The sequence below is a fragment of the Ornithorhynchus anatinus genome, unplaced genomic scaffold, assembly GCF_004115215.2.
Source record: "Ornithorhynchus anatinus isolate Pmale09 unplaced genomic scaffold, mOrnAna1.pri.v4 scaffold_224_arrow_ctg1, whole genome shotgun sequence".
Classification (NCBI taxonomy): domain Eukaryota; kingdom Metazoa; phylum Chordata; class Mammalia; order Monotremata; family Ornithorhynchidae; genus Ornithorhynchus; species Ornithorhynchus anatinus.
In genome coordinates, this window is record NW_024396724.1 from 1,262,435 (window position 1) to 1,334,523 (window position 72,089).

Genomic DNA, 72,089 nt, shown 5'->3' on the forward strand with positions numbered 1-72,089 from the left:
AGATAGAAACAAGAAGGAATGTTACCACGTACATGAGCTAATGCTTGAGAAATCGGTATATAAGATGTACAAATGTGTACAGTCTAAGAGGGAGGGATGGCAGGTGTCCCATCTCCATTTTACTTGTTAGTACAACAAAGTCCAGGGAAGCAAAGTGCCCTGCTCAAGGTCACACAACTGGTCAGAGGCAGAGCTGGGACTACATTCCAGTTTTCCAGATTTTCAATTCTATGCTCGTTCCTCTAGTCTTCAGAGACAAGGACCGAGGAGAGACAGAGGAAAAACAGGATAACTGGATTAAGAATAACTATAAGTGTCAGTGCCAACAAATCAGTATAACAGGGTTAAGATTGGAAAGTTGGGTAAGAAGGGATGACAGTCAAGTATCTGGAATTCTAGGAGACTCAAGTTCTCTAAATACTCTATTGGCTCCTGCACTTGGGAAGCTGATCTGGGAAATGGCAGCTACAAAGAGCCAATCTCAAGGTGGATCATTGCTCCAGGGGACAAGGACTTTGGGGTGGTGGCCAGTTTACCAGGACTCCCTTCTAAATTCTGATGAGGTCCCTCCATCTTGAGAAGACAAAAACCCCTACTGGTTGCTCATTCCTCTCTACAGCAGACAGAGACTCACCAGTGGCTTAAAGACAATCCAACAGTTTATTTTTCCCACCTACCCTTCATAATCATAAGAGTATTTAAGTTTGCCAATCACTGTCCCAAATGCTAAGGTAGATACCAGGTAATCAGGTCGGGCACAGTCCCTGTCCCATATGGGTTTCACACTCTTAATCCTCATTTTCTAGATGAAGTGACTAAAGCAAAAAGAAGTGAAGTCTCTTGACCAAAGTCACACAATGGGCAAGTTGAGGAGGCTAGATTTGAACCCAGGTCCTTTGACTCATAGATACTCCATCTACTAGGCCACCCTGCTTCTCTACCACATTCTTCTCCCACTACAGCTAGCTTGCATATTTCATTCCTCTCAAGCCAACTTAGTCACCATACTTCACTCTCCTCTTTCCTGCCATTGACCTCATGCTCAGGCCCTCTCTACCCCTTAGAATTACTTCCCCCTTCACATCTGGCTGACCTCAGATCTCCCTTCCTTTAAACCCTCACTGAAATGCTGGGACAAGTATTGGAGTTTCCTGGGTAGAGCTTTAGCGCACTTCAGATAGATTGAAAAACACAAAAACAGCTGTTGCCTGTAAAATTATTCCTGTACTTTGGCTCTGCATGGTTAATGAGATGCATACATGCTTAAGGAAGGTCTCCAAATTCTTTTCTGAAGAATAGTCAACACCACACCTCAGGAGGTGGTCAGTATAAGACCCCGAAGACCCTTTTTAGCTTATACCCCTTATACCCTCACTTATACCCCCCACTTATCCCCCCCACTTATCCCCCCCACTTATACCCCCCTACTTATACCCCCAAAATATCATCCTTTTCCATACATGCATTTTTCAATCACTACCCTAGACATCTTGATTCTCAGATATCTTAGGTGTCAGGACTCAGTGGTCAGCAATAAAATTCAGCCACTTAAAAAGGACTCATTAAGCCATAGGAATTTCCTATTAATTCAAATAGGAGAGGGTTTTACTAAACCAGAGGGATTTCATATTAACAATTCCACTCAAAAAGAGGGATCTCAGATTAACTAGTGTTTGTCTAAAAAGTGTTACTTCAGCCAAGGGCTATGCTTCTATGTGGTCAAAAGGAAAGTCAACAAAATCCTGACACCAAATGTCATCAGTTCTTATTTACCCCAGTTCCTTATCTCAACTGGAATCTCAGTTTAGATCTGCTAAAAACCATTTAGTCCTTACCCATGTTCTTAAAGACACACAATCCTCTTGTCTTCAGCTCCAAGAGCTGAGGACTGCAGCTAATTCAGGGAGAGAGCGGGATGGTGGGGAGGGGAAGGAAGGGGAAGAGAGAAAGGGTAGTAGAGGGAAAGGGAGCATCAAAGGAGAGGGACGGGAAGTAGGGAAAGAAAAGGATGAGCAGGTATTGCATTGATGACTCCATGTCCCTCCATGGGCACCTCTGATGTGTTAATTGACATCAGATAATTGCAAGGAGAGAGCTGAGCTCATCTTATCCCAGACTGGTGGACAAGAGGAAGGGGAGTTTGAGAATTTCCAGAGATGTCCCAGTCTGAGTGTCAGAGAGAATTAGAGCTCAGCGAGTCACACACTGACACCTTCCTTCTGCCCTGTCCATCCACAAACTCACTATTCACTCCCTGAGGGAGTGGAGAGAGGAGGAAAGCTGGTGATAAATGCAGCCTTGTCCTGACAAGAGTCTCACTGTCTAGAGGGTGCCCTCCCAGGCTAGATTCACATTTAGTGCGGGTGAGTAAGACAAAAAGGCAAAACGATATTTTAGAAGGCGATCCAGAACACAGAGTAAAGTATAGACTAGAGTGGGAAGAGTGTGGAAGAAAGAAGATCAGTGAGGAGGGGGTACTGTATCAATTTCCTCACTGTTCTCCCTGCCAGCATAAGTAACTTGATCACACAAACACACACAAGCAATCTTGTCCTTGGTATTCGAAGGTGACACAAGTTGTTATTCATGCTCAAGTGAGTGTGAAATATCTAAGAGAACAACCACAGTCCTAGCTGCATTATCCATGTAAGCAGTCCATCAGTGGTGTTACCTGAGAGATTACTGTGTGAAGAGGACTGTACTAAGCAGGTGGGACAGTACAACACTTGAGAGTTGAGTACTTGAGTCCAGAATGAACTGTTTGGGAAAGAACAATAGAAATAAATAGTCACAACAGCAGCTGAACTCTTTCTTCTTTCTCTCATACTTTCACGATCCTTACAGAGTTACTGCTTCCACACTCCCTTCCCATTTGCAGTACACTGTACTGGTCTCCCTAAGGTGCAGAAAAGTTAAAGTGATTTCCCCAAGGTCCCACAGCAGACAATTGGCCTCGCTGAATTGGTACCTACATCCTCTGATTCCAAGGTCCATGCTCTTTGCTTTTGGTCATGCTGCTTCTCCATTAGATTTCTAACTATTTTTGCATTGGATGGAACAGTCAGACGAAGCAGAAAGACGTCCACAGGTCTGGGTTACACAGAGTCCGGACAGCCCTCGCTAGATGGGAGGGTCATGTTATTTGGAGTTCTGGGCCGGCACTGAAGGCAGGGGCTACTTGAGCCCTATTTCAGGCCAGCAAGGCCAGAGAGAACCCTCTACTTACAGCGTGATGATAATTTTAACAGTAATGGAGTAAAGCCCCCAATTTGTTCAAGCCTACTGTTAATCGAAGGTGTTGTCAATGAGTGGTATTTATTGAGTGCTCACTGTATGCAGAGCACTGTGCTAAGGTCTCTTCTCTTGACGTATCTCACGCCATCCTCTCTCAGCATCTCTGCGCAGTTGTATTTTTGACTGCCACTTCAGAGGTAAGGAGATTGACAGCCAGAGAGGTGTAGCAGCTTGCCAAAGGTCACCCAGCAAGCAAGTAGCAGTGCTAGGAGGAGAATCCGGGTTTCCTGACTCCCAGACCTGGGCATTTTCCACTATTCATTCATTCAGTAGTATTTATTGAGCGCTTACTATGTGCAGAGCACTGTACTAAGCGCTCGGAATGTACAAATCGGCAGCAGATAGAGACAGTCCCTGCCCTTTGACAGGCTTATGATCTAATCGGGGGAGACAGACAGACAAGAACAATGGCAATAAATAGAGTCAAGGGGAAGAACATCTCGTAAAAACAATGGCAACTAAATAGAATCAAGGCGATGTACAATTCATTAACAAAATAATTAGGGTAAAGAAAATATATACAGTTGAGCGGACGAGTGCAGTGCTGAGGGGGTGGGACCGGAGAGGGGGAGGAGCAGAGGGAAAGGGGGGAGATGAGGGTTTAGCTGTGGAGAGGTGAAGGGGGGTAGAGGGAGCATAGGGAGAAGGGGGCGCTCAGTCTGGGAAGGCCTCTTGGAGGAGGTGAGATTTAAGTAGGGTTTTGAAAAGGACAAGAGAATTAGATTGTCGGAGGTGAGGAGGGAGGGCATTCCAGGACCGCGAGAGGACGTGGCCCAGGGGTCGACGGCGGGATAGGGGAGACCGATGGACGGTGAGGAGGTGGGCGGCCGAGGAGCGGAGCGTGCGGGGTGGGCAGTAGAAAGAGAGAAGGGACGAGAGGTAGGAAGGGGCAAGGTGATGGAGAGCCTTGAAGCCTAGAGTGAGAAGTTTTTGTTTAGTGCGGAGGTTGATAGGCAACCACTGGAAGTTTTTAAGAAGGGGAGTGACAAGCCCAGAGCGTTTCTGCTGGAAGATGAGCCGGGCAGCAGAGTGAAGAATAGAGTGGAGCGGGGTGAGAAAGGAAGAAGGGAGATCAGAGAGAAGGCTGACACAGTAGTATAGCCGGGCTATAACGAAAGCCTGTAGCAGTAAGGTAGCCGTTTGGGTGAAGAGGACAGGGCGGATCTTGGCGCTATTATAAAGGTGAGACCGGCAGGTCTTGGTAATGGATCGGATGTGTGGGGTGAATGAGAGTGCCGAGTCAAAGATGACATCGAGCTTGCTGGCCTGAGAGACGGGAAGAATGGTCGTACCATTCACGGTGAAAGGGAAGTCTGGGAGAGGACTGGGCTTGGGAGGGAAGATGAGAAGCTCAGTTTTGCTCATGTTGAGTTTTAGGTGGTGGGCGTGGAGACGTCCTGGAGGCAGGAGGAGATGCGAGCCTGAAAGAAGGGGGAGAGGACAGGGGCAGAGGTGTAGATCTGTGTGTCATCTGCGTAGAGATGATAGTTGAAGCCATGAGAGCAAATGAGTTCACCAAGGGAGTGAGTGTAAATGGAGAACAGAAGAGGGCCAAGAACTGACCCTTGAGGGACTCCAACAGTTAGAGGATGGGAGGGGGAGGAGGACCCTGCGAAGGAGATGGAGAATGACCGGCCAGAGAGATAAGAGGAGAACCAGGAAAGGACGGAGTCCATGAAGCCAAGGTGAGATAACGTGTGGAGAAGTGGATGGTCGATAGTGTCAAAGGCAGCTGAGAGGTCAAGGAGGATTAGAATAGAGTAGGAGCCATTGGATCTGTCAAGAAGGAGTTCATGGGTGACCTTAGAGAGAGCAGTCTTGGTAGAGTGGAGGGGGCGGAAGCCAGATTGGAGGAGAGAATGGGAGTTAAGGAATTCTAAGCAGCGAGTGTAGATGACTCGTTCTAGGATTTTGGAAAGGAAGGGTAGTAGGGAGATAGGGCGATAACTGGAAGGGGAAGTGGGTTCGAGAGAGGGGTTTTTTAGGATGGGGGAGACGTGGGCATGTTTTAAGACAGAGGGGAAGGAGCCATTGGAGAGTGAGTGGTTAAAGATACAAGTTAATGAGGGGAGGAGGGCAGGGGCGATGGTTTTTATAAGGTGAGAGGGAATGGGGTCCGAGGCGCAGGTGGAGGGAGTGGCACTTGCGAGGAGGGAGGAGATCTCCTCTGAGGATACTGCAGGGAAGGATGGGAAAGTAGGGGAGAGGGTTGGGGGTTGAGGCAAGAGGGGGAGGGGTGATTTTGGGAAGCTCAGACCTGATTGTTTTAATTTTTGTGATGAAGTAGGTGGCCAGATCATTGGGGGTGAAAGATGGAGGAGGAACAGGAGGCTTAAGGAGAGAGTTAGAGATTGGGAACAATTGGCGGCGGTGATGGGCATGGGTGTCAATGAGGGAGGAGAAGAAGTTTTGCCTGGCTGAGGAGAGGGTAGAGTTAAGGCAGGAAAGGATAAATTGGAAATGTATGAGGTCGGCTTGGTGCTTGCACTTTCGCCAGCAGAGCTTGGCAGCTCAAGCATAGGAGCGTAGGAGGCGGACAGAGGAGGTAATCCAGGGCTGTGGGTTAGTGGAGCGAGAGCGGCAGAGGGAAAGGGGGGCGAGAGAGTTGAGAAGAGTAGAGAGGGTGGAGTTGAGAGAGGTGAACTGATCATCGAGATTGGCAAGTGAGGACAGGGGGCAAGGTGGGGAGAGATGCTTTTGGAAAGACGGATGAGATCAAGAGAGTGGAGGTCTCTGTGGGGGAGTAGCAAAAATTTGCAGGGGTAGGGAGTGTGAGAGATGAGACAGTTGAGAAGGTTATGGTCAGAGAGAGGGATTTCAGAGTTGGTGAGGGAGGAGGTAGTGCAGCGGTAGGAGATGACGAGATCGAGGGTGTGACCGAGTGGGTGAGTGGGCTCGATATGGCGGATCAGGAAGTCGGCAGAGTCGAGGAGGGATAGCAGGAGAGCGGCAGAAGAGTCACCGGGTACATCCATGTGGATGTTGAAGTCTCCGAGGATCAGAGTGGGCAGAAAGAAGGAGAGAAGGAAGGTGATAAAGGGGTCTAGGTGGTTGAAGAAGTCGGAGGTGGGACCAGGAGGGCGGTAGATGTCAGCAACAAGTATCTGGAGGGGGTGGTAGAGGCGAATGATATGGGCTTCGAAGGAGAGGAAGGAGAGGGAAGGGGACGAGGCAGTGGGGCTAATAAGGATAATATTTCTGAAGTGGTTACTATGCACCATCCTCTGGAGGAGAAACAAGATGATCAGACTGGACACAATCCCTGTCCCCTTTTGGGCTCAGGGTTTAAGACAGAGAGATGAGGGATCTTATCCCCACTCAAAAGGAGAGGTAACTGAGCCACAGGGAGATTCAGTGACCCATCCAAGGTCTGCCAGCAGATAAGTAGCAGAAGGTGGGTCTCCTGACTCCAAGCCCCATCTTTGGTCCACGTAGGAAATTTCCAACTACCCCTGAGGAGAAAGTCATGGTGCTGCCCAGGTGTCCACCATTCCCTCAGCAGCCTGATGTTCACCCATCAGCACCTGCAGTTCCACTGGGTTCTCAAGCCCAGAGTAAAAGCTGAGGATGAGGCAATTTGACACCAGACAGTCAGCAGTGGTGGTGAACCGTCACATAGGACATCACTGGCATCAGTGAATAACGTGAAGGCAGTATTAATGTAGTAATAATGATAATAATAGCAATAATAAAAAGAGTAATAGTGATGATGATAATCCCCTCCTACCTCACCTCCCTTCTCACCTTTCCAGCCCGCACACTTCTATCTTCTGTCTCTAACCTTCTCACTGTGCCTCGGTCTCGCTTGTCTCACCAGTGATCCCTGGCCCTAGTCCTCCTCTGGCCTGGAACACCCTCACTCCTCAAATAAACTAGACAATTATTCTCCCCCCGCCCCCCCCCTTCCAAGCCTTCCTGAAGACACATCTCCTCCAAGAAGCCTTCCTGGACTGTCTCACTTTTTCTTTTCTCCCACATCCTTCTGCATCACCCTGACCTGCTCCCTTTGTTCTTCCCCCCAGTTCCCAGCCCGCAGTACTTATGTATATACCTGTAATTTCATTTATTTATATTGATGTCTGTTCATTTGTATTGATATTTGTTTCCCCTGCTCTAGACTGTGAGCTTGTTGTAGGCAGGGATTGTCTCCATTACTGTACTGTACCTTCCCAAGAGCTTAGTACAGATCTCTGCACACAGTAAGCACTCAATAAATATGAATGAATGAATGAATCAATCAAGTATTTGTTAAGTGTTCACTCTAAGTCAAGCACCCTTCTAATCGCAGGGGTAGACACAAGATAATCAGTTTGGACTCAGTTCATGTACCACATGAGGAGACAACATACATTTAATTCTCATTTTGCAGATGAGGAAATTGAGGCCCAGGTAAATTAAGCAACTTTCCCAAGGTCCCACAGCAAACAACTGGTGGAGCTGGGATTAGAATCCAGATAAAAACCCACTCCCTTCACCTGGCTCTTCTTTCCCTGTCTCCATGCCTTTCTCTCCCTTCCCCTTTTATCCTTTATCCACTCCCTATATTCCTTTAATACCTCTCCCTTGGCTCTCTCTTAGATCCTCTTGTATTTCCTGCTCTCCCTTTTTAATCTCTCTCTTTGTTCTCTCTTTCTTCCCATGACCCTTCTCTCTATCTCTTCCTCTCCCTTTTCTCTTTTACCCCCTGACTCTTATTTCTTTTTCCTCCTTTCTCTTCTCTTTTTCGCCTCCTGCCCCTTTGCTCCACTCCCCCGGGCCTGTCTTTCTTTCTCCCCCAGTCCTTTCTCTCTTCTTTCCTTTTCCCTTTCCATTCTCCTTTTCTTTTTTCTCCTCTATCTTTCCCACCCCTTCTCGACACAACTCCCTTCATTCTTTCTGGCCTCATCCCCTGGCCACCTACTGGGAAAGTCAGGAAGACAACAGAGTTTTTCTTGTTCCCCAAAAATCCACCCTGCTGTGAGCCCACCCTAAAGCCAAACAGAATGTAGCCCATGTCTCCTTTCCGCTCACAACTGGGCTGGCCTCAGTGACTGAGCATGCTCAGTGAGCTCTCTCTCTCTTTCTGGTGTCCAAGGGTCACTATTCATCACTCATCCTCCCTCCCCTCCACCATCTAACCCAGCAGGTGGAGCAGAGAAGAAGCCAGCCTCAACTCCCACACGTAGTGGTCCCTTCGGCATAATCCAAAGTCTCGAGAGGAGAGACTGAGAGTCCCCAGGCCTCCTCCCATGTCTCCTTTACATTTTCCCAAGGATCGTCTTGCCTGATTCCAATCTGGCGAGTTCCAGGCCTTCCTTGCTGAACTGGGGGCACATTTCAAGTATTGTCTGGGAGAAGACTGAATCGGGACAAAGTGAAATCTGGGAACCTTCTGAGTGGTTTGTATAACTTTCCCGCAGGGAAATATGTTTGTCTGGGGCCCATGAAGATAGTAGACCTAAAATTAACTAGGCATTCAGATTAAAAGAGTTTCTGTTTCTCTCTTCCTCTCTCTGTCAATCCCCATCTCTTTCCACCTCTCAGTCTCTCCACTTCTTTGTTTCTAGCTGTCATTTTCTGACTGTTTTTCCATCTGTTTATCTCTGTCTCTCTCTGTATCTTTCTCTCTCTACTAGGTCTCTCTGACTCTCTTCCTGCATCTGTCTTTCTATCTCTCTCCCTGTATCTCTGTCTGACACCCTCTTTGTTTCTCTCTATATCCCTCTTTCGTACTCCGTTTCTGTCTCTGCTTCTGTCTCTTTTTGTACATATCAAAAATGTATTCATTTACATTGATACACTTCTCCCCACCGGACTGTAAGCTTGGTGTGGGCAAGGAAGCTATCAACTGTATCATATTCTCCCAAGTGCTTATTACTGTGTGCTACAAGTATGTACTCAATGAATACCACTGATGGATTGATTTCTGCCCCTCTATCTCTCCCTCTCCATCTGTCCCTCCTTCCTTCCCTAACTTGTTCTCATCTCTCTATGACTCTTTATGTCTCTCTTTGACTCACTTTGTCTCTTTCTGACTTGGTTTCACTCCCTCTCCACCTCCTGTTCACCGGGTCTGCCTCTCTGGTGCTCTGAGGGGAATTAGCTCACGTGAAGCAGCGTGGCTTGGTGGAAAGAGCCCGGGTTTGGGAGTCAGAGGCCGTGGGTTCTAATCCTGACTCTGCCACTTGTCTTCTGTGTGACCTTGGGCAATTCTCTTAAATTCTTTGGGCCTCAGTTACCTCATATGTAAAAATGGGGATTAAAAAATGTGACCCCCACGTGGGACAATCTGATTACCCTGTATCTACCCCAGCGCTTAAAACAGTGCTCTGCACATAGTAAGCGTTTAATAAATATCATTATTATTATTATTATTACTCACTTTAGCCTGGGAGAGGTAGGGAGATTGTTGCCCACATTCTCCACGTGGATCCATTTACCCCCATCTAGACCAAGGTCATTATGGGCAGAGAACGTGTCTCTTAATTCTGTTGAATTGTTCACTCATTCGATCATATTTAATGAGCTATTACTGTGTGCAGAGCACCATACTAAGCGCTTGGAAAGTACAATTCAGCAACAGAGACAATCCCTACCCAACAACAGGCTCACAGTCTAGAAATGGTACTCTTCCAAGTACTTAGTACTCAATAAATACCATTGATTGATTGATTGATTTCTGTTCCTCCATTTTCCCTCCACTCTCTGCACTTCTCTCTCTTTCTGACTCTCTATCTCTCTGTCGCTTCCTTTACCTCTGTCTCTCTCTGACTCTCTCTCTCCGTCTTAGTTTGTATATCTGACTTTCTGGTTCTCTTGTTTCCTAGGTTTTGCTACTAGAGGTCTCTTCTGATAGTGTAGAGTGAAGAGTATGGATGCCAGTGAGCTTGTCTATGGGACCCTCTTTCTATTACAGATTGTATTTGGGGTCTCAGGGAATGTGTTCCTCCTCCTGTTTTATATTTGTGTGGTCTCCACCAGACACCAGCTGAATGCCCCAGGCCTGATCCTGGCCCACCTGGCCCTGGCCAACACCATGGCCCTTCTCAGCAGGGGGATCCTCGACATCCTGTCAGCTTGGGGGCAGAGGAATTTTCTGGATGACGGTGGGTGCAAAATCCTTTCATGTCTCTAAGCAGCTTGGCTCAGTGGAAAGAGCCCGGGCTTGGGAGTCAGAGGTCATGGGTTCCAATCCCAGCTCTGCCACTTGTCAGCTGTGGGACTGTGGGCAAGTCACTTCACTTCTCTGTGCCTCAGTTCCCTCATCTGTAAAATGGGGAGTAAGACTGTGAGCCTCATGTGGGACAATCTGATGACCCTGTATCTACCCCAGCGCTTTGAACAGTGTTCTGCACATAGCAAGCACTTAACAAATACCAACTTTATTATTATTACCGAGTGGCTGGAGGTCTCACCATCTGCACCACCTGCCTTCTGAGCCTCTTCCAGGCCATCACCATCAGTCCTGGCACCCCCCGGTGGGCAGGAGTCAAAGCTCAATTACCCAAGTACATCGTCCCCTCCTGTCTCTTCTTTTGGATCCTCCATCTGATGATTGACATGTTAGCACCGATAGTTGTTACAGGCCCCCAGAACAGCACCAGCGGAAGCAGAGTCATCCTCCTGAAATACTGCTCCTCCATAAGTGTCAGCACAGTCACAACCCTGGTCAATGCAGTGGTCCTCTCCCTCCACCATCTGTTCTTCATGGGACACATGAGTGCGGCCAGTGGCTACATGCTGTTTGTCCTGCAAAGACACCACCAGCAGGTCCGCCACCTTCACGAGCCCGGCTGCTCACCCAGAATGATGCCCAAGGTCCAAGCAGCCAAGAGAGCCATTGCCCTGGTCACCCTCTATGTTCTACTCTATGGAGGGGATACAATCACCCTGAGTTTATTATTCAATATGAAGAAAATTTCCTCTCTTATTCTTAACAGCAACAACATTATGCCCTTCACTTTCTCAGCTGTCAGTCCATTTCTGATGATTCTTAGTGACAGGTGGGTGAGAGTGTTCTGGAAAAGGGATTCTCATATTCCCAACTGGGATCCTATTTAGGGTCTTAGGAAATGGTGCGTGTCCAATGGGGGATTCAGGTATTTGGGGAATGGGAGAGTCTTGGAGCTTGGCTGGAGCGGTTAGAGACACCCTGTCCTGCAAGTATTATTCTCGTGGATCCTGGAGATCTTCATATCCACTAAGCCAGCTTCCATGTGTTTGTGACACAGAAAGAGAACTTCTTGGGGTGCTGGGATCCTGCTCTAGGTTTCCCCATCGCCACACACCAATAGACCCCTGATAGTTCAGAGAGTCATTGGTTGGGGAAAGAGGAAGGCCCAGGACAGGTCTGTCAGAGCTGCCAGCTTTCCCATGATGCACATTATTGGTTACAAGGACTGGGCCGGGAAGTGTGAACACCTCTTTTTTAATGGCATTTGTTAAGCGCTTATATGTGCCAGGCATCTACTGAGCACTGAGATAGGTACAAGATAATTAAGTTGGACACAGTTCATGCCCCACATGGGGCTCACAGTCTTAATCCCCATTTTACAGTTGAGGTAACTGAGGCAACAGAGAAGTTGAGTGAATTGCCCAAGGTCACACAGCAGATCATTGGAGGAGCTGGGATTCAAACCCAGTTCCTTCTGACACCCAGGCTCATGCTCTATCCACTAGGCCACACTGCATCTCTGTGCAAACTAACTCTCTTCCCCTCTTCAAAGCCCTACTGAGAGCTCACCTCCTCCAGGAGGCCTTCCCAGATTGAGCCCTCCCTTTCCCTCTGCTCCTTCTCCCCTTCCCATTCCCCCTTCTCCCACCTTCTGCTCTTCCCCCTTCCCCTCCGCACAGCATTTGAGCATATTTGTGTCTATTATTTATTACTTTACTCATTTTGTTAATGATGTGTTTATGATGCTATGATGCTATTTATCTTGATGATATTGACGCCAGACTACTTGCTTTGTTTTGTTTTGTTTTGCTGTCTCCCCCATTTAGATGGTGAGCCCGTTGCTAGGCAGGGATTGTCTCTCTCTGTTGCTGAACTGTACATTCCAAGCGCTTAGTACAGTGCTCTGCACATAGTAAGCATTCAATATATATGATTGAATGAATAAATGAATAATTCTGGCTCTGCCACTTGTCTGCTGAGTGACCTTGTGCAATTTACTTCACTTTTCTGTGCCTCAGTTACCTCATCTGTAAAATGGGGATTAAGACTGTGAGCCCCATATGGGACAGGGACTGTGTAAAATCTGATTAGTTTGTATATACCCCAGAACATAGAAGAGTACAAGCAAGCACTTAACAAAAACTCTATTTATGACCTTGTCTTACTGATCTCCTACTACAATCCAACCCATTCATTCATTCATTCAATAGTATTTATTGAGCGCTTACTATGTGCAGAGCACTGTACTAAGCGCTTGGGATGAACAAGTCGGCAACAGATAGAGACAGTCCCTGCCGTTTGACGGGCTTACAGTCTAATCGGGGGAGACGGACAGACAAGAACAATGGCACTAAACAGCGTCAAGGGGAAGAACATCTCGTAAAAACAATGGCAACTAAATAGAATCAAGGCGATGTACAATTCATTAACAAAATAAATAGGGTAACGAAAATATATACAGTTGAGCGGACGGGTACAGTGCTGTGGGGATGGGAAGGGAGAGGTGGAGGAGCAGAGGGAAAAGGGGAAAATGAGGCTTTAGCTGCGGAGAGGTAAAGGGGGGATGGCAGAGGGAGTAGAGGGGGAAGAGGAGCTCAGTCTGGGAAGGCCTCTTGGAGGAGGTGATTTTTAAGTAAGGTTTTGAAGAGGGAAAGAGAATCAGTTTGGCGGAGGTGAGGAGGGAGGGCGTTCCAGGACCGCGGGAGGACGCGACCCAGGGGTCGACGGCGGGATAGGCGAGACCGAGGGACGGCGAGGAGGTGGGCGGTAGAGGAGCGGAGCGTGCGGGGTGGGCGGTAGAAAGAGAGAAGGGAGGAGAGGTAGGAAGGGGCAAGGTGATGGAGAGCCTCGAAGCCTAGAGTGAGGAGTTTTTGTTTGGAGCGGAGGTCGTTAGGCAACCACTGGAGTTGTTTAAGAAGGGGAGTGACATGCCCAGATCGTTTCTGAAGGAAGATGAGCCGGGCAGCGGAGTGAAGAATAGACCGGAGCGGGGCGAGAGAGGAGGAAGGGAGGTCAGAGAGAAGGCTGACACAGTAGTCTAGCCGGGATATAACCCATACATTTCACTCTTGTAACACCAACCTACCCTGTGTACTTTGAACCCGTATTTTGTGGTGCTGTTCCCTTGCCCATTTCCACCCTCTGGTCTGGAATTCCCTCCCGATTCATATACAAAAGACCACCTCCCTTCCTCCCTATCTTCAAAGCCCTCCTAAAATCACATTTCCTCCAAGAGGCCTTTCCCAAATAATTTCTCATGTCTCACACTCCCCCTATTTTATGTGTCCCCTACACTCCTGGATCTGTCCCTTTACCCATTTGATATTCACCCCACTCCCAGTCCCACATCACTTTTGCACATATTCTTATATGCCATCATCTTTCCTATCTGAAATTTATATCATTCCCTCTCAGAGTCGCACCTGGAGAGTTTCCAATACGCCATTCATTCATTCATCAATTCATCCATTCATTCAATCGTATTTATTGAGTGCTTACTATGTGCAGACCACTGTACTAAGCGCTTGGAATGTACAATTTGGCACCAGATAGAGACAATCCCTGCCCAACAATGGGCTCACAGTCTAAGCGGGGGAGACAGACAGCAAAACAAAACAGAACAAAACAACTAGTCTGGTGTCAATATCATCGAGATAAATAGAATCATAAATATATACACATCATTAACAAAATAAGTAAAGTAATAAATAGTATATACAAATATGCACAAGTGCTGTGGGGAGGGGAAAGGGGAAGAGCAGAGAGAGGGAGTAGGGGGAAAGGGAGGGAGTAAGGGGAATGTTGTTCAATGTCCGTGTCCCCGTCTAGATTGTATGTTCCTTGCAGGCAAGGGTCATTTCTACCAATCTGTTGTATACTACACTCCCAAACATATAATGCAGTGTTCATCACAGAGTAGCTGCTTAATAAATGACATTGGTGATTAGATTGGCTGACCTATTGCTTGGTCAATCCTCTCTTTTGGAAACACCAGTACCCTTGGTTTCCCTAGCACAGTTCTCTTCTCTTTCTCCTATCTCTCTCCCCACTAATTCCCATTGTCAGCCACTGACTCTCCATCTTTCTCCCACCTCATAACCACGGGTGACCCACAAAGCTGGTAATCTGGGTTTCTTACACTTCCACTCTACAATGGATTGGAGAATTCATCCATTCACGTGATTGGTGGTACCCTGCTATGCAGAAGATTCCCATATCCATATTACAAGCTCCAACCTCTTTACTGCTATGGGAGTTATGGAGTGCTTTCGTCTTTGGTCTGTGACGTGGAGGGTGCTATCCGCCGGAGTGGTATATCTGTGCCCAAGTGTGACTCTGGAAGTGAGAGTTTTAGACTCACACTTGAGACCCTGGCTTAGTTCCTGTTAGACCTGGGTTGTAAGTGGGAGTCGGGTTGTCCTTGGGGCTACAGGATAGAGCACAGAAACTGTCATGACTCTCCATGGGGATCCCTGATGGGTTCACTAACAGCAGTTAATTGTGCAGAGAGATCTGGGCTGATCTTCATCCAGATTAGTGAACAAAAGGGAAGAGACTCTAAGTATTCCCAGAAATGTCCCAGTCTGAGTGTCACACTGGATTAGTGCTCAGTGAGTCACTCATTCACACTCCCAGAGACACAAACACACACAAACACATAAATCACTCCCTGAGGGAGAGAGACAGAGGAGGAAAGTGGCTGATAAATGCTGCCTTCGCCTTATCCTGCCAGAATCGAACTGCCCGCAAGCTGCCCCCCAAGTCCAAGCACTGGAGACAGGTGAGTAGGATAAAGCCACAGACCTGCCATTTTCAAGGTCGGAGTCTGAATAGGGAAGATTCACTGGGAGAATGGATTTGTGTGCTGGGATCAGTGAATGGTGGGGGATTTTTTTGACGGTGCCACAGTGAGAATGAAACAGGGAGTTGTGTGACTCTCTGGTCCAGGAGATATGGAGAGGGAGTTGGAAACTGGGAGCAGATGGGAAGGTTTGGTGTTGCAGACTCACACAGTCCTTCCTATTGTACCAGAATCCCTAACCTGCTTTCCCAACACCAGTGGGGCATTGTTAATAATAATAATAATAATAATAACTGGCATTTCTTAAGTGCTTACTATGTGCCAGGCACTGTTCTAAGCACTGGGGTAGTTACAAGATCATCAGTTTGGACACAGTCCCTGTCCTATATAGGGATCACAGTCTTAATCCCCATTTTACATATGGGGGAATTGAGGCACAGAGAAGTTAAGTGACTTGCCCTAGGTCACTCAACAGACAGGTGGTGGAGCCGGCATTAAAACCCGGGTCCCTCAGACTTCCAGGCCCATGTACTATCCACTGGGATGGAAGGACTACATTTGGTTTGGATCCCCACTCATTGCTAAGCTCAGTCCACACTCCTAGGAGTCTCCCCCTTCCATCCTGAGCCCTCCTCAATCTAACAATAATCAGGGCTGCTTTGATCTTTGGAAGATTTCATAGGAATATTATGAAGATTCCTATGACAAATCTCTGATCACCAGCAATGTCCGGTCTTCACAGCATGAGAGAGAGAGCTTCTGTCCCAATCTCCAGCATGTGGCCCCTCAGACTCTTGATCCTGCTAGGCAAGGAAACAACCTCTAAGCCCCTTTCCTTTCTCTATGGGTGTCTCCTGCATGGTTCCCTTATTTAATTTGGGTGGTGGACCACTGGGAGAAGAGTTGTGGGAGCAGGGAATAGGCAATGAAGGCCCAAGAGATTGGAATTGGCTAAGTGGTTTAGAGTGTAGGCTGTCCGGATGGCCCTGTGGGAAACTTTCCTCTCTGAGCTCAGTGCTAAAGAACCTGAAAGGAAATAGTTCTGAACTGAAATGCAGTCTACATGGGAGTTTTGACTGAAAGTAAAGTATACTTTTCCCTGTAAATCTACACTGGCCATGTCCATAGCATGGCCTGGGAGTCCATTCAAATTAGAATTGGGTGACCCCTTCACCTTAATCTTAGCCCCAGAAGACTGCACATTGCAGCAACTGAAATATGATTCCATCAGGGGGCTCACGGGAGAATAAGTAACATACTTATTAAGTTCTTACAATATTCCAAATCACTGTGGTGCTGGAGTAGAAACATATGGCTTAGTGGAAAGATCATGGACCTGGGGGAAAAGGGAACTAATTCTAATCCCAGATCCTGCACATGCCTACTGTGTGGCCTAAGTTATTTCACTTCTCCATGCCTCAGTCCCTTCAACTGTAAAATGAGGATTCAGTGCCTGTTCTCCATCCTATGAATAGGGTGAGTCCCTTGTGGGACAGGAATTGTAGTCAATCCAACTAAGCTGTACCTACCGTAACACTTAGAACATGCTAGGTTCACCATTGTTAGCCCAACAAAATGCAAAGGTTTACACCTGTTTCACCTGCCGCTTCTTCCAAAGTCGTTCTTTTTATCAAATAGATTAATATCCTGATTTTGATACACAGAATGAATTTTTGAATTCAAAAAAGCATCACACTTTTCATTCCAATTTGTCAGCACAGGTCAGGAAACCTCTGAAGTCAATCAGTTCTTGGCTATTTTGGGAGCATCTTGATGGGAACTCAGGGACAAGGTGATCCTTCAACTCTCAAGGACCCCACAGATTGACTCTAAACTGAACAGCTAGGAGGGGGGCTGAGTTTTAACCTCTTCAGAGGACCTGCGTTCTAATCTCAGCTCCGCCACTCGTCTGATATGTGACCTTGGACAAGTCACTTAACTTCTCTTAGCCTCATTTACCTCATTTGTAAAATAGGGAATATGATTGTGAGCCCTATAAGGGACACAAACTCTGTCCAACTCAATTAATTAACTAGCCCAGTGCTCAATACAGTGCCTTGTACATAGAAAGCACTTAACAAATACCATTTTTAAAAAACCAACAAAAATACATGAAAATCACACCATACACAGTCTCTGCCCCACATGGGACTCACAGTCTAAGTAGAATGGGGTGTTTAATCTATCGTTGAAAGGTGAGGAAACTGAAGCATAGCGAAGTTAAGTGACTAGCCTCAGGTCACACAGATGGCAAGTGGTGGAACCAGGATGACTTCTGACTGCCAAGTAGGATATTTAAGAAACAGTAAGACTATGAATTTTTTACTCTTTATTTTGACCTACTCTTTATTTTGAAAGTCTCTCTTTTTTCCTTTCCCTTTACCTCTCTTTCCCTTACCTTTCAATCTGATTCTATTCTTCTATTTTCATGATTTTCCTTCTCTTACTCTCCTCCCTCTTCTCTCTTTGCTTCTCTCATTCTCTCCCTCCACTTTCTCTCTTTCTCTCTATATACTTTCTTTCCTTTCCCAGGTCTTTCTCATATGTCTTCCTTCCCAAACACTGTCCTCCCAAGACTTTCCCATTCCTGTAGACATCACCACAATCCTCCTCGTCTCAGCCCAGTAACCCTGGCATTATCTGTCACTCACGTCCCTTATTCAACTCACATATATAATAGGCCATGAAATCTTGTCACTTCTATCTTCACAGCATCTTTTGTTTTGCTGTCCATCTCCCCCTTTTAGACTGTGAGTTCATTTATGGGCAGGGATTGTCTCTATCTGTTGCTGAATTGTACATTCCAAGCAGTTAGTACAGTGCTCTGCACACAGTAAGTGTTCAATAAATATGAATGAATGAGTGAATGGATGAATGAATTCAATCTGCCCTTTCCCTTCCACCCAAACTGCTTTCAGGTTGATCTAAGCACCTATCATATCATGACTTAACTACTGCTTCGACCTCCATCTTGACTTCCCTGTCTCTATTTCCCCCCTCTCTAGTCCATATTCCACATTGCTGCCCAGATCATTTCCCTAAAAAAATTCAGCCTATGTCTCCCCACTCCTTAAAAACTTTCAAAATTTGCCCATCCACCTCAGCAAGAAACAGAAGCTTCTTATATTAATTAGCTTTTACCTACCTTGCCTCGCTGATCTCTTATTATTATTACTATCAATGTTTTAATTATGTTTTTTTAGTGCTTACTATGTGTCAAACACTGTTCTAGGTCCTGGGAGAGATTTAAATGAATCTGGCTGGACATAATCTGGGTCTCACATGGGGCTCAAAGTCTAAGTAGGGACAATCCAAAAAATACACTTCACTCCTCTAACACTAACCAACTCTCTCTACTTACAACTCAGCTTTTGCAACACATTCTTTGCCCCTATCCTCCCTCTGGCCTGGAACGTCCTCCCCTTTCTCATCTCACAGACCACTACTCTCCCTAGCTTCAAAACCATCATAAAATCACATCTCCCCCAAGAGGCCTTCTCCGACTAAGATCTCATTTCCCTTATTCACTCTGCTTTCTGTATCTCCTATGCAGTTACCCCAGACTCCCGACGAACTTGAGATTTACACAACCCTCAGTCCTACTGCACTTATGTACATATACTTATACCTGCTCATTTGCCTTAGCTATAATTTATTTCAATGTCTTTCTTCCCCACTAAACTGAAAGTTCCTAATGGGCAAGAGTCTATCTTCAACTCATATGGATTGTACTCCCCAAGCTTAATACAGTGTCTTACACACAATCAGTCCTCAATAAATACCATGGACTGAGTGATTAATTTCCCACTCTCATTCTCCATCCCTCTCTTTCTTTTTCTCTTTCCTTTTTCATTTTCAACCTATTAGTTCTCCCTTCCTTTGTTTCATTTCATAGTTTCTTTCCCTCTCTCTTACTCTTAACCCCCTTTCTCCATGTATCACTTTTTCTCTCCTCTGTCCTATTCTGTCCTCCCTTTTTCTTTCTCACTCTATTCATGTTGCTCTGACCCCTATTTTCTTTCTCTCTCCCTTTCTCTCCCTCTTCCTATTTCTATCAATCCCACTTTCTCTGCCTTCATCTATGGTTTCATCTCTTTTTTCTCCCCCTTTCCCTCCCACTCTCTCCTACCTTCAGGAGATCTCCTCTGCTTCAGACTGAGTACCCATATAAAATGGACATCCATGACATTTCCTTTGGGACTGTGCTGCTGTTACAGACCAGCATTGGGACGTCAGTAAATGTCTTCCTCCTCCTGTTTTATACCCACATGATCTCCTTCAGTCACAAGATCAGCTCCTCAATCTTGATCTACACCCATTTGGCTTTGGCCAACACCATCATTTTTTTAACCTTTGGAATCTCAGAGACCATTTCTGCATGGGGAGGGAGACATTTCTCGGATGGGATTGGATGTAAAATCATCTTATATATTTACCGGGTGTCCCGGGGTCTTGTCATCTGCACCACCTGCCTCCTGAGCATCTTCCAGGCTATTACTATCAGTCCCAGCACTTCCCGGTGGGTAGGGGTCAAAGCTAAATTACCCAACTGCATAGTCCCCTCCTTTGTCTTTTTTGGGTCCTCAATTTGCTGATCGACATTAATACACTGATGTATGTGGCAGGCCCGCAGAACAGCACCACCATTCACATTACATATGATCTCAATTATTGTTCAATAATCATTCTTAGTACAGAGGTTGCCCTAGTAAATGCTATTTTCCTTTCTGGCCGAGATCTGATATTTGTAGTGCTCATGAGTGCAGCCAGTGGCTACATGGTCTTTGTTCTACACAGGCACCACCGGCAGGTCCAGCACCTACATGGGCCTGGCCACTCCCCCAGCCAGATGCCCGAGGTCCAAGCGGCCAAGAGGGTCATCGTTCTGGTCACCCTCTAGGTCCTCCTTTACGGCTGCCAGTCCATTATGTTTAGTGTTTTACTCAACATGAAAGAAAGGTCTCCTCTGCTGGTGAAAGCCAACCAGCTTTTGACATTCACCTTCTCGTTTGTCTGTCCATTCCTGGTAATATATAGTGACAGCAGGGTGAGGATATTCTGGAAAAGGGAATCTCATGTGTTCAAAATTGATCCTTCTTAGAGTCTCAGAGAAGCTGCCTGCTCTCCCTCTGTGATACCCTAGGATATAAGTGACCAGATTTCCTGAGTTGGGTCAACCCATACAGATAGAGGGAACGGCCAGGAGCCATTTCAAGGACTGGCAGAGACAGCAGCAGTAGATGAGTTTTAGCTTGTACATAAAAGGAGAAATCCGCCCTCCCTGCCTCCCTCTGATCACTAGAATGGAAGGGCTAGTTCTGGGGAAACCATGCAGAAGGGGTAATGGCTGCCACAACTCTGATATTGCCAGCTGGTCTGCCTTGGCCTCATGCTTCTGCCACCTTATACCCAATGGTTGCCCCGCTCAAGTCCTGTCCATGATATCCATCTTATCATCTTTAGATACTGTTCCCTCACTAACTCTGAAATTCCTCTATCCAACCTCATTCTCCTCTCCTGCTCTCCCACACATCCACTCCCTAAAAATTCATTCATTCATTCTTTCCTTCAGTCGTATTTATTGAGCACTTACTGTGTGCAGAGCACTGTACCTAGCACTTGGGAAAGTACAATACAACAATAAACAGGTATATTCCCTGCCCACAACAAGCTTACAGTCTAGAGGCAGGGGAGACAGATGTTAATGTAAATAAACAAATCACAGATATGTGCATAAGTGCTGTGGGTCTGAGAGGGGAGAAGAACAAAGGAACCAAGTCAGGGTGAGGCAGAAAGGCATGGAAGAAGAAAGTGAATCTGTTCTGTTCTCTCTCAGAAGCTTGCAATCTGTTAACCTGCCTTCTCTTTATGCACAAATTCATGCCCTCCATTATTCTCTTCCCCTTCCAAGCTTTATTGAAAGCACGCGTCCTTCAAGAGGCCTTCCCTGAATAAACTCTCTTTTCCTTGTCTTCCATTGCCTTCTGCGTTGCCCTGACTTGCTCTCTTTATTCATACCCCCTCCCAGCCCCATAGCACCTTTGTACACGTCTGTAATTTTATTTATTTATATTAATGCCTATCACTCCCTCTAGACTGTTAGCTCATTGTGGGCAGGGAATGTGTCTGTTATATTGTTATACTCTCCCAAGTCCTTAGTACAGTGATCTGCGCACAGTAAGCACTCAGCAAATACAATTGACTATTCACTGTTTTCTTTACTGAACTAAATTTCCTTCCTCCCTTGGTTCTCCACTGATCATGTACTGTAAGACTATGCTTTGACAAAAGAAAGGAGCTGTAGATTAGTCCATTAACAGACCTTGTGAAAGCCAGGTTTACTTAAGAATGTAAGGCAGAATGCCAGGAATACAGATACATATGTAGGGCAGAAGACCAGGAGTAAGAAGATAATAATAATAATAATAATAATAATAATGGCATTTGTTAAGCACTATGTGCCAAGCACTCTTCTAAGTACTAGGTTAGATAGCAGGTAATCGGGTTGTCCCACGTGGGGCTCACAGTCTTAATCCCCATTTTACAGATTAGGTAACTGAGGCACCGAGAAGTTCATTGACTTGCTTAAGGTCACACAGCTGATAAGTGGCGGAGGTGGGATTAGAACCCACTACCTCGGACTCCCAAGGTCATGGTCTTTCCACTAAGCCACCCTGAAAAGCTAAATTTGTAAAATACTAAGCAAAAATTAATTGCACACCCCAATAAAAACTGGTTGAGACCTGGAGATGGGGGACCCAACCAGAGAGCAGTAGACACCTGGCCGCCCAAGCAAACAATCAGAGAAGGACACAGATGGAGAAGAGGAACCAGGGTGGATGTATATAAGCGAGTAGATTGTTGTGGTCAATATGCCTCTCTTCACTTGACAATATAACCGATAGAGATCACTCATCGGATCACGACTGATGTGATTTCCCTCCCTCTGTTGTCAATAATATCACTGATTCCAAGCACCTCCTCGTTGTAAGCCTTTTGGTGTCCCTTCCCCACCACCAGAGAATTAGGGTCCTGCTTGTCATTTCTGAACACCTCTGGATGTGGCTGTACAGCATCAGCCCTCTGGGGATAATATCTCTGGAGGTTAACACTTTCCACCAACCCACATCCCCGGGTCACTGCCAAAGTACACATCCTCGGCTCCTGTCAATGAGAGAATCAGATTACTGCTTGGCAGAAATCCAGACATCAGGCTGACTTCATCCATCTCAACTTCATCCAAGCCTGTTCTAACTCTGCCCTCTCCCTCACCTGAAAACAGTATTTCTCCATCCTTACTGACATTACCCTTGCCAGCTATTTCAGAATTTTAACTCCCTCCTCAAACTCCCTCTCCCCTTACCCCTGATCTCTTGCCCCTCATCACCTAGCCACCTCCTTAACTGATAAAATTGCAAATATCAGGCACGAGGTCTCTAAACTCTTCCCTGCTCCTCTCGGGTCCCTCCATCCTCTTACCCCTTCTTTGACTCTCCCATCTCTCCTATTAGGATCTCAAAAATAGATGTCCTGACTCCTCTCAAAATCTACCTCCTCTACTTGCACCTCTGACCCCATTCCTCAGCACCTTATCAAATCACTTGCCAATCTGTCCTTCCTTCCATCATCACCATCTTTAACCTTTCACCTTTTAATGTCTCCTTCCTCACTGCTTTCAAACATGTTCGCATACCCCCTTTCCTAAAAAAAATCAGCCCTTAATCCATGGCTCCAGCCAGTTATTGCCCCATCTCCTTCCTTTCAAAACGCCTTGATTGAGTTCCTTCACCCACTGCCTCCATTTTCTCTTCTCCAATTCTCTTTTTGACCCGCTCCAATCAGCTTCCTCTTCCCTTTATGGGAAAAAGGAGATATATAGTGCCCTGGTGGTCCAGTCCAACTGGTCCAACTCTTTCTGCGTCTTCTTTGGACCCTCAACCAAGTCAAATAATACTCATCCTTACCACAGCCCCACAGCATTTATATACAAATCTTTACACTTTGTCATCTGCTCCTTTGGTAATTTACTTCAGTACATGTCTCACCCTCTAAACTGTAAGTCCCTTGTGCACAGGGATTGTGTCTACAATTCTGTTGTTATACCTTCCCAAGACTTTAATACAGGGATCATCACACACTGTCCATTCACTAAATAACATTGGTTGATTGATTCATTCACTGATCACTTTTCTCTCCTGGAAACACTAAACACCCTTGGTTTCCCTAGCACAGTTCTCTCCTGATTCTCTTCCTATCTGTCACCCCACTCCTCAGTATCAGGCAATGATTCACATTCCAATGCTTACCCTAAAACCATGGTTGACCCACAAAGCTAGTGTTCTGGTTTTCCCACCCTTCCACTCTACACATGATCATATGATTCATCCATTCAAGTGATTTTTAAAAATTTTTTATAGTATTTGCTAAGTGCTGACTTTGTGTCAGGCACTGTACTAAACACTGGGGTAGATGCATGCTAATCTGGTTGGACACAGTCCCTGTCCCTGTAATCCCTGTTTTATAGATGAGGCCTAGAGAAATTAAGTGACTTGCCCAGGGCCACACAGCAGACAAGTAATGAAGCTGTGATTAGAATCCATTCTTTCTGACTCTCAGGCATATGCTCCCTCCACTAGACCATTCTGCTTCTCACTGGTTGCTACCAACTCTTTGCAGAAGACTCGCACATGCATATCACAAGCCCCGACCTCATTCCTGCTATGGAGTCTGACATCTACGGTGCTGAGGGAACTGAACCCAGGACTGGAGCATCTTTGTCCATGCATGGCACTGGGTGTGGGTGCATCAGAAACACACTAGAGACCCAGGCTTAACTCCTGGCAGGCTGAGGGAGGGAGCTGGGATGTTCCTGGTGCTGCAGGATATGTCACTGATGTTGGTTGCCCTGTCTCTCCATGGGCATCTCTGATGGTCAATTAGGTAATTGCAGATAATTGCGGGGAGAGATCTGGGCTCCTTTTGTCCATGATTGGTGGACAGCAGTAAGGAGTTGTCTGGGTATTTCCAGAATTGTCTCAGAGTGTCACGGTGGATTAGAGCTCAAGGAGTCATTCATTCGTACGTGCACACACCCACAAATCCACACAGAGTAATCAACTCTTAATCACTCCCTATGGTATGGGAGAGATGAGGAACGTAGCTGAAATATAGTGGGAATTTATCAGTGGGAAGCAGTGTGGTTTAGTGGAAAGAGCACGGGCTTGAGAGTCAGAGGACGTGGGTTCTAATCCTGGCTCTGCCACCTGTCTGCTGTGTAACCTTGGGCAAGCCACTTAACTTCCCTGTGCCTCAGTTACCTCATCTGTAAAATGGGGATTAAAACTGTGAGCCCCACGTGGGACAACCTGATTACCTTGTATCCACTTCAGAGCTTAGAATAGTGTTTGGCACATAGTAAGCGCTTAACAAATGATACCATAATCATTATTATATATTCTGCCTCAGTCATGTTCTTTTAGAGCTTCCCTTCCAGACAGCAGGAGCGACAGAGACAGGTGAGTTGGATAAAGCTTTCAATCTGTCAGTGTGGTTTTAAGAAAGGGAAGATTCAGGGGGAGAAGCGTTTTGTGTGCTGGGCTCAGTGAGTGATGGTGGAATTGTTCGACAAGGGGGCAATGGGAGTGAAACAGGGGGTTGAGTCTCTGGTTCAGGAGAAGTGGAGAGGAGATGGGAGCAGCGAGCAGAGGGGAAAGTTAATAATGATGATGATGATGATAATAACAATAATAATAATATTAATAATACTTGTTAAGTGCTTACTATGTGCCAGGCACTGCTCTAAGTCCTGGGGTGAATACAAGTTAATCAGATTGGACACAGTCCCTGTCCCACATGGGGCTCGCACTCTTAATCCCCATTTTAAAGATGAGGTGACTGAGGCCCAGGGAAATGAAGTGACTTGTCCAAGGTCACACAGCAGACAAGTGAAAGAACTGGGAATAGAAACCAGGTTCTTCTGATTGCCAGGCCCATGCTCTATCAACTAAGCCATGCTGCTTCTCCTGAAGGTTTATGTTGCATGATTCTCCCTGCTGCACCAGAATCACTAGTACACTATCCTGACTCCAGTGGGGCAGTGTTGGGTAGGGATGCACTGGCTAAACTGTTTTAGATCCCCAATCCCCTCCAAGCTTAGTCCAAACTCCTATCAGGCTTCCCCTTCAAGTTGAGCCCTCCTGTAACCAGTCATCAAGACCTGGGTTTGGAGATCTGACATTCACCCTCGGTAATGAGCTGAGGTTAAACAGAACAACCATGCCTAGCCATTTGGAATGCAAGTGTCTACATTCAGCTGCCTGCATTCACAATACCAGAGAAGCAGGAACCTATGCAGAGGACAGGATCACTAACATTCAACCCGCTGGCTCATTGAAGCCACTCACAGTCATCTCCTTCATCGGGAAGACAACAGGTTTTTGCAGCTGTGAGCTCCAACATTAATATGTACAGCATTAGTTTCCCAAAGAGAGAGAAACAAGTTAAAGAAAGAGAAAAGAAAGATGAAAGGAGAGCAAGAAAGAGAGAGAGAGAGAGAGAGGAGAGAGAGAGACAAAGATAAATCTGATATAACCCATTCCTGAGGGTAATGCAGGTAAACACAGAGCACCTCATCCTTAAGGATGCAGCATAGCTTAGTGGCTAGAGCACGGGCCTAGGAGTGACACGGCCCTAAGGAGGGGGTTCATCCATGGGCACTTAGATCCAGACACGGAAGAATGAAACAAATTGTCTCACTGCATTTTGCTATGAAAACTATGGCTTTAGAATATATATAAACGAACAAAAAAAGCTATGCAGTGCATAAAACATGCCCTAACATCGAATACAAGGTATTACATACCTTAGGGTCCCACTAGCAAAATTATTACATATTACATCCCCTAGAATTCCAGTCTCTCACCCCACCGCAGAGCCGTTCTATGCATGCACCAACCTCTCTCTCAGATGGACAGGTCCTTGAATCCCTTTTCCTCTCTAGTACTCGGTGGGTCCCTTACTCTTGGACCGTGCATCCCCGGATAAGCCAAGCACACTCCGGGCTGTCCTAGCCTCCCCTCCAGGTTACAAGGAACAGCAATTAGCCCAGGTATATACCACTTTTATTGCGGGAGGCGTGGAAGCGGAAGCCGGGTGTTTGTGATCCCCTGACCAACTGGATGAGTAAAGCATATCACTGCTATGTCTTGGAACAGATTGCCTGCCTGTAAAGCATAACACCAAGCTTCTTCCTCATGGACCCTAATCAACATATCAGCATTTTTCATGGAAATACAAGGAGGGGAAGGTTTCAGGGATTTCACTGAGATGTTCAGTCCCTGTTAAGTACAACCTTGGGCCATGTCTGCAAGATTTGGCCTCTAACTACAAGTCCTTAGCTACCCATACATAAACAACTAAAAGAATGCAACAATTCCTGGAAAACAGAGGAGACAGTAAGTCTCTTCCAAAATGGAGTTAGTTTGGTTCGCTGTGGTCCGGCGACTGAGATCATATCTCAGGCAGTCAGAAGGACATGGGTTCTAGTCCTGGCTCCACCATTTGTCAGCTATGTGACCTAGGGCAAGTGACTTAATTTCTCTGGGTTTCAGTTACCTCACCAGTAAAATGGGGATTAAGGCTGTGAGCACTATGTGGGACAAGGACTGTGTCCAAATTTGTATATATCCCAGTGCTTAGAACAGTATTTGGGACATAGTACACACTAAACAAGTACCATTATCATTATTATTATTGTTAAGGGACACACCTATAGGTCATTTACGCATGCTCCTAGCCCAAAGAGGGGACCCCTAGCTCTCTTCTAGGACAACAGCAGGGCATACTCCCATTCTCCATGGGTTTTCTCATGGTATTACCCATACTGACTGTACCGCACTCTGGTCGTGCTACAAAGATCTGCTTCCTGGGTGCTGATTTTTATAGGTATCTGGCCTACCTCGACTCTTCACTTGGGTGGTGCACTGAGACATATTCTTGGCTAATCAGGCAGGAGTGATCACATACCACCCTTCTGGGGACCTTTTTACTGAATATCAGCACTACAATCCCCGACTACACCCTTACTCAGTAGACAGAGCTTGTGATGACACACCACTCTCCATTTTCTGGGTTCCTTGCATTTGCTTTCATTCATTCATTCATTCATTCATTCATTCATTCAATTGTATTTATTAAGCACTTACTGAGTGCAGAGCACTGTACTATGCACTTGTATTGCTATTGTTCTTGTCTGTCCGTCTCCCCCGCTTAGACTGTAAGCCCGTCAAAGGGCAGGGACTGTCTCCATCGGTTACCGATTTGTACATTCCAAGTGCTTAGTACAGTGCTCTGCACGTAGTAAGCACTCAATAAATATTATTGAATGAATGAATTGGAAAGGACACTTTAGTAATAAAGAGAGACTATTCCTGCCCACACCACACTTCCAGTCTAGAAGGGGGGAGACAGACATCAACATCAAAATAAGTAAACAGGCATCAATATAACTTAATAGAATTATAGATGTACACATATAAGTGCTATGGGGTTGGGAGGGGGAGAAAGAGCAAAGGGAGTGAGTTGAGGTGACGTGGAAGGAAGAGGGAGCTGAGGAAAAGGGGGGCTTAGTCTGGAAGGAGGTGAGCCTTCAGTAGGGATTTGAAGGTGTGAAGAGTGATTGGTGGATTTGAGGGGGGAGGGCATTCTAAGCCAAAGGTAGGACATGGGCAAAGGGTCGATGGCGGGGCAGGCAAGATCGAGGCAGAGTGAGGAGGTTAGCAGCAGAGGAGCAGAGTGTGCAGGCTGGGATGTAGAAGGAGAGAAGGGAGGTGAGGTAAGAAGGGGCAAGGTGATGGAGAGCTTTGAAGCCAGTACTGAGGTGTTTCTGTTTAATACAGAGGTTGATAGGAAATCACTGGAGATTTTAGAGGAGGGCAGTGACATGCCCTGAACATTTCTGTAGAAAGATAATAGTAATAATAATAATAATAATAATGGCATTTGGTAAGTGCTTGCTATGTGCCAATCACTGTTCTATGCTCTGGGGGAGTTAGCAGGTAATCAGATTGTCCCACTAGGGCTCACAGTCTTAATCCCCATTTTACAGGTGAGGTAGCTGAGTCATAGAGAAGTTAAGTGACTTGCCCAAAGTCACACAGCTATGTGGCAGAACTGGGATTAGAACCCACGACCTCTGACTCCCAAGCCTGTGTTCTTTCCATTAAGCCACGCCGCTTCCGGGCAGCAGAGTGAAGTGTGGACCAAAGTGGGGAGAGGCAGAGTATTGGGAGGTCAGAAAGGAGGCTGATACAGTAATCCAGTTGGGACAGGATGAGTGATTACACTAACATAGTGGCTTTCAGCAATACACCACTTCTCCTGTTTCTGTGTCCTTCCAGTCACTATGAGCAACACCAGTCGAGGGTTGCTCCACCAATCAGCTGACTGCAACAGTGGTTGTGATGTACCCTTCTCTAGGTAATAGAAACTAGGCCGACAAAACAGTGGGGCTGGGCTTGACCACCATCTAACCACCTCAATCTAATTAACAATAATCATTTCTGCCTTGATCTTTGGAATGGTAGCCATTTCTGGTCTTTACCTGAGCGTTCTCTCACATTAGAATCAGAGAAGCCCCTGTAATCCTAGCCCCAGAACCCTGCACATTGCAGCACCAGAGATACGAACCCATCAGGAGGCTCATAGGAGGATGTAATGCCTGCCCAATGATGTCTCAAATAATCACTGTCATATTTATTAAGTGCTTACTCTAAACCAAGTGCTGTATGAAGGGTTAGGGTATAAATACAATAATCATTTCAGACATAGTCTCTGTCCAACATGAGACTCACGGTCTTAAGAAGGAGAAAGAACTGGTGTTTAATCCTTATTTTGCAAATGAGGAAACTGAAGCCCAGAGAAGTTAATTGGCTAGCCCCAGATTCAACAGAGGGCAAGTGGCAAAATCAAGATTAGGACCCATGTCTCCTGATTTGCAGGCAGAATACCGAAGAAACAGTAGGACTGTAATTTTTTTTAATTCTGTACTTTGGCCTACTTAGCTCTGTACGTTTGTCCCAATAAAAGTTTTCCTTTTTCCCCTCTCCCTCTGCCTCTCCTTTTCTTTCCTGTCTTTCTCTCTAATACTCTTCCTTTCTCTCACTTCTTCACTGTTATTTCTTTCTCTCTTACTCTCCTCCCTCTTTCATTCTCTCTCTCTCTTTCTCTCCTCCCTCAGTCTCTCTTTTTCCTCTCTAAATGCCTCTTCTCTCCCCTGCTTTCTTTCCGACAAGTCTTTCTACTCGAAGCTTGTCCCCCTGCAGACTTTGCCATCACTGTATAAAACACCACCTTCCTCCCGATCTCACAGCCCAACAATCTTAGTATTATCTACAACTCACCTCTGTCATTCAATGCACATATGTGCGATGCTATCAAATCCTGACACTTCTACCTTTATAGCATTTCTGGAATCTACCTGTTCCCTCCACCTAAACGGCTACCATACTGATCCAAGCACTTATCATATCCTTCCATGACTACTGCATCAGCTTCCTCGCTGAGCTCCCTGCCTCGCGTCTCTCCCTCTCTAGTCCCTATATCACTCCGCTGCTTGGATCATTTTTCTAAAAAAAAAAAATTCCGCCTGTGTCTTTCCATTCCTCAAAAGCCTTAAATGGTTGCCGATTCACCTCAGCATCAAGCAGATATTATTACCATCAGCTCCAAGGCTCTCAATCAGCTCACTCCCTCCTACCTTACTCTGTTGATCATCTATTATTACTGTAATTATTATTTCTGTTATTATGGTACTTAATAAACACTTTACTGTGTGATAAGCACCGTTCTAAGCTTTGGACAAATTAATCAGATTGGATGTAATCCGTGTCCTATATGGGTTTCACAGTCTGTGTAGTCATAACCCAACCCAACTTCACTCCTCTAACATTAACCTACTCTCTAAACCCGGTCTCATCTTTGGCAGCTCTGACTCTTTGCTCCTTTCTCCCCTCTGCCCTGAAATGCCTTCCTGCTTTTCATCCAACAGACCACTACTCTACCTATCCTCAAAAGCAAGTGAGAGTCTCATCTCCCTTGAGAGGCCTTTCCCAAGTAAAACCTGGTTTCCTGTAATCACTCTGTCTTCCATGTCCACTCTGCACGTACACCTGGACCCCCTAATAATAGTAGTGATAATAATTATTGTGGTATATGTTAAACACTTACTATGTGCCAGGCACTGTACTAAGTACTGGGATGGATACAAGCAAATTGGGTTGGGCACAGTCTTTCTCCCACATAGAACTCACAGTGTTAATCCCCATTTTACAGATGAGGTAACTGAGGCACAGAGAAGTCAAGTGAATTGCCCAAGACCACACAGCAGACAGAGGTCGGAGCTGGGATTAGAACCCATAACCTTCTGTCTCTCAAACCCATGCCCTCTCCGTTATGCCATGCTGCTTCCCTAAGCACTTGATATTCACCTAATCTGTACTGCAAGTATGTACAGTTACTTATTCCCTGCCATTACTAGCACTGTAATTTTTTTTTAATGTCTTTCCCTGACACTAGACTAAAAGCTCCTTCTGGGCAAGTAACACATCTACCACCTCAGTAGTAGTGTGCATTTCCAAGGGCTTAACAGGATGTTTTACAGAAAATAAGCCTTCAATAAATACTTCTGATATATTGATTAATTGATTTCCCTCTCTCATTCTCCATCCCTCTCTTTTTTATCCTCTTTCCTCTTCCATTTTACTTCTGATTTATTTTCCTTCATCTGTTTCTCTTCATTGTTCCTTTCCTTCTCTCACTCTCCTCCTTCTTTCTCTCTGCCTCATATTTTCTCGCCTCCATTCCCCGCCCCCCTTCTCTTCTTTCTCTTTCTCCACCTTTCACTCTCTCTCTTCTGTCTCTCCTCCCTCTTTCTTTCTCACTGTTTTACTCTTGCTACTTTTCTCATTCCCTCTCTCATTCCCCATCCTTTCACCCTATTTCTCTTTCTTTCCCGCTCCAATTTTCCCCCTCTTCATTTCTATTCTTCCACCTTCCCTCCCTCCCTCTCACTCACTTTATCTATTTTTCTGTCTCCCTTTCCCTCCCATTCCTTCATGGCTTTTAGGAGGCCATCTTTACTTCTGACCAAGAACCCAAATGAGTGGACATTAGTGACATCTCCTTGGGGACTGTAATGCTGCTACAAATCAGCACTAGAGCATCAGTGAACATTTTCCTCCTCCTGTTTTATACCCACATGGTCTTTTCCAGCCACAAGCTCAGCTCCTCAGACTTGATCCTCACCCACCTAGCTTTGGCCAATACCATCATCCTTCTCACCTATGGAATCCCAGATACCATTTCTGCTTGAGGATGGAGAAATTTCCTGGACACCATTGGATGCAAAATTGTCTTATATGTTTACCGAGTGGCCGAGGGCCTCTCCATCTGCACCACTTGCCTCTTGAGCATCTTCCAGGCCATCACCATCAGTCCCAGCACCTCCTGGTGGGCAGGGGCTAAAGCCAAATTACCCAAATGTATCATTCCTTCCTTTGTCCTTTTCTGGGTCCTCAATCTGTTGATCGACATCAATGCACTGGTGTATGCTTCAGGCCCCCAGAACAACACCACCATTCAAATTACATATGATCTTAAATATTGTTCAGTAACCATTCTCAGTGCAGAAGCCACCCTGATAAATGCCATTATGTTCTCTGGCCATGATCTGCTCTTTGTGGGACTCATGAGCACAGCCAGCGGCTACATGGTATTCATCCCGCACAGACACCACCGGCGCGTCCGTCATCTCCATGGTCTCGGCAGCTCCCTCAGGGTGATGCCTGAGGTCTGAGCAGCCAAGAGAATCATCACCCTGGTCACACTCTACGTCCTCCTCTATGGGCTCCATTCCATCATATTCAGCATTTTACTCAACAGGAAAGAAAAGTCTTCTCTACTGGTGAATATCAACACAGCAATGTTATTTGGCTTTCCTGTTATCAGTCCCTTCCTGCTGATTCACAGTGACAGGAGGATGAGAGCATTTTGGACTAGGGAATCAACTGTTTCCAACGTGGATCCTTCTTAGTGTGCGAAGGAATTCTCCTGCTCTCCCACTCTGACCTAAGAAGGCTCAGAGTGAGAATAGTCAGGACCTGCTGACTGAATCCGTTTAATGAAGCCTCAGTCTCACCTAAATGAAGGATTCCGTCCCCAGTGATACTGACTGAAGGGATGGGAAAGGCGAGCAATACAATTCCATCAAAACAATGATATAGGTATAACTCAACAATCAACAACAGGACTACAGCGCTGACCCTTGTTTCCAAGGTTCATTTCCTTCACTCCACCGATTCACAAATCAGGGGTAATGATTGAGCAACTACCTTGTACTGAGCGTTGAAGGAAGTTCTTGAGAGAAAGCAGCAGAGTTAGGAGACACGATCCCTAGATCCTCAGGACCGGAAGCCTGGGAGGGCAAGATTGTGTCTATTAACTCTTTTGTACTCTCCCAAGTGGCTCTGGATGCAGTAATACACTTGGTAAATACCTTAAACTGATTGACTGATCCTTGCCCTCTTGGAAATCAAACATTTTTGTATTTGACTGAGCATCTACTGTTTGCAGACCACTCTGCTTAAAGCTTGGAGAAGACAGTAATGTTAGAAGACAAACTCCCTGCTCTCAAGGATTGTATATGCTATTATGCCTTGAGCACCTGCCGTGTGCAGTGCACTGTTCTAAGTGCTTGCTACAAGATGATCAATTTAGTAGTCATAGTCGCTTCCCTGAAAAAACCTTTATTCCAGTGGAGGAGTCAGACATGTAAACAAATTATACAGAGAAAAGAAAAGAGGAAAGTGAATATGTAGGTGAGTGAGTGCTTGGGTAATCAGAGTGTGAGTTTAAGTGCATAATTCTATTTTGATTTTGTGTTTACAAATGCAAAGAGAAAGAATTTGGAAAGATGGATGTGTGGGTAAGCACCTACATCCTACAGAATATGCATCTGAATGTACAGAAGTGTTAGAATTCGTGACAATGAATAAATATAATAGTGACACAAAGAAGTATGGTGGTGGGAGGTGGCGTGGTGAGGCCTGGTGAGATCAAAACTGAATCAAGGAAGGCCTCTTGGAGGAGGTGTGATTTCAGATGGGTTTTCATTAGTAGTTTTATTAATTATTATGGCATTTGTTAAGGGCTTACTATGTGCCACCCCCCTCCTCAAAATTCTCCAGCGGTTGCCTCACTATTGGCTTCAAAGCTCTTCATTACCTTGCCCCCTCCTACCTCACCTCCCTTCTCTCCTTCTACAGTCCAGTCTACACACTCCGCTCCTCTCATGCTAACCTTCTCACTGAGCCTCATTCTCGTCTGCTCCACCACCGACCCCTGGCCCATGTCCTACCTCTGTCCTGGAATGCTCTCCCTCCTCAAATCGCCAAACTAGCACACTTCCCCCCATTCAAAGCCCTACTGAAAGCTCACCTCCTCCAGGAGTCCTTCCCAGACTAAGTCCCCCGTTTCCTCACTCCCCCTCCCCTTCACATCGCCCCAACTCGACTCCCTTTGCTCTATCCAAGTCCCCGCCCCACAGCACTTGTGTATGTATCTACATATTTATAAATTATAATTCTATTTATTTTTATTAAGGATGTGTTCATATCTATAATTCCATTTAGTTTACTTGTTTTGGTGTCTGTTTCCCCCCTTCTAGATTGTGTGCCCGTTGCAGACAAGGAATATCTCTATTTGTTGCTGAATTGTACTTCCCAAGCACTTAATACAGTGCTCTGCACACAGTAAGTGAATAATAAGTAAGATTAAATGAACGAATGCATGAATGCCAGGTACTGAACTCAGCTCTGGAGTGAAGCAAATTTGGTTGGACACAGTCCCTGTCCCATGTGGGACTTGCAGTCTCAATCCCCATGTTAAAGATGAGAGAACTGAGGCCCAGAGAAGTGAGGTAACTGGCAGAAGGTCACACAGCAGATGAGTGGAGGAGGCAGGTTTAGAACTTCAAACCTTCTGACCATCTAACTTCCAGGCTTGGGTTCTAGCCACTATGCCATGCTGCTTTCCTTCTGAAGAAGGGGGGAACTGTGCTCTTGGCCGAATTGAAGGAGTAGGGAACTTGGGTAAGAGGTAGAGTGTGAGCAAGAGTAGAGGTTGGAAAATTATGGAGTTTATGATCCAAAGCTTACGTGAAGATATACTAAAGGTTGGCAGGAAATAGACAGGGAGAGGAGAAAACGTTCAGCTCCATTGCCTTGGTTTTACCCCTTGTAGTCTTAGTGAGACCTGCCTCTGGAGTGCACCCTGAGTCCTAATTGTTCAACCACGCTTTAGGCAACATCACTTAACTCGTCCTAGATTACTAGTTTCTGCCACCATCAATCAATCATAGTGATTAAATATCTATTGTAAATTTCAGGTGCTTGTTTGGGGAGGCAACAGGGATTGGAAACTCAGTCCAGTGAGGGGTGGTCTGCATAGACTAAGCACTCAGTAAATACCAGTGATTGATCGATTGAATTTTTGTAATAATAATAATAAGATTAACAGTAATAATAAAAAGAATTGTGATATTTGCTAAGCGCTTACTATGAACCAGGCACTGTTCTAAGCGCTGGGGTGCATACAAGAAAATTAAGTTGAACCCTGTCCCTGTCCTACAAGGGGCTCAGAGTCTTAGCACCAATTTTACAGAGGAGGTAAGTGACTTGCTCAAGGTCCCACAGTAGACAAGTGGCAGAGTCGGGATAAGAACGCATGACCTTCTGACCTCTCAGGTCTGTGCTTTATCTACTATACCATGTGGCTTCTCATAGGCCTAGTATGGGGTTAAGGTGGGAGCTGCCTGCCACACCCAATCTCCTCCTCCCAGTTTTTCTTCCCTCTCGCTGAGAAGAGTGATGAGGGTGAGACACACAGAGAAGGAAGGGGCTGGTAGGGGTTGGGACCCAGGGTTATCTGTGGCCACGAGTGACCCAGAGGGTGAGAGGTCCGGATTCGCACTAGAGACCCAAGCTTAGCTCTTGGCAGAGCTGGGCTGTGGTGGAAGTGGGATGTACCTGCAGCTATAGGCTGGTCATGTTTCTCTTAGAATAACAAATCTAGAACGGTCTAATCTCTTTTTATGCTTAAAGATGAAATGAACATCATTGGTGGGTCCTTTTATAAAGGGGAGTGACATTTATCTCTGGTATCTTTGTATATTAGCTGCCTCTTTAGGCAACGTGATGCATTAAGGTCTCTGTCTTTCTCAAATTAGATGGCTGCATACCTGACTCACAACTAATTCTCTTCCTCTCTTCAAAGCCCTACTTAGAGCTCCACCTCCTCCGAGGAGGCCTTCCCAGACTGAGCTTCCCCTTTTCCCTCTGCTCCCTCTGCTGCGCCTCTACCCTCCCTTCACCTCCCCTCATCCAGGCTCCCTTTTCCCCCCTTTCCCTCTGCTCCTCCCCCCTACCTTCCCCTCTGCTCAGCACTGTGCTCGTCCGCTCAATTGTATATATTTTTTATTACCCTATTTATTTTGTTAATGAGATGTACATCACCTTGATTCTTTTTATTGCTATTGTTTTAATGAGATGTCCATCCCCTTGATTCTAATTTATTGCTCTTGTTGTCTGTCTGCCTTCCCCGATTAGACTGTAAGCCCGTCAATGGGCAGGGGGCTGTCTCTATCTGTTGCCGATTTGTACATTCCAAGCGCTTAGTAACAGTGCTCTGCACATAGTAAGCGCTCAATAAATACTATTGAATAAATGAAATTTACTCCATGGGCATCTCCGATGGTTCGATTTAGCAGCAGGTAATTGTGGGAAGAGATCTGGGCTCATCTTGTCCCCTGATTGGTGGGCAGCAGGGAGAGGGAGTTTGGGCATTTCCAAAGTTGTCTTTGACCATGCATTAGAGCTGATTAATGTTAGGGATTCACACATAACACGCGCGCGGCACACTCACACACACACAAACACACTCAGACACTCTGATAATGCCCTCAGGAGGGGAGAGGTGAGAAAAGCAGCTGATAAATGTTGCCTTAGGCTTGACCTGCCTAGGTCTGACTGCCTGTAAAACTGCCCTCCCAGCCAGCGTGAGCGATGAAACAGGTGAGTTGGGACAAAGCCTTCTCCCATCAGCATGATTTCTGGGTTTCCTTAGGAATTCTGCAGCTTTGGACTGGGGGCTCTGGTTGTGGGTCAGGGCTGGTCACCTCTGAAAAGCCTTCTCCCCAGGGCTCCCCACTTCCCAATCCAGAACCTTTACAGCAGAGTTTCTCTCCATATTAGACTGGATCCCCTTCTGTCTCAGAAAAGAATTAGTTTTACTCTTATTAATAATAATAAGGATAATAATGATAGTATTTGTTGAGCATTTACAATGTGCCTAGTGCTGTTTCTAAGCAATGGGGTAGATACAAGGTGTCAGAAGCAGTGTGCTGCCACCCTGACTGTCCTGTGAGTTAAGAATGGCTCCCAGATAGTTCCTAGCTGGTGGTGGGCACGGAGAGCTTGGGCACAAAGAGATGCCCACAGAGCACACAAGTCCCTGTGCCACCACAATTCCCCCTCTTTCCTTCTGCAACATCATTCATTCACTGAATTATATTCATTGAGCACTTACTGTGTGCAGAACACTGTACTAAGCGCTTAGCCGGGCTGCAGTGACCATGACCTGGGAGAAGCTAGTCCCTGTCCCCTCTTGGCCACACTTCAAGTTGGTCATAACAGCAGTTCCACAATCCCAGAGGAGCAGAATGAGTACTATGGACAGGGGCAACGAACTTCAGAGATCCCATTCTCCACATCTGCAGCCCAGAAGTTTGAAGAAACAAGAACCATAGCCTTCTCTCTTCCCATCCACCTCCTCCCCAAATGTCCTCTGCAGTCTCCCACTCCTCTCTCTCCATCTGCCCCATCCCCGTTTCCTTCCTTTCAGGTCCATTGCCTCCCTTACTCTCCCTCTCCTCCTTTCCCCTTCCCAGGTGTCTGCAGGAGGCCATTTCTGCTTTGAAAAGTAAATTCAGGAGGATGGATGCTATAGAAATCTCCTTTGGAACCATAATGCTGTTACAGATCGGCATCGGAGTCTTAATGAATGCCTTCCTCCTCCTTTTTTATTCCCGTCTGGTCTCTGCTAGCCACAAACCTAGCTATTCTGACCTGATCCTTGCTCACCTGGCCTTGGCTAATTCCCTGACCCTTCTCAGCAGGGGAATCCCAAACACCCTATATATTTGGGGGCTGATAAATTTCCTGGATGACATGGGGTGTAAAACCTGATTTACCTGTACCGAGTTTCCGTGGCCTTTCCATTGTTACCACCTGCCTCTTGAGCACTTTCGCAGCTGTCAACCATCAGTCCCTCCACCTCCTGGTGGGCAGGAGTTAAAACAAATTAGCCCAATGTGTCATCTCTCCTGCCTCCTCTCCTGGGTCATGAATCTGCTGATCGACTTTTATATACTGAAGTACGTAACAGGCCCACGGAACAGCAGAAGTGTTCAAATAGTTATGGACCTCAAGTACTGCATCAAAGTCAGTGCCGAACCGAAACCAAACTGGCCGTTGCTGTGGTACTTCCATCCCAGGATCTGTTCTTTGTGGGGCTCATGAGCGCGGCCAGTGGCTACATGGTTGCAATAATAATAATCAATTAAATAATGTGGTATTTGTTAAGCGCTTAACTATGGCGAGCCCTATTCTAAGCGCTGGGGTAAGACATTGGGGAATCTAGGTTGTCCCACGTGGGGCTCACAGTCTTAATCCCCATTTTACAGATGAGGTCACTGAGGCACTGAGAAGTTAAGTGACCTTGCCCACAGTCACACAGCTGACAAGTGGCCGAGTGGGGATTCGGAACCCATGATCTCTGACTCCAAATCCCGTGCTCTTTCCACTGAGCTACGCTGGCTTCTCGTGTATTCGTCCTTCACAGACATCACGCGGCAGGTCCGGCACCTCCATGGGCCCGGCTCCTCCTTGAGGGTGATGCCTGAAGTCGAAGCGGCCAAAAGCAGTCGTTGCTCTCGTCACCCTCTAAGTCCTCCTCTATGGGCGGCAAGCTGTCATGCTGAGTGTTATTATCAACATGAAAGAGAGGTCTCCTCTGCTGGTGAGAGTCCACCTACTTTTGTCATTTTCCTTCTCAGTTGTCAGTCCGTTCCTCATGATCCACAGTGACAGGAGGGTGAGTGTGTTCTGGAAAAGGGAATTCCCTGTGTCAAGCACAGATCCATCATAAGCCTCCCACTTGGTCCCACTGAGATGGACTTTACTAGATTCCTGATTTGGAAAACCCCATAATGATGAAGGGGTAGTTAGAGAAGCAGTGTGGCCAGTGGAGAGAGTATGGGTGGGGAAGTCAGAAGGACCTGGGTTCTAATCCCAGCTCTGCCACTTGTCTGCCTTGTGACCCTGGGCCAATCACTTCATTTCTCTGTGCCTCAGTTACCTCATATGTAAAATGGGGATTAAAACTGGGAACTTTATATGGGAGAGGAACTGTGTCCAAACTGATTAGCTGTGTCTACCCCGGCACTTAGAACAGTGCTTTACATAGTAAGCACTTAATGAATACTATAATTACTATTATTATTATTATTATTATCATTACCAGTCTACAGTTAGAAACCATTTCAAGAATAGGTAGAGACAACAGCAATGGAGGGTGGTATAGCTTTCGTCTAACAGGAGAAATCTGCCTTTCACTACCTCCTTCTCATCACCAATTTGGAATGGCCAGTTGTGGGGAAACCATGCCAAGGTGGGAATTGAGGTTCCTGAGCATGCTGCCCCTATTCTGACTTTCCAGAAGGGCTTCCCTGCCCTTACATTCCTCCTTCCTTGAGCCCAGCCTAGGTGGACGCCACCAGGCCCTAGCTGTAATCTCGATCTCATCATCTTTAGTCACTCTAAAATCTCTTCCCTCACTAACTGTGAAATTCCTGTATCTACCCACAACCTCCTCTCCCACATACTCATTCCCTACAGTTTTCTTCTGAACTTTCACATACAATCTTTTGACCACGTACATTTTATAAAGTCAATGTGCCCCGTTTGATGCATTGAAATGCCTTCTCGTGACACATAAATTGGTGCCTTCAACACCGCCTTCTCCACTGAACTCAAGTCTCTCTCCTCCCTTCCCTCTGTCGATCCTTTACCACCAAAACACAATGCTGGATTGCTTTTACAGTACCTTTACTTTGCTCCTCGGCATGAGCTGTGGGGTGCTGCTGGCTGAAATCCAGGTATTAGTTCGACTTGGTCCTTCTAAATCATCATCCTCACCCATTTTAACACTGCCCTCTCATCCATGGGACAACAATGTTTCTCCATCTTTATTGACTCCATGACCATTACTCATGCCAACTATATCAGACGTTTGATTTCCTCCTCAAAACCACTATCCCAACCCTTTCTCTTGCCACCTATTTTCTTGATGAAATTGATTTCACCAGGGGTGATCCCACTAAAGTCTCCTCTGCTCCTCTCCAGCCCCTCCCTCCTCCTGCTCCTTCTTCAACTCTCACCTTTCCCAGCAGAATCCCAAGAGATCTCCTGTCTCCTTTCAAAATTTATTACCTCCACCTATGCCTCTGACCCCATTCCATCGCATCTTTTTAAAACACCCCTCTCTCTTTCCCTCCCTCACAGCCATCTTCAACTGATCTCTTTCCAATGACTTCTTCCTCACTGCATTCAAATACGTGCATGTATCCTGTATCCTAAAAAATATCCTCACTTTACCCCATGCTACCCTTCAGCTACTGTTCCATTTCCTTCTGACTATTCCTCTTCTAACCCCTTGAGCAAGTTGCCTATCCTTGCTGCCTCGGTTTTCCCTCCTCCAATTCTTCCCCTTGACCCTCTCCATTCTGGTTCCTCCCCACCCAATTATTCCGCTAAAACTGCTCTCTTCAAGGTAACCAATAACCCTCTCCTTCACAAATCCAATGGTGTGTATTCCGTCCTAATCCACCTCCAACGCTCAGCTGCCTTCGACTCTGAGGACCATCCCCTTCTCCTGGTAGTCTGTCACATATTCATCCTTGGTTTCACTGAAATTATCCTCTCCTGGTTCTACTCCTATTTCTCAGAGCTATTTCACTTTCACTGGCTCCTCCTCTGCTGCCCACAATCGAACTGTGGAAGTCCCTCAAGGTTCAGTTCTAGGCCTCCTTCTATTCTCCATCTATAACCACTCTCTTGGAGAACTCATTCCACTTCAACTACCATCTCCATGAGGATATTTGCCAGATCTACCTCTCCAGGCCTAATCTCTTTTCATCTCTGCAGCCTTGCATTTCCTCCTACTTTCGGGACATCTCTACTCTGATGTCCCACCGATACCCAAAACTTAAGATTTCCAAATTGTAAACTCATCTTCCCACAAACCCTATATTCTCCCTGCTTTTCCCATCACTAGAGACAATATATTATTCTCCCTGTCTCATAAACCAGTAACCTAGGTATTCCCCTCACCTCAACTTTTTCATTCAACCCATACATGCAATCTGTCACCAAATCCTATCAGTTTTACCTTCACGACATCACTAAAATCAGCCCTATCTCTTCCATCCAAAGTGCTACTCGACATCCAACCTCTTGTCTTATCTTTTATTATGTTATTATCATTTTTATTATTATCCAGGCATGACTACTGCATCAGCCTCTTTGCTGACCTCCTTGTCTCATGTTTTTTCCCACTCTGGTCCATATTTCACTCTGCTGCCCAGTTCAATTTTCTAAAAAAATATTCAGTCTACATCTCCCCACTCCTCAAGAACCTTCAGGGACTGTCCATTTACTGCTGCACCCAACAAAAACACCTTGCCACTGGATTTAAAGCTCTCCATCAGCTTTCCCCCTCCTACCTTACCTCACTGATTTCCTTTTTCAATGAAGCCCACACACTTCGCTGCTCTAATATCAGTCTACTCACTATATCTCAGCCTTGTCACCAACCCCTGCCAACTTCCTCCCTCTCTCCTGGAAGTTTTTCACTTTTCATACGTGACAGACCAACCCTTTCCCCACGTTCAAAGTCTTTTAAAAATCACAGAAGCCTTCCCTGACTACATCCTCATTTGGCCTACTCACACTCTCCCTTCTTTATCATCCTTGCACCTGGATCTATGCCCTTTAAGCACTGGATATTCACCCCACCCTCAGCACCACAACAGATGTGTACATATCCATAATTTATTTTGATATCTCTCTCTCCCTCCAGCCCTCCAGATAGTTTACTCCTTGTAGACAGGGATAATGTCTACCAACTCTGTGGTATTACTCTCTCTTAAGTGCTTATTACAGAACTTTTCACATAGTAATTGCAGAATAAATACCACTGCTTGCTTGCTTGCTTGACTGACTGATTAGTCACTCCTCCCTCCTAGTAACACCATTCATTCATTCAATAGTATTTATTGAGCGCTTGCTATGGGCAGAGCATTGTACTAAGCGCTTGGAATGTATAAATCTGTAACAGATAGAGACAGTCTCTGCCCTTTGACGGGCTTACAGTCTAATCGGGCGAGACAGACAGACAAGAACAATGACAATAAACAGAATCAAGGGAAAGAACATCTCATTAAAACAATAGCAAATAAATAGAATGAGGGTGATGTACATCTCGTTAACAAAATAAATAGGGTAATGAAGATATATACAGTTGAGCGGACGAGTACAGTGCTGAGGGGATGGGAAGGGAGAGGGGGAGGAGGCAGAGGAAATGGGGGAGAAGAAGCTTTATTTGCGGAGAGGTGAAGGGGGGATAGAGGGAGCAGAGGGAAAAGGGGTGCTCAGTCTGGGAAGGCCTCTTGGAGGAGGTGAGCTTTAAGTAGGGTTTTGAAGAGGGGAAGAGAATTAGTTTGGCGGAGGTGAGGAGGGAAGGTATGCCAGGGCCGCGGGAGGTCGTGGCCCAGGGGTCGTCGGCGGGATAGGCGAGAACGGGGGACGGTGAGGAGGTGGGCGGCAGAGGAGCGGAGCATGCTGGATGGGCGGTGGAAAGAGAGAAGGGAGGAGAGGTAGGAAGGGGCAAGGTGATGGAGAGCCTTGAAGCTTAGAGAGAGAAGTTTTTGTTTTGTGTGGAGGTTGATAGGCAACCAGTGGAGGTTTTTAAGAAGAGGAGTGACATGCCCAGAGCGTTTCTGCAGGAAGATGAGACGGGCAGCGGAGTGAAGAATAGACTGGAGCGGAGCGAGAGAGGAGGAAGGGAAATCAGAGAGAAGGCTGACACAGTAGTCTAGCCGGGATATTACGAGAGCCTGTAGCAGTAGGGTAGCCGTTGGGTGGAGAGGAGAGGCGGATCTTGGCGCTATTATAAAGGTGAGACCGGCAGGTTTTGGTAAACGGATCGGATGTGTGGGGTGAACGAGAGTGCCGAGTCAAAGATGACACCGAGGTGCGGGCCTGAGAGACAGGAAGGATGGTCGTACCCATCCACAGTGATAGGGGAAGTCAGGGAGAGGACCGGGCTTGGGAGCGTAGATGAGGAGCTCAGTTTTGGTCATGTTGAGTTTTAGGTGGTGGGCAGACATCCAGGTAGAGACGTCCTGGAGGCAGGAGGAGATACGAACCTGAAGGGAGGGGGAGAGGACAGGGGTAGAGGTGTAGATCGGTGTGTCATCTGCATAGAGATGATAGTTGAAGTCGTGAGAGTGGATGAGTTCACGAGGGAAGTGAGTGTAAGTGGGAGAACAGAAGAGGGCCAAGAACTGACCCTTGTGGAACTCCAACAATTAGAGGATGGGAGGGGGAGGAGGAGCCTGTGAAGGAGACCGAGAATGACCGGCCAGAGAGATAAGAGAAGAACTGGGAGAGGATGGAGTCCGTGAAGCCAAGGTGAGATAAGGTGTGGAGGAGGAGGGGATGGTCGACAGTGTCAAAGGCAGCCGAGAGGTCAAGGAGGATTAGAATAGAGTAGGAGCCATTGGACTTGGCAAGAAGGAGGTCATGGGTGACCATAGAGAGAGCAGTCTCAGTAGAGTGGAGGGGATGGAAGCCAGATTGGAGGGGGTCCAGGAGAGAATGGGAGTTAAGGACTTCTAAGCAGCGACTGTAGACCACTCGTTTTAGGATCTTGGAAAGGAAGGGTAGTAGGGAGATAGGGCGATAACTGGAAGGGGAAGTGGGGTCGAGAGAATGTTGTTTTAGGATGGGGGAGACATGGGCATATTGGAAGGCAGAGTGGAAGAGGCCATTGGAGAGTGAGCTGTTAAAGATAGAAGTTAAGGAGGGGAGGAGGGCAGGGGCGATGGTTTTTATAAAGGGAGCGGGAATGGGGCCGAGGAGCAGGGGGAGGGGGTGGCACTTGCGAGGAGGGAGGAGATCTCCTCTGAGGATACTGCAGGGAAACATGGGAAAGTAGGGGAGAGGGTTGCGGGGGGAAGGCAAGAGGGGGAGGGGTGACTTTGGGGAGCTCAGATCTGATTGTGTTAATTTTTGTGATGAAGTAGGTGGCCAGATCATGGGGGGTGCGGGCTCGGGGAGGTGGAGGAACGGGGGCCTAAGGAGAGAGTTAAAGGTCCGGAACAATTGGCGGGGGTGACGACCATGGGTGTCGATGAGCGAGGAGAAGAAGTTTTGCCTGGCAGAGGAGAGGGCAGAGATAAGGCAGGAAAGGATAAATTGGAAATGTACGAGGTCGGCTTGGTGCTTGGACCTTCACCAGCAGCGCTCCGCAGCTCGAGCATAGGAGCGTAGGAGGCGGACAGAGGAGGTGAGCCAGGGCTGTGGGTTAGTGGAGCGAGAGCGGCGGATGGAAAGGGGGGCGAGAGAGTTGAGATGAGTAGAGAGGGTGGAGTTGAGAGCGGTGACCTGATAGTCGAGAGTGGGAAGAGAGGACGGGGGGCAAGGTGGGAAGAGATGCTTTTGGAGAGATGAATGGGATCAAGAGAGCAGAGGTCTCTGTGGGGGAGTAGCAAAAATTTGCAGGGGGAGGGAGTGTGAGAGATGAGACAGGTGAGAAGGTTATGGTCAGAGAGAGGGATTTCAGAGTTGGTGAGGGAGGAGGTAGTGCAGCGGTAGGAGATGACGAGATAGAGGGTGTGACCAATGTGGGGAGTGGGCGAGGTATGGTGGAGCAGGAGGTCAGCAGAGTCGAGGAGGGATAGCAGGCGAGCGGCAGAGGAGTCACCGGGTACATCCATGTGGATGTTGAAGTCTCCGAGGATCAGAGTGGGCAGAGAGAAGGAGAGAGGAAGGTGAGAAATGGGTCTAGGTGGTTGAAGAAGTCGGAGGTGGGAACAGGAGGGCGGTAGACGACAGCTACACGTTTCTGGAGGGGGTGGTAGAGGCGAATGATATGGGCTTCGAAGGAGAGGAAGGAGAGGGAAGGGGGAGGAGGGATAGTGCAGAAGCGGCATCGGGGTGACAGGAGGAAGCCGACGTCTTCTCCCTTTCCGGTGAGTCTGGGGGAGTGGGAGAAGGAGAGGCCACCGCTGGAGAGAGCAGCTACGGAGATGGTATCTTCAGGAGTGAGCCAGGTTTCCGTAAGGGGGAGGAGGAGGAGAGAACGGGAAAGGAAAAGGTCATGGATGAAAGGTAGTTTACCTGTAATCGAGCGGGGGTTGCAGAGAGCAAACCTGAAAGTAGCTGTGGGTGCAAGGGGGGGGGAAGGGGGGAGTGCGGGGAGCGGGGAGGGTTTGGATGGGAACGAGGTGGCAGGGCCCTGGACGGGGAGAAGGGGAGGAGGGGTGGCGGTGGGACAGGAGGACAGGGATGGGGTGTGGGTGGGGAAGAGGGAAGGGTGGAAGGTGTGAGGAGGGGGTTTGGTGGAGGGGGAGAGTAGGGTGAGGGGGAAGAGGGGTGGCACTAGTAAAGTGGGGTTCTAGGGCGGGGGAGATAAGGGGAGGAGGAGGCATAGGAGAGAGCGGGAAAGAGCTGGGCAAGAGAGGGGAAGGGGAAGGAGAGGATTGGGAGGGGCAGATGGGAGGAGGTGGGGTGGAAGGACATGGTGAGGCAGAGGGGTAGGTGGCAGCACTGATAACAATAAACGATAACATGCGAAATTGGTAATATAGTAACATGATACAGCATGATACAATAAAATAGTGTTAATAAGCGGGCGATGACCAGGGTCGGGGGTCGACTTGACTAAGGGTCGACCTGATCAAAATCAAAGTCAAAAGGCCAGCGGCAAGGAGAGTCCCGGGTCTCATGTCCAAATGTTTCTGAGGGGGCGGCGGGAGTCCTGAGGATGTCCGGGGTGGGTTGCGGGCGTAAGGGGCGGCTAAGGTAAGGTAACACGGTGAGAACAAGGACATCGTCGCCCGGCGGGGGAGGTCAATCTCCTCACGGGGAAAGAGGGAGTGAAGGCTTCCCAAAATGGCCGCTTCAGGCGGAGTGGCGCGGGGGGCGGTTGGGGAGCACAATGTCCCCGGGCCCGAGCAGGGGAGCAGAATGGGAGCTGGTGGCTGGGGTTCTGTGGGGGCGGGGGGGGTGGATCCTTAGTGTCGGAGTCCTTGAGCGGGTGTGCAGAGGTCCAGAGGTCCGGGTTGTGAGAGGTTCAGCCGGGCGTGGGGCCGGGCGGTCCGAGGCTCAACTCCCGGGAGACGCGGTGGCGGCGCGGATGAGTCGGCGATCGGCAGGCGAAGAGCTTGTCGCGAATAGGGGCCGGGCGGGGCAAGGCTCCGCTGCAAGGGAGATGAGCTCCCGAATCCATGTGGTGGCCGATTCAGCTGGGAATAAGGGGACCGGTGGGTCCAAAACTCACCCCCAGGGAGCAGAGATCCCAAGCCCACGTGGTAATGGCTCCAAGGAACACCAAGCGTCCTTGATTTCCCTGGAATAGTTCTTTCCTGGTTCTCCTATCTCTTTCCCCTAGCTTATTCTCAGTGTCAGTCATTGACTCTCTTTTTACCTCTTATCCCATAATCACGAGTATCCCACAAAATCAGTCGTCTGGGTTTCCTACTTTTCTACTTTACACTTGATCTTAGTGGCCCTCCATTCACGTGATCGCTTCTACCACCTCTATGAAGAGGACTCCCTCATGCATATCACAAGCTCTGGTCCCGCTCCTACTATGGAAGTTATAGCACGCTGTGGTCTGTGGCCTGAAGGTGCTGACCTCAGGACTGGTGCACCTATGGCCATGAGTGACCCTGGGGGTGAGAGTGTCAGACAGACACTACAGACACGGACTTGGCTCCTGGCAGAGCTGGACAGTGGGTGGAAGCTGGGATGTATACAGGGCTGCACGATATGGTACAGATGCTGCCACGTTTCCCCAAGGGCAACTTTGATGGTCAATTAGCAGTAGGTAATTTCAGGGAGAGATCTAGGCTCATCTTATCCCAGATTGGTGGATAACAGGGAAGGGAGTCTGGACATTTCTAGAGATGTCCCAGTCTGAGAGTCAGAGTGGATTAGTGCTCAGCGATTCACTCATTCACCACCCCCACTCCCCACCATCACACACACATACACAAACTATTCACTCTCTGAGAGAGGAAGGAGATGAGGAAAGCGGCTGGTAAATACTGTCTCATCTTTGTCCTGCCAGAGTCTGACTGCCCGTGAATTGCCCTTCCAGACAACGTGAGTGACAGAGATGGGTGAATATGATAAAGCCATCAATCTGAAAGTCCGTTTTCAGGGTCGCTGTCCAAATGGGGAAGATTCGCTGAGAGAAGGGCTTTTTTGTGTGTGAGTTGGGCTCGATGAAAGAAGGGGGATTGTTGGACAATGGGAAATGACAGTGAAACAGCGTGGTTAAGCCTCTGGCCCAGGAGAGGTGAAGAGGGACCTGGGACCAGATGGAAAGATTTATGTTGGAGACCCTCCTGGTTCTCCCTATTGCACCAGAATCTCTAACTCGTTGCCTCAACACTAGTACAGCCATGTTTGTGAGAATGGGCTGGCTAAACTGTTTTGGATCCCCAATCACCACCACACTCAGGCCACACTCCTAGCAGTCTCTCTCTCCATCCTGAGCTCATCCCATCTCAGTCTAATGAACAATAATTGTGGCTCCCTTGATTTTGGGAATGGTATCATATAGTAATAATAATAATACTTGTTAAGTGCTTACTATTTGTCAAGCACTTTTCTACTTGCTGGGGTAGATACAAGGTAATCTGGTTGGACACAGTCCCTGTTCCACATGGGGCTCAGAGTCTTAATCCTTATTTTACAGATGAGGTAACTGAGATGCAGAAATGCTAAATGACTTACCCAAGGTCACACAGTACACAACTGGCAGAGCCTGGATTCGAAACCATGTCCTTCTGACTCCCAGGGCCAGGCTCTAACCGCTAGTCCATGCTGTTAGGACAGATCTCTGATCACCAGCAAAATCTGGTCTTCACAGAGAAACCTCCTTAGAGAGAACATCTCTGCCCCAGTCTCCAGCAAGTGGACCCTCAGACTCTGGATCCTCGTAGCCAAGGAAGCAGACTGTAAATCCATTCCTTTCTCCATCATAGCCTCCCATATGGTCCTTTTGCTGACTGAGCTGTTGAGCCACTGGATGAGAGTTGATGGGGACAGGGGTAGGGGCGGAGGCCAAGAGGCTTTGGTAGTCACTGTTGAATGGTGTAGAGGGTAGACCATGCTGTTCGGATGGGCCTGTGGGAAACTGCTTTCCGAACTCACGGCTGAAGGATCAGAGTGTAAATGTCCCCTAACTGAACTGAAGCCTACATGGTTATTTTGACTGAAAATAAAACATCCTTTTCCCTGAAAATCTACATTGGCCACATCCAAGGTGCGGCCTGAGAGTCCACCCAAATTAGATTTGGAGAAGTCCCTGTAATTCTATCCCCAGACCCTGCTCTTTGCAACATCAGTAATGTGAACCAATCAAGGGATTTACTGGAGGATGCAGTGATTGTCCAGTGATGTCTCCAAGAGTACCTCTTATAGTCAGAGTAACTGTCCTATGCCAAGCACTGTAATAATGTTGGTATTTTGTTAAGCGCTTACTATGTGCCGAGCAGTGTTCTAAGTGCTGGGGTAGACACAGGGGAATCAGGATGTCCCACGTGGGGCTCACAGTCTTAATCCCCATTTTACAGATGAGGTAACTGAGGCACAGAGAAGTTAAGTGACTTTCCCACAGTCACACAGCTGACAAGTGGCAGAGCTGGGATTCAAACTCATGACCTCTGACTCCAAAGCCCGTGCTCTTTCCACTGAGCCATGCTGCTTCTCTAGTAAGCCACAGTATAGAAATAAAGTAATCATATTGGACACAGTCCAATATGGGACTCAGTCTAAGTAGAAGCAAGGACTGGTGTTTAATCCTCATTTTACAAATGAGGAAACTGAAGCATGGATAATTTTAGTGACTAGCCCAAGGTCACACACATGGGAAGTGATAGAACCAGGATAATAATGATAATTATAATGTTGGTGTTTGTTAAGTGCTTACTATGTGCTGAGCACTGTTCTAAGTGCAGGAGTAGATACAGGGTAATCAGGTTGTACCACATGAGGCTCACAGTCTTAGTTCCCCATTTCACAGATGACGTAACTGAGGCATCGAGAAGTTAAGTGACTTGCCCAAAGTCACACAGCTGACAGGTGATGGAGCCGCGATTAGAGCCCATGACCCCTGACTCCAAAGCCCATGCTCTTTCCACTGAGCCACACTGCTTCTCTGGGATTAGTACCCAGGTTTCTTTACTCTGGGGCAGAATCAATAAAAATAATAGGACTTTGAATTTTTCATTCTTTATTTTTCCTAGGCAATTATGTACATTATGTACTAATGAAAGTGTCTTTTTTCCTTCTCTCTCTGCCTCTCTCTTTGCCTGCTCTTTCCCTCTTTTGCTTTCTGACTCTCTCTCCCTTCTTTTATTTTTTACCCCTCCTTCTTACTCTCTTTCCTGCTTTTCTCTCTCCATTTCTCTTTACCTTGCTCTCCCTTTCTCCTAGTATCTTTCTCACCTGTCTTTCCACCCAAAGCCTGTCCTCCCTCAGACTTTCCTATTACCATCCTCCCTAACTCTCAACTCGGTAACCTTGGCATTAACAGCAACTCATCTTTCTCAGTCAACCCACTTAATGTGCCATCAAGTCCTGTCACTTCTTCTTTCATACCAACTCTAGAATCCACACTTTCCCCTCCACCTAAACTGCTACCGCACTGATCCAAGCACTTAATATATCCTGCCTTTTTTACTGCACTGGACTCCTCGCTGACTTCTCTGTTTCCTGTCTTTCCCCTCCCTAGTTTATTCTTCACTTTGCTGTTCAGTTCATTTTCCTAAAGACCGCTTCAGCCCAATCTCCCCACTCCTCAAAAACCTCCAAAGCTTGTCCATCCACCTCTGCATAACACAGAAACTCCTTACCATCGGTTTTAAGGGTCACAATCATCTCTCTGCCCCATCCTAGGTTACAGTGTTGATCTTCTGTCACAGCCAAACGCATACATTTCACTCATGTAACACAGACCTATTCTCTGTACTTCAATCTCATCAGTTGCAGCTCTGACCCCTTGCCCACCTGGAACTCCTTCCCCGTTCTCATCCAACGTACTACAACTCCTCCCTACCTTAGGAGCCATCTGAAAATCACATCTCCACTGAGAGGTCTTACCCAACGAGGACTTCATTTCTTCTACTTGCCCTATCTTCTGCCTCTCCTAAGTGCTTTACAACTGCTCATAAGCACTTAAGCACTTGATATTCACCCTGCCTTCAGCCTTACTGTACTGGTGTTCATATATTATACCCTACCATTTCCCGTGTTACTTATTTCAATGTCTTTTCCCTGTTTTAAACTGCAAACTTCTTGGGTGCAAGGATCATGTGTACCAACTCAGTTGTATTGTACTCTAAGTATAGTATTCTTTGCAAAACAATCCCTCAATGAATACCATTGTTTGATTCATTGACTTCCCTCTCTCATTTTCCATTCCTCTCTCCCTTTTTCTCTTTTCTCTCTCATTCTGTCTCCAGCTTATTCTCCCGTCCTCTCTCTCTTTCTATTGCGTTTTTCCCTCTTTCATACTCTCCTCTCTTTCTCTATGCCTCAACTTTTCTCATTTTCCTATCTTCTCCTTCTTTCTCTCTTTCTTTCTCCATTTCTTTCTTTCTCTTTTCACCATTTTTCTCTTTCTAAAGGAGGCAGAGTGGCCTAGTTGAAAGACAATGGGATTGGGTGTCAGAGGACCTAGGTTTTAATCCTGATTCTGCTATGGCCCTTCTGGGTGACTTTGGGAAAGTCACTTAATTATACTAATAATAATAATGATGGTGTTTTGCTAAGCCCTTACTATGTGCCAAGCACTGTTCTAAGTACTGGAAAAGATACAAGGTTACCAAGTTGTCTCGCTTGGGGCACACAGTCTTAATCCCCATTTTACAGATGAAGTAACTGAACCACAGAGAAGTTAACTGATTTGCCCAAGTCACACAGCTGACAAGTGGCAGAGTTCGATTAGAATCCATGACCTCTGACTCCCAAGCCCATGCTCTTTCTACTAAGCCATGCTGCTATTCTGTACCTCAGTTCCCTCATCAATGAAATGGGGAAAAATACAGAGTATGGGCCTGGGAGTCAGAAGGATCTGGGTTCTAATCCCAGTACCACTATTTGTATGCTGTGTGACCTTGGACAAGTCACTTCACTTTTCCGTGCCTCTGTTACCTAAACTGTAAAATGGGGCTTAGGACTGTGAGCCCATGTGGGACAGGGACTGCGTGCAACTCAATTTGCTTATATCCAACCTAGTGCTTAGTACAACTTTGGGCACATAGTAAGCACTTAGCAAATACCACAGTTATTATTTGTAATTATTCTTTTCCCTCCTTCTTAGACTATAATCCCCATGTAGAACCTGATTATCTTGTATCTAACCCAGTGCTTAGTACAGTGCTTGGTGCAGAATAAGCACTTAACAAATACCGCAGTTATAATTATTTCTCTCTCTGTCTCTTTCTTTCTCTCTCTTTCTCTCTGCCTCTCCTCCCTCTTTCTTTCTCACTCTTTTCCTCCTGCTCTTGCTCCTGTTCTCTTTCCCTCCATCATTTTCCATCCCTCTCTCACTGTTTTTCTTTCGACCCTCTCACTTTCTCTCCCTCTATTTCTATCATAACTGTTTTCCCTCCCTCCCTCTCTCTCCATCCCTTTCTCTGTTTTTTCTCTCTCCCTCTCCTTCCCACTCTCTTGTGCCTTACAGGAGGCTTCCCCTGCTTCTGACTCCATATGAATGGACATGAGTGACACCACCTTAGAGACAGTGACTCCAAGTCTCTATGTCTTCCTCTAAGGGCGACAGTCCATTGTGTTCAGTATTTTACTCAACATGAAAGAAAAGTCTCCTCTGCTGGTGAATATCCACGCGGTGATGTCATTTGACTTTTCAGTCACCTGTCTCTTCCTGGTGTTTCACAGTGACAGGAGGATGAGAACATTCTGGAAAAAGGAATCATCTATTTCCATCATAGATTCTTCATAAAAGTCTCAAGGAAGCTGTCAGTGTTCCCACTACACCCCTAGGAGGCTCAAAGTCAGAGAGGTAGGGTCCTGAAGGCTGAATCTGTCTAAATAGGCCTGCGCTTCACTTAAACAAAGATGCTTGTCTTCATCGACACTGGGTGAGGGAATGGGGGAAGGCGAACAGTGCAACTCCTTCACACGATGAGATAGTTATAACTCAAGGCATCCACTCAACAATCTGAGCAGTTCAGCCGCCAGAAGGGCTGCAGTGCCAACTCTTGTTTCCAAGACCCAGTTCTTTCAATCTGTCCATTCATTAATTAAATTTAGTAATTCATGATCAAACCTTCTGTATCTTTCTTCCTTAATGACCTGGTCATGTACTTTATTGACAAGATTGAATCCTTCAGATGTGATCTCCCTAAAAACTCTGCTCCTCTCCAATTCCTACCTTGTCCTTAGCCCTTTCAACTCTCCCAAAAGTATCTCAAGAAGAAACGCCTCACCTCCTCTCAAAATCTACCCTCTCCACCTGTGCTTCTGACTCTATCCCTTGATATCTAATTAAAACACTCACCTCCTCCCAGTCTACACACTTCTCCTTTAGCACCATTTTCCTCACTTCTTTGATTCCATCTGATACGGTGCCGACCCCTTTCCCAAGTCCTCCCTCTGTCCTGAAACTCTCCCTCCCTATATGCCAGGCCACCACTTTCCCCAGCTTCAAAGCCTTATTAAGGAGAAGCAGCAAAGACTAGTAGAAAGTGCATGGGCCTGGATTCTAATTCCAGCTCCACCGCTTGTGTGACCTTGGGGAAGTCACTTAACTTCTCTGTGCCTCTGTAAAAGGGGGAAAATGGAGATTTAATCCTCATCTCTCCGATTTAGCCTGCAAGAACTATGTAGACTAGGGATTGGGTCCATCCTAATTATCTGATATCTAGCCCAGAACTAAGAAAAGTGCCTGAAACCTGAGAAGTGCTTAACAAATACCATAAAAGAAACTCCAAGAGGCCTTCCCTGACTATTAATAGTATCAATACTAATTATCATTATTATTATTAGGACAATTGTTAAGCACTTACTATGTGCCAATCACTGTTTTAAGTGCTGGGGTAGATACAAGGCAATCAGGTTGCCCCATGTGGGGCTCACAATTTTAATCCCCATTTTACAGATGAGGTAGCTGAGGCATAGAGGAGTGAAGTGGCTTGCCCAAGTTCACACAGCAGACAAGTGACAGAGCCAGGATTAGAACCCACATCCTCTGACTCCCAAGCCCGTGCTCCTTCTGCTAAACCATACTGATTAAGCCCTCCTTCTGCGACTCCCTCTCCATTCTGTGCCATCTATGCACTTTGATCAGTATCCTTTGGACACTTGATATTCACTTCACTCTCAGCCCCACAGCACTTATGTACATATCCATAATTCATTAATTTATATTATTATCTGTATCTGCCCCGATAAATGTGAGCTCACTGTAGGTGGGGAACGTATCTACCAACTCTCTTCTATTGTACTCTCCCAAACACTCAGTACAATGCTCTCTGTATGCAGTAAGCACTCAATAAATATCACTGATTGACTGATTACTTTAGCAGCTACTATGTTCACAGAGCCCCTCTGAGGATGGCACCTGAAGAGTTTCCAGTACGCTTCCAGTCCCAACTACGGGAGGGAGAGTCAAGCAGAGGCCTACCCATTCCATTCCTAGCTTGGGCAGTGGCTAATGAGTGGAAGGCAATCTGCTACAAGTCAAAACTCACCTGTGCTGGGCAGCAGCAGCATGGGAGAGAGTCGAGCGTGTAGACTTTACTGCATGGAAAGAGGCAATGGTAAACCACTTTCATATTTTTACCAAGAAAACTCTATGGATCCATTACCAGAATGATTGCACAAGGAGGTGGGATTCTGGGAGAGATGTGTTCATGACATTGCTATGGGTCGGTATGACTCGACAGCATAGGACAAAACAAGAAATGTGTACAGTGTTGTAGGAAATGGTTGGAAAAATACAAGAGTTAGAAGACCTCATACCTATATTGTAAGACTTTGGAGGGCAGGGTACTCTTTTGTACTCCCCCAGAAACTTAGTACAGTTTCTGGGCACAACTAAATTCTAGATAGACTGTTCTAGATCAGAAAGCCTCCCTGTTCTGCACATAGTGAGCATTCAATGAATGCAATCAATTGATTGATCGATTCCATCCTCCAACAGGCCCCACAACCTATTACCATTCACTCATTCATTCATTCATTCATTCATATTTATTAAGCACTTACTGTGTGCAGAGCACTGTACTAAGCTCTTGGAAAGTACAGTTCAACAATAAAGAGAGACAATCCCTGTTAACCTTAGGTTTACAGTCTAGAAAGGGGAGGCAGACTTTGAAACAAGTAAATGGGCATCCATATAAAAAAAAAATAGAATTATAGGTATATACACAGAAAAACAAGCAAACAGGCATCATAAAAAATAAATAGAATAGTACATATGCTCATATGTACACAAATGTTGTCGGGGGGAGAGGTTTGAGCAAAGGGAGCAAATTGGTGATGCACAATGGAGCGAGAGCTGAGGAAGAGGAGGGCTTAGTCTGGGAAGACCTCTTGGAGGAGATGAATCTTCAGTAGGGCTTTGAAGAGGGGAAGTGTAATTGTTTGGTGAATTTGAGGAGGGAGATTTTCCAGGCCAGAGGTAGGATGTGTGCCAGGAGTTGACGGTGGGACAGGCAAAATGGAGGCCCAGTGAGGAGGTTAGCGGCAGAGTGTGGAGTGTGCAGGCTGCGCTGTAGAAGGAGAGAAGGGAAGTGAAGTGAGAAGGAAAGTGAAGTAAGAAGGAGGTTGTCCTTGGGGATGGAGACCTCTGAAGCCAATAGTGAGAAGTTTTTGTTTGATAAGGAGGTTGATAGGCAACTCCTGGATAGTTTTGAGGATGTGGGTGACATGGCCTGAATGTTTCTGTAGAAAGATAATCGGTGCAGCAGAGTGAAGTATGGACTGATGTGGGGAGAGACAGGAGGTTGGAAGGTCAGAAAGGAGGTTGATGCAGTTATCCAGTTGGGATAGGTTGAATGACTGTACCAATAACTGGGCACTGCACTGGACAGAACTAGTGATTGGTAAAAGGAGATTCATGGTGCCCCAGTGGCCCAGTCTAACTGAGTCAATTCTTTTCAAATTTTCCTTGTGCCTAAATGAAGTCGACTTGATACTCAGCCCACCCATATTCCCATGAAACCTTTATGACTATCCTTAAACACTCGGCCATTTCCTGTTTTGGTAATTTATTTTGAAGTTTGTCTCCCGCATAGACTGTAAACTCGTTGTGGGCAGGGCTCAGGTCCACAGCCTCTATTGTATTGGATATTCTTAAGTGCTTAATATAGTGTTCTTCACATAGTAAGAGCTAAAATAAGTACCATTGGTTGATTGACTGATTGTGTGATCTTGTGGAATCACTAGACACCCTTGGTTTCCCCCAAAATAATAAAAATAATAATAATAATAATAGGTATGTTATTTGTTAAGCACTTATTATGTGCCAAGTACTGTTCTAAGTACTTGGGTAGATACAAGGTAACCAGGTTGTCCCAGATGGGGCTCAGAGCCTTAATCTCCATTTTACAGATGTGGTAACTGAGGTACAAAGAAGGCAAGTGGCTTGCCCCAGGTCATGCAGCAGACAAGTGGCAGATCTGGGATTGGAACCCACCTCCTCTGACTCCCAAGCCCATGCTCTTTCCACTAAGCCCGTGCTCTTTCCTATCTCTCTCCCCATATCTCAGTATTTTTATTATCACATTTATCAAGTGCTTATTAAGTGCTAGGCACTGTTCTAAGCACTGGGGTAGATAAAAGGTAATCCGGTTGAACATGGGTCCATGTCCCACATGAGGCTCACAGTTTTCATCCCATTTTACAGAGGAGGTAACTGAGGCACAGAGAAGGGAAGTGACTTGCCCAAGATCACCCAGCAGACAAATGGAGGAGCTGGGATTAGAATCCAGATCCTCTGTCTCACAGGCCTGTGCTCTATTCATCAGGTCATACTGTTTCCCCTCAGTGTCAACCACGGACTCCCCTTCCACATATCAATCCATAACCAGGGGAGTCCCACAAAGCCAGGGTCCTGGCCCTCCCACCTTATCATTCTAAATGCAACCGGGGATTTTATCTGTTCACTGGATTTCTGCTATCACTTTTATGCAGAAGGCTTCCAAATCCATATCTCAATTTCCAATCTCTCTCTTGCTATGGGGTTTATGACATGCTGTGGTTGGTGGTGCTGAGGGCGCTGAGCTCTGGGCTGGAACATCTGAAGCCACGTGTGACCCTGAGGGTGAGAGTGGCAGACTCACACTGAAGATTCAGGCTTGGATCCTGGCAGAGCTGGGCTATGGGTGGGAGCTGGGTTGTCCTTGGGGATGCAGGATAGGGCACTGATGCTGCCATGTCTCTGAATCAGGATCTGATGGTCAATTAGCAATGGGTAATTGCGAGGAGAGATCTGGGCTCATCTTGCCCCAGACTGATAGGCAGCAGGTAGGGGAATCTGGGCATTTCCAGAGATACCTCAGTCCAAGTGTCAGAGCAAATTAGTGCGCAGCGATTCACTCATTCAGGCACACACACACATACACTAATCATTCCTTGAGGGAGGGCAGAGTTGAGGAAAACCACCAATAAATGCTGTGTAAGCTCTGTCCTGTCAGAGTCTGGTTGCCCAGGAGCTGCCCACCCAGCCAGCAAGAGCAATGGAGATAAGCGAGTAGGAGAAAGCCGTCTTTCTGTCAGTGTGGTTTTGGCCTTTTCTTAAGATCTCTATAGCTTTAGATTAGAATTTAGTTCGGCTCTCAGGTGGTGACTGGCCCGGAGGACTGGGCCAGAAAGAAGAGGCTGCCTAGCACACGTCTCCCTGAGCACTATGGTTCCCCCTCCCTGCTTGTCTCCTGGGGTAAGGGGATTACCGGGGGCCAGGGAGGGACCATGGCCTGGAAGAGGCTCATTCCTGTCCGTTCTCAGCTGCTCTCCAGGACACCTCTGACCCAGCAATGTTCCCACCTTCCATAGGAGTAAGAGGGGTAGAGGAGACAGAGATTGCCATGCCACAGAGACCCCCACTTCAGCCCTGGCTGTTAGGTTGGAGGTGGAAGTATCCCAAAGCAGTGCTACAGTCAATCAATCAATCATAATTATTGAGCACCTACTGTGTGCAGAGCACTGAACTGAGCTTGGGTGACTACAACACAAAACAGTAGGCTTTGACCATCTCTGCCCACAAGGAGCTTTAAAACTAGGGGAGAGACAGATATTAAAATAAATTGGAGTAGAAATGTGTCTTAGTGGATAGAGCCTGGGCCTGAGAAGGATTTGGGTTTTAATCCCACCTGTTGTATCCTTGGGCATGTCACTTCACTCTTCTCTTCCTCAATTACCTCAACTGTAAATTTGAGATTAAGACTGTGATCCCCAGGTGGGATATGGATTGTCTCCAACCTGATTACCTTGTATCTTCCCAAGCACTTAGAACAGTGTCTGCCACATAGTAAGTGCTTAACAAATACCACAATTATTATTATTGTTATTACTGTTGTTATTATTATAGAGCCAAGTTCGTGTTCTCTATAACTCTCCTCCTTCTCCCCCATTCAGGTCCTATGACTTCTTTCCCTCTGACTCTCACTGAAGCAGCGTGGCTCAGTGGAAAGATCCTGGGTTTAGGAGTCAGAGGTCATGGGTTCCAATTCCAGCTTCACCACCTGTCAGCTGTGTGACTTTGGGCCAGTCACTTCACTTCTCGGTGCCTCAGTTACCTCATCTGTGGTAAGACTGTGAGCCTCACGTGGGACAACCTGATTATCCTGTATCTACCCCAGCACTTAGAATAGTGCTCGGCACATAGTAAGCGCTTAACAAATAACAGCATTATTATTATTATTACCCTTCTTTCTCCTCCCTTCCTCTCCCATTCTTTCCCTCTGTATTTTTCCTGGGTCACAGAAGTGGCCGACCTTTCCCCTGTATGCCATGTCCCAATCAGCGTGACTCTCTCATCACAGATCTGTGGCCTTCTGTCAGAGATGCAGATAGGGGTGACCTCAATGGGGGAATTCTTACTAATGGGATGCAGCAGGTGGGTAGTGATTTTTTGTTAGAACTATTCATTCAGTAGTATTTATTGGACACTTACTATGTGCAGAGCACTGTACTAAGCGCTTGGAATGTACAATTCAGCAACAGAGACAATCCCTGCCCAATGATGGGCTCACAGTCTAAGCGGGGGAGACAGACAGCAAAGCAAAACAGAACAAAACAAAACAAGACAACATCATCAAGATAAAAAGAATCAAGGGGATAAAAACCTCATTAACGAAATAAATAGGGTAATAAATATATACAAATGAGCAAGTGTTGAGGGGAGGGGAAGGGGCAAGAGGGGATTGTGGGGAAGGAAGGGGAGGGGAGGAGAAGCAGAGGGAAAGGGGGGCTTGGTCTGGGAAGGCCTCCTGGAAGAGGTGATCTCTCAGTAGGACTTTGAAGAGGGGAAGAGAGTTAGTTTGGCGGATGTGAGGAGGGAGGGCATTCCAGGACAGCGGTAAAATGTGGGCCAGGGGTCGACAGCGGGATAGGCGTGTACAGGGGATCATGAGGAGGTGAGCGGCAGAGGAGCGGAGTGTACGGGGTGGGCAGTAGAAAGAGAGAAGGGAGTGAGGAAGGAGCGGGCAAGGTGATGGAGAGCTTTGAAGCCAAGAGTGAGGAGTTTTTGTTTCATGAGAAGGTTGATAGGCAACCACTGCAGATTTTTGAGGAGGGGAATGACACGCCCAGAGCGATTCTGTAGGAAGATGATCCGGGCAGTGGAATGAAGAATAGGCTGAAGTGGGGAGAGACAGGAGGAAGGGAGATCCAAGAGGAGGCTGACACAGTAATCCAGTCGGGATATTATGAGAGCGTAATAACTAACTAAAGCCCATTTCTTGCCTGTGACTGTGCTGGACTGCTGTGGGGCTAGAGGGTAGGGGCGGGTTTGCTCTCTGTGCTCTCTCTGACGTGACATCACCATCCAGTGCTTATAGATCTCTGGTTTACTCTGCAGAGCCCCCTAACCCATGATTTCTGATGTGAAGATCAATGATGGGAGTGACATCCTTCTTGACATTGTTCCTGTCCCACGACTGTCTCTAAGAGAATATCCATCAGACTGTGGTACCTAATTGCTTCAGCTGGAGAGTATCATTTCCCAAATCTGAAGATCCTTACCAAGGGCTTTAAAGCACTCAATCACCCTCTCACCTTACGACCCTGATTGCCTATACGACCCAGCCCACACACTTCACTCCTCTAACACCAACCTACTCACTGTACCTCAATCTCTACTATCTCGCCACTGATCTCTCACGCATATCCTGCTTCTGCTCCCTCCCCCCTTCTTATCCAACAGAAGGTCACTCTCCCCATCGTCATAGTCTTATTGAAAGCACATCACCTCCAAGAGGCCTTCCATGACTACACCCTCATTTATTCTTCTCCCACTCCAGGCTGCATCCCCTTTGCATGTGGACTTTTACCTTTTATTCACCTGATCCTGAGCTCCTCAGGACTTATATAATATTTATTGAGCGCTTATTGTCTGCAGAGCACTGTACCTACGCACTTGGGAGAGACAGTACAACAGAGGTGGTAGACAGATTCTCTGCCCACAATGAGTTCGCAATCTAGAGGGGAAGACAGGCAGTAGTATAGATGAATAAATAAATTAATATGATTGATTGATTGTTCCTTCCTGGAGTCCACATTAATGGACTTAATTAACTTCGACTGTAATGGGGTAGACAGATCCAAAAGAACTAGAGTAATCAAAATGAATAACTGAAAATGCAATTGAGAAAACATATACATAACCACACTGGCTGAGTGGTTATCAAGACACTGATACATAGGGAAGCAGCATTGTTTAATGGATAAAGCATGAGCCTGGGAGTCAGAAAGACCTGAGTTCTAATCCTGGCTCTGCCACTTGTCTTGAGCAAGTCTCATCACTTCTCTGTGCTTCAATTACCTCAACTGTAAAATGGGGATTAAGACTGTGAGTCCAATGTGGGATGGAGACTGTGTCCAACCCAATTACTTGTATCTACCCCAGCATTTAGTACAGTGTCTAGCACACAGTAAGTGCATAACAAATACCACAGTTATTATTAGTAATATTTGTAATATTTACACACACATAGGGGCCTGGGAGTAAGAGGACCTGGATTCTAAAATCAGCTCTGCCAAATAATAATAATAAGAATTATGGTATTTTTTAAGCAATTACTATGTGCTGAGCACTGTTCTAAGCACTGGAGTAGATACAAGGTAATCGGGTTGTCCCACCAGGGGTTCACAGTCTTAATCCCCATTTTACAGATGAGGTAACTGAGACACAGAGAAGTTAAGTGGCTTGCTCAAGATCACACAGCTGAGAAGTGGTGGAGCTAGGATTTGAACCCACATCCTCTGACCCCTAGGCCTATGATCTTTCCACTATGCCATGCTGCTTCTCAATGCCTACTGGGTGACCTTGGACAAGTCACTTGACTTCTCTGGGCTTCAGTTTCCTCAACTGTGAAATGAAGACAAAATATCTGTTCTTCCTCCTACTTAGACAGTGAACCCCATGAGGGCCAGGGCCATGTCCGACCTAGTTGACCCGTACCTTCCCCAGCACTTAGACCATTGCTTGACACATAATTTATGCTTAACAAATACCATAAAGCACACACACACACACACACACTCCACACTCTCAAATGTCACATGCACTCTGTTAAATCCTAAACCCTGCTTGTCTTTCTTACACATGTTTTTCGGGATCCACCCCTTTCCTCTCCACCCAAAAAGTGACCATCCAGTTATATCACGATCAGGCTATTGCATCAGCCTCCTTGCTGATTTCCCCCACTATTGGAGGAATAATATTCTGAAAGGATGCTGGCCCCATATAATCTCCTCTCCGCAAGTCCCAGCACTAACTCCCCACTTCCTACCATATTCAACAAAAGTTCCTCACAATCACCCACTGGGCTCTTCACTGTCTGTCCTCCTCTTACTTCTCTGCTCTCCTTTTAACTAGTCCCCAGCTCACTGACTCTGATTCTTCCAAGCCAAATTTCTAGCTGTGCCTCACTCTCGACTGCCATCTCCTTCCCCTGACGCAAACTATTCTACCGGCTTGGCGCTCCCTCGTCAGTTTCCCACATCAGAGAGATCCCAGCTCTCTCCACCTTCAAATCCCTCCTAAAATCCTATCTCCTTCAAGAAGCCTTTCCCAATTAATCTCCCAAGGATTTAAACCAAATAAACCCATTAGTCACCTTTAGAATTATCAATAATGATTGTACTAATGATGACATTTGTTAAGTACTTACTATATGTCAAGCACTGTTGAAAATCCTGAACAAGGATGAGCAAGAGTTTACGAGTGAAACCAACACTGTCCAACTGTACCAACAGAGAACCTGGACTGATATTTTCTAGTGCCATGTATGAAATCTGGAGAACAATACCAGAGCAGTTCTAGTCCTTGATGCCCCAGTGCCAAAAGCTCTTGAAGCACACAAAGCACAGCCCAATGGACAGAGTATATGCCTAAGGGTCAAGAGTCCCGGGTTTGAGTTATGACTTTGCTCTGACCTGCCAGGAGACTTTGGGTAAGTCACTTAACCTAATAGGGCTTCTGTTTCCCCGTCTGTAAAAAGAGGAGCTGATTCCTGTTGACCCCTTCTTTGGGGCTGTGAACCTGGTGGGGGACCACGACTGTGTTTCTTGAAATTATCGAGTATCTACCCCATCGGTAGCACTGAGCTTCATCCACTTTAAGTTCTGAATATAGACCATAAGAAAATTGGTTTTTACTCCTTCATGGGGAATTGAATGTGGGTTTAATGTTTGGAAAGCAGTTTTGCTCACTACTACATCATCCACCCAGGCCTTCCATGTCCCGAGTCTGATTACATTTCTAGAGGGGGGCAGTGGTTCTTGCTCTTTCTTTCTAGAGTCCTTCAGAACCATGACCTGTAACATCCCTTTGGCCACAGGTCTAGAGGGAGAGTAGGGTTTCTTGTTCCTCCTATCGTCCTTCAGAATCTAACATGGTGACATCTCTCTGGCTGCAGCTCTAGAGAGAGACCAATAGTTTTTGTTTCCCCTTTGAATTGATTCCAAACCCAATATAACTGCACCCAAAAGTAGGTGAGATGAGTAACACTGAAGAGATTATTTAATCAATCAATCAATAAATAAATTTAATCAATAAATGATATTGAGTGCTTACTATGCACAGAGCACTGTACTAAATGCTTGGGAGAGTACACTGCAGCAGAGTTGGTAGACACAGTCCCTGCCCAAAAGGACCTTACAGTCTACAGAAAGAGACAGACGTTAAAATACATTACAGAATGGGGAAACGGCAGACTATAAAGGTACATACATAAGTGTTGGTGGGGGGCGACAATGAGTATAAATGTACTTAAGAGGTACAAACCCAGGTACATAAGAGAGGCAAGAAGGAGGGCGAATAGAAGAAATAAGGGCTTAATCAGGGAAGGCCTCCTGGAGGAAATGTGATTATCGGTGGGCTATGAAGATGGAGAGAGCAGTCAGAGATGAAGAAGGAGAGAATTCCAGGCCAGAAGGAGGACGTGTGCAAGAAGGTGGTCATAGAATAGATGAGAAGGAGGTACAGAGAGTGGTTGGGCATTAGCAAAGTGAAGTGCTCAGGTTGGGTTGTAGTAGGAAATTAGTTCATTAAGGTAGGAGTGGAGACCTGATTAAGTGTCTTAAAACTGAGGGTAAAGAGTTTTTGTTTAACTCAAAGATGGATGGTTGTCCATTGAAAATTTTTAAGGAGTAGAGGGACATGAACTGAAGAGATAAAGGTAAGAAAGTGGGAATTTAGGAAGAGTGGGAAAACCGTAGTTTATTCTGCTCCTGTCACAGGCTTCCCAACCCCGCTCTCCCTAGAGAGTCATGGGGAATACAAGTCCAGAAAGTCAAGATGGATGCAGGAGACTGTTGTCAGCAGGATTCAAACTTGTGCAAGGGGCATCATGATCAATTCCAAGCAGAGCTTCATCTGCTGGTCCACAACTACCTCGAATACATACACTCCAAGATCCCTGCAAGGATCTCAGTCTCTGTGGAACAACGGTGATCCTGAAGACTAGGATTGGGAAATGTGGAGGCTGCATCCTGTACTAGAATCTCTCAAACCCTTCCTTATCTCATTCGAAGAAGAGTAAACTGATGCCCAGAGAGGGCACACATGACGGAGGCCAGATTGAAGCAAAATGTCTAGATCCTGCTAGATTCTAAGCTCCTTGAGGACAGGGATTGTGTTAACCACTTTATTGAACTCTTCCAAGCATCTAGTCCAGTGAGCTCCATAGAGTAGGTACTCAATCAATGCTATCAAATGATTGACCAACAATTCCCAATCCTATTATCACTGGAACAAGAGACAACTTTCACTGAAGCTCCATGGGATCGCATGGCTCGGATCCATAGGCCGTTGCATACCTCTCTTGGTCCTCAGCCCTCTAGGTTCTCCCTAATGGTTCAGGAGAAGAGAATATTCTCTAGCCAGGGTGGAATCCATTTTAGGATTGGGATTTCCCTTTCCCACAGGTTCTCATCCTCCGATTGCTGTGAATCACCAGGAATGGACTGATTATAGAGAAGGGGATTGACAGATCTATGTTAGTTCTCACCTGCAGAGATTTGTTTCTCATGTTCAAGAAAGCAGTCAGCATGACTGTCTCCAGATCATAAAGAAGAAGGTACGGGACCATCAGGATGATCACACATTTGGCTGCCCACATTTCGGGTATCTCCCTAGGGGAGCAGCCAGACCCATGAAGGTGTTGGACCTGCCGGTGGTGTTTGTGCAGGACAAATACCATGTAGCCACTGGCCGTGCTCATGAGCCCCATGAAGAGAAGGTCCCTGAAGGAAATCACACAAGTATTTATTAATAAAGCTTCTGCACTGATATTGACTAAGGAACAGTGCTTCAGCATAAATGTATATTGATCCCTGGTGCTATTCTGGGGGCCTATAATATATATTGGTGCAGAAACATCTATCAGGAGACTGAGGGCCCAGAAGGAGAGGAAACAGGGTATAATGCACCTGGGCAATTTGGCTTTAATTCTTGCCCACTTGGAGGTACTGGGGCTGATGGTAATGGCCTAGAAGATGCTCAGGAGGCAGGTCGTGCAGATGGCAAGGCTTCGAGCCACTCGGTGAATATAAATAAGGAGTTTACACCCAGCATCATCCAGGAAATTCCACAGCCCCAGATAGAGAAGATGCCTGGCATGCCCCTTGTGAGAAGGATGAAATTGTTTGTCCAAGCCAGGTGCACATAAATTAGATCAGAAGAGTTGGACTTGTGGCTGGTGGAGACTGTGCAGATAGTAAGCAGCAACAGGAATACATTTTCTGAGATGCCAATGCTGAGCTGTAGCAGAATAAAGATCTCAAAGACACTCTCAGTGGCATTCATTCTCGTGAACTCACTTTGGAGCAACCTAGGGAAAAAGAGAGGAAGCCTGAAAGAGAATTAACAAGAGCAAGATGGAAAGAGACTGACTTCTGACAGTTCCTAAGGAAAACCACATTAAAACCTCATTTGCAAGTTAGGGCAGCTGGCTTTCATAACCAGGTGTGCCTACTGAGATCCCTCACAGATGGGTTAGAAGTCTCTAGGTTTGCCTTTGGCTGCCAAGGTAGCAGAATCTTGGGATTTGAGTCCTCTAACAATTTTCCTCTTGGCTGGGGATAACAAGCAAAGAGATGCTTCCAGCACTAATGGTTTGTACAATTCATTCATTCAATACTGTTTACTGAGCATTTACTGTGTGCAGAGCACTGTACTAAGCCCTTGGAAAGTACAATTCAGCAACGATGCCACTTGTGTTCTCTCATCCCTGCCTGCCGTGTTCCCACCAGGGCACGGAGTGCAAGCGAGCTGTCGGGGAGGGGTACACCATACAGAGAAGTGTACATGAAGACATTTGTTGTGTGCAGGACCCATTGACTTTGGAAGTGATCGCCACACAATGCCAATGCTAAGCTGTAGTGTCGTGACTTTTGGAGGTGTTTGCCTCGGGAACTACTGCGGCCTTTGTCATCCATTTTAGCCACTCATTTTCATGGGTCTTTGCTGGGCCTCTCCACCTCATGAAAAGGCTGATTCATAGCGACTCCCTGGACCCACTTTCTCCAGACTGTCCTATCTTCACCTTGTTCTCGCATGTGTATCCATAAAGTTTTCTTGGTAAAAATATAGAAGTGGTTTACCGTGGCCTTCTTTCCCAATTAATAAATATCATACTATTATTATTTTTCTAAAAAAAGGAGAGCTAAATTAGGGGGATTCCTCAGGCTTGAGCAACAGATTGGTAATTGAACAGCAACTTGATCGTCTGGCAATTCTCAATCTCTCAGCAAGCCCAGCACACAGATCACTTCTCCCAGTGAGTCCTGTGCATTCAGACTCCTGTCCTGCCCCGGCCAAGCCACTGGGCTGGAGAAACAATTTCTTGTTAAAACCCCATGATCCTGGTGTCTGCATCCCCCAGCATCTCACTGAGTCCAGCTAAGTGTGGCCTAGTCAAAGAGTGCTGGAAGTCAGAGATCCTAGGTGCTAATCTACATGGTTGTGTGTCCTTGGAAGGTCACTTGACTTGAAGAAGCAGCGCAGCTTAGTGGTAAGAGCACAGCCTTGGAAGTCAGAGGACATTTTAATTATTATTGTTATTGCTATTACTACATCCTGTCTTCCAGTGAAACCTCCCCAATAGACCCCGACCCTGAAAGCCCCGCTTACATAGAGGGATGGCTCCATCCTACTTACCCATCTCCATCGCTTATGCAGACTGGGAGGGCAGCTCGTGGGCAGTCAGACTCTGGCAGGGCAAGGCTGAGGCAGCATTTATCAGCTGCTTACCTCATCTCCTTCCTCCCACAGGGAGTGATGTGCTTGCATGCGTGTGTGTGTGTGTGTGTGTGTATGTGGAAGTAACTCTCTGAGCACTAATCGGCTCTGACACTGAGACATCTCTGGAAATGCCCAGACTCCCCTCCCTGCTGCCCACCAGCTGTGAGACTTGATGATCTCCCTGGTTTTTCTCACAGCTACCTGCTGTGAATGGATTTGTGGGAGACGCCCTGGAGGCAAGATCGGTTTTATCAGCACACTCTACAGGAACCAGTAGACCTAGCTTTACTAAGACATCAGCTGACTCTGGAGTTCAGGCTGCCTCTTCCAACATAAACTTCAAATCAAAGCCAATCAAACCCATGGCCGATCCAATTCTGTATTCGGCCTGTATAGACCCTTGGGAAATACAATAGTTCATTTATGTATATATGTATAAATATGAAACAATAGTTAATTTATATAGAGAAAGAGCCAGAGAGAGATAAATAGATATATTATCCCTGCACTCAAGGGAAAATATAGAGAAGCAGCATGTTCTAGTGCAAAGAGCAAGAGCCTGGAAGTCAGAGAATTTAGATTCTAATCCTGGTTCCACCTTTCATTTGCTGTATGACCTGAGGCAAGTCTCTTGACTTCTTTGGTCTTTAGTTACCTCAGCTGTGAAATGTAGATTAAGACTGTGAGCTCTGTGTGGGAGAGGAACTGTGTTTAACCAGATCATTTCGCATCTACCTCAGTGTACAGTGCCTGGCAAATAGTAAGTGCTTAAGAAATACCATTAAATACCATGAAAATGGGTTTCCAATGTAGAAAGGGGAAAAGACACTACAAGAGACACAGGAAAGTTTTAGGGTTGTGGCTCTAGTCCTATACCCTCCGGATCCATATGCCTGTGGGGGAAGACAACCAATACCATCTTCCCCTGTCCCCAAATAACCCCAAATAGAGAAGCAGCGTGGCTCAGTGGAAAGAGCCCGGGCTTGGGAGTCAGAGGTCATGGGTTCGAATCCCGGCTCTGCCACTTGTCAGCTGTGTGACTGTGGGCAAGTCACTTAACTTCTCTGTGCCTCAGTTCCCTCATCTGTAAAATGGGGATTAACTGTGAGCCTCACATGGGACAACCTGATTACCCTGTATCTACCTCAGCACTTAGAACAGTGCTCTGCACATAGTAAGCGCTTAACAAATACCAACATTATTAAATAACCCTCCCTCATAATAATAATAATAATAATAATAATAATAATAATGATGGTATTTGTTAAGCACTTACTATGTGCCAAGCACTGTTCTAAGCGCTGAGGTAGATACAAGGTCATCAGGTTGTCCCATGTGGGGCTCACAGTCTTAATCCCCATTTTACAGGTGAGGTAACTGAGGCACAGAGAAGTTAAGTGACTTGTGCCAGGTAAAACAGCTGACAAGTGACAGAGCAGGGATTAGAACCCATGTCCTCTGACTCCCAAGCCCGTGCTTTTTCCACTGAGCATTGCTGGGTTCACCAATAATAGAATTCACAGCCTCCCCTCTTTGTAGAAGAAAGAAATATTCCTAAATCTGCTATTTGGACAAAAATATCAAACCAGAAACTTTCGTCTCCCTTGCCATGGAGTGCAAACTTTATTCACAGCAACAATAAGTGTGAGAAATGAGTAGTAAATGAATAGCAAATGAGAATCAGGATGGCCTAGTGGATAAAGCACGAGCTTGGGAGTCAGAAGGGCCTGAGGCTCTAATCCTGGCTCCACCACTTGTCTGCCGTGTGACTTGGGCAAGCCACTCACTTTCTCTGCACCTCATTTTCCTCATCTGAAACATGAGGACTAAGACTCTGAGCTAAATGTGGGACGTGAACTCTATGCTCAACTTGATTATCTTGTGTCTACTCCAGCATATAGTACAGTACCTGGCATAGAGTACGCACTTCGCAAATGCCATTAAAAAAAACCCACACGACTTTGAAAACTCAAATTCTGGACTAAACACAGTCAGTCCCTTATGAGGTCCCAAATTTGGTCTAGCGGTTTCCCACTCCTCCCTTAACTTTCCCTCTTTGTGGTTGTCTCTATTCAGAGCAGGAGCAGCAAACTAGGGCCCAAGCCTGGGTCTGTTCTGAAGTCAGGGCCAAGGAAAAGAGACATACACTTTCTGTCTGCCGGGCTATTTTGCCCATTTCCTCCCTTGGAATTGACTGAGGGTCAGCTGATAGTACGGGGTGACTGAGTCACTCCTTGAGTGACTGCCACATATCTGGGTGATTGAGAGTTCATAAAATGATATTATAGGAGGAGGGAATCACACTTCTGAATGTTTGACAGCTCATGAGTTGATGTCGTCTGAGGAGAGACAAAGTCTCTGAGTGAGGGCAGCTTCCTTCCCTCCCTTCCACCAAGGATCCCTGCTCCCAGCGGGGATAAAACTGATCCCCTACACATTTAGACACCTCCAACGCTCTTGGGAAATGCACCGTTGTAACCGCGAAGAAGCAGAGTGGCCTAGTGAAAAAAGCTTGGGCCTAGGAGTCAGAGGACCCGGGCTTTAATCCCAGCTCTGCTTCTTGTCTGCTGTGTTATCTCGGAAAAGTCACTTAACATCTCAGTTCCTGTTATCTCATCTATGAAAGAGGGATTAAGACTGAGAGCCCCAAGTGAGACATGGACTGTGACCAACCTGATTAGCTTGTATCTACCACAATGTTTATTACAGTGCCTTGCAAAAAGTAAGTGCTTACTAAATACCTTAAAAACCCCTCTGCCTTCCCTCTTGCCACCGACAGGCACTTTTCCTATCATGTTCCATGTGCACCAGGGCCAGGATAAAAGCTGCTCTCACGTGCCCTCGAATTCCTCCATCCCCAGCAAGACTCTGAGCCTATTTTGCCTATTTGTTTGTCTCGTTTTAATGTTTCATCACTTCTGATGCATTTCTCTCAGTTCTCCTCTTCCCACTTCAACCCCATAGATTGTAAGCCCACCGAGGGACAGGGACGTTGTCTCATTCCCACGTGTGTATTCTCTTCCAGTGCTACTTACAGTGCTCTGCACACAATAAGCACTCACTAAATACTATTACGACTAGTACTACTATTATTACCAGTACTACTAATTTAAAGATGAGGTAAACGAGGCACAGAGAAGTGAAGCAACCTGCCTAAGGTCACACAGCAGGCACGAATCCTTATCCACTTCAAGGAGTCGGCCATTTGGAAAAAAGTTACAGGAATCTGGAGAAGAAAAGATAAGATGGAGGAGGGAAGTAGTGGAGTCTCCACTGTAAGCCCGTCACTGGGCAGGGATTGTCTCTATCTGTTGCCAAATTGTACATTCCAAGCGCTTAGTACAGTGCTCTGCACATAGTAAGCGCTCAATAAATACTATTGAATGAATGAATGAATGAGTGGTGAGCACTTTGAAGCCAGTCTATTTTTGATTCCAGAGAAGTTCAGAAATCAATATATATGGGAATGGACAGTAAGGGGCACAGGCAGATGCCTCTGGGGCATCTCTGGTCTGTTTGCTTCCCCTGATCCCTGTCCCCTCCCACCTGGAGTTTCTCATGGAGTGACAGGAGGGGAGAACATGCCATCTCTGGGATTTGGGATGCCATCGGCATTGGAAATGGGAGATTTCCTCTTTTGGAACATTCTCATCCTCTGGTTACTCTGAATCAATAGGAACAGACTGAAGGCCAAGAAGGTGAAAGTCAAAACCAAGTGACTGCTGACCATCTCGGGAGAATTTTCTCTCCCCTTCAGCAAAATGCTTAGCGTGACTGCATCTCTCCCAGAGAGGAGGACATAGAGGGTGACGAGGGCGATGACCCTCTTGGCCGCTCTGACCTCGGGCATCTCCTTGGGGGAGCGTCCCAGCCCATGGAGCTGGCGGACCTGCCGGTGGTGTCTATGCAGGAAGGACACCATGTAGCTGCTGGCCACACTCATGGTTCCCACAAAGAAGAGATCCCGCAGAGAAAGCACAATTGCATTGACCAAGGTGATTCCTGCAGTGACACTGACAGAAGAACAGTAATTCAGAAGTACTGTATTTCTGGTGCTGTTCAGCGGCCCTGAAATGTATATGAGTCATGTGACATTGACCAGGAGATTAACGACCCAGGAGAGGAGGCAGGAGTGGATGATGCACTTGTGCAATTTGGATTTGACTCCTGCCCACCAGGAGGTGCCGGAGCTGATGGTCATGGCCTGGAAGATGCTCAGGAGGCAGGTGGTACAAAGAGAGAGAGCACGAGCCACTTGGTGAAAATAAAAGAGGATTTTACACCCTACAACATCCAAGAAATATCTCCACCCCCAAGCTGACACGGTCTCGGGGATTCCCCCGGTGAGGAGCATCAGGATGTTGGCCAAAGCTAAGTGGATGAGGATCCGTTCTGAGGAGCTGGGCTTGTGGCTGGTGGAAACCGTACGGACAGATACCAGGAGGAGAAACACATTTCCTGAGACTCCAATGCCCATCTCTATCAGAATCAGGGTCACTGTTGAGATTTTTCTGGTATCCATTCTCTGAAATCTCAGTCAGGATCAGCAGAAGCCATTTGCAGATCAGCCTAGAGAGAAGGAAAAGTAGACAAGGGAGAGAGATTCGTTTGCACACATGATTACTATCAGGACCCATATTCCTGAAGCAAAGGTTGAGCACATATTTAAAGAAGATTAATGGATACCATCAAAAAATCAGGAATCAGGGGTTTCCCTACTCAGTCAGACCAATCAATAAAGTGTATTTATTGAGCACTTATTGTGTGTAGAGCGTTCTACTAAGGTCCTGGAAAAAAACAAGACAATAAAAGTGGTAAGTACTTTGACTGCCCTTAATCACCTTACAGTCTAGCAGGAGAGATGGAAATTCAAATAAATTACGGATTTCTATGTAAGTGCTGGGCTAAGAGTGGGTGAACATCAAGTGCTTGAAGAGTTCAGTAGTAAGTGCTTACAATATTCAGGAGAAAGGAGGAGTAGAGGAAATAAGGGCTTAACTGGGGAAGGCCTCTTGGAGAAGGTTTGACTTAATAAAGCTTTGAAACTGGAAAGTTGTAGACTGTCATAAATGAAGGGGGAGGGATTTGAAGGGCATGGACAAGGGGTCGTTGGCAATGTAGATAGGATTGATGTAGAATGAGTTGGTTGGTGTTAGAGGGATGAAGTCCATCTATTTGGCTTTCAGTAGGAAATTGGCGAAGAAAGATGGGAGGAGGAAAACTGAATGGGGACTTTTAAATCCCACCACTGGTCTATCCAGTCCAAGATTCTGATTGACAGGTAACAATCCTCTGGTAAACACTGAGAACGTTGACATCTTGGAAATCACTGCTAAGAGAATGAAACATCTAACGTCCGTAACATTCTAACGTTCTTAACGTACTCTCCAGGAATACGATATGAACTCCTTGTCCAATAATGTTTCTTAACCCCCTTTAAACATTTATTTTCTGCCAATGTACAAATGAAAGCAGGGAGGGTTGAAATGATGGGTGAACAGATAAGAATTAGCATTCACACTAAAAGAAGACAGCTCTCAGGATATTTCTGAGGAAATGAAGTAGTGGAAAAATGAGCAATCTGTTCCAGAAGCCGTGTGGCTTAGCGGGAAAGAGTGCAGTCTTGGAAGTTAGAGGACGTAGGTTCTAAACCTGGCTATGCCACTTGTCTTCTGTGTGACCTTGGACAAGCCACTTCACTTCTCTGTGCCTCAGTTACCTCATCTGTAAAATGGGATTAAGACGGTGAGCCCCACGTGGGACAACCTGATTACTCTGTATCTACCCCAACACTTAGATCAGTGCTTGGAACATAGTAAGTGCTTGACAAATGTCATAATTATTACTATCATTAGTATTGGGTGCAAGTTTCCACCTCTAGGCCTCAAGCCAGTAGCCTAAAAATTGTTAATGTCAGGCACCCGATATGCTGCAATTCCTTACACAATTGGAGGCTCACGTAGGCCTCTATCGCCCATCAGTGACAGAGCCTGGAATGGCCTCTCTGACTCCACACTCCTATCAGTTAATCATTAGTATTGAGTGAGCACCTATTAAGAGCACAGCACTGTACCAGGATCTTGAGAGAGTACAAAAGTTAACAGACTTGATCCCTGCCCTCAAGGAGCTTACAATCTAATTGTCTTGATTGAGCAGCTATTATGTACAAAACACTGAACTAAGCTCTTGAGAGAGTATGATAGAGGCAATCCTTTCCCTCAAAGAGCTTAAATTCTGAGTGCAGGGGCAATCAGAGCTGGGAGAGACCCAGGAATCCTTAATCCAATTCAGTCAGTCAGTAAATTGTATTTACTGAGTGCTTACACTGTGCAGAGCACTATACTAATGGCTTGGGAGAGTATATAGCAAGAAACAGACACAGTCCCTGTCCACAGTGAGCTTACAGTCTAGAGGTCCCAGTCTGACCACAGCCCCCAT

The 72,089-nt window shown here is 46.4% G+C and overlaps 1 non-coding gene and 5 pseudogenes across 1 annotated transcript; 4 read left to right on the plus strand and 2 right to left on the minus strand.

Moving 5' to 3' along the window:
* On the plus strand, positions 10,408–11,342 carry ORNANAV1R-PS3766 (vomeronasal 1 receptor ornAnaV1R-ps3766 pseudogene; annotated as a pseudogene).
* On the plus strand, positions 19,421–19,726 carry ORNANAV1R-PS3359 (vomeronasal 1 receptor ornAnaV1R-ps3359 pseudogene; annotated as a pseudogene).
* LOC114808777 lies at positions 31,414–32,337 on the plus strand (annotated as a pseudogene).
* Positions 32,338–53,282: 20,945 nt separating this feature from the next.
* LOC114808791 lies at positions 53,283–53,420 on the plus strand. The gene has a single exon (XR_003756561.1). It is a non-coding gene; the product is annotated as a small nucleolar RNA SNORA7 (small nucleolar RNA).
* Positions 53,421–63,306: 9,886 nt separating this feature from the next.
* LOC114808782 lies at positions 63,307–64,214 on the minus strand (annotated as a pseudogene).
* On the minus strand, positions 69,208–70,173 carry ORNANAV1R-PS3097 (vomeronasal 1 receptor ornAnaV1R-ps3097 pseudogene; annotated as a pseudogene).